The sequence below is a fragment of the Rattus norvegicus genome, chromosome 7 (genome assembly GCF_021556685.1).
Source record: "Rattus norvegicus strain SHRSP/BbbUtx chromosome 7, alternate assembly SHRSP_T2T, whole genome shotgun sequence".
NCBI lineage: Eukaryota > Metazoa > Chordata > Mammalia > Rodentia > Muridae > Rattus > Rattus norvegicus.
The window spans coordinates 121,139,478-121,197,390 of record NC_141540.1 but is presented as its reverse complement, the minus strand read 5'-3'; the positions used below and the strand labels follow the sequence as shown (position 1 = coordinate 121,197,390).

The following is a 57,913-nucleotide window of genomic DNA, read 5'->3' as shown; positions in this document are numbered from 1 at the left end:
AGTGCTGAAATTAAAGGCATGTGGTCCCTATACACAGCTTGAAGACTTGATTTTTCTAAACATATTTTAGAATTAGTTTAAGAGCCTTCCCCTAGTCTCATGTAGTCAAGGATATCTTTGACCTACTGATCCTCCAGCCTCTCCTACCAAAATTGCACTAACTTGCCTGTCCTTAGTCTTCATTGTTAAAGGAGACAGCCTTGAAGACAGAACAGAATCAATGAACTTGAGGCCTTCCACGTGGCCAGGAAGAATTTGTGGACAGAGAACAGGATTAAATATCAAAACCTGATCCCCCCAAAAGTGGTGTTACTTTGTTTTTCTAAAACATAAAACATTATGATTGGTTTGCATTATGGGGTCATTGATTCCTTTAACTGAATGGAGCTTGGCTACTGTAATCAATCAAAATTCAGGTTTACTTCAAATATACTAATCTTTAATACGTTTCACACAAATGACTCATTGGTTGGGTCCAGTTAAAGAGCCTACTCAAAAATCAACAGCTTCTTACATGTGGCAGCTTAACAACTATCTGTAACTCCAAGCTCTGACAGCCTCACACAGACATATGTGCAGGCAAAAACCAATGCATATAAAATAAAAATAGATAAATTTAAAAGAAAGAAGGAAGGAAAGGCTGGAGAGATGGCTCGGTGGTTAAGAGCACTGACTGCTCTTCTAGAGGTCCTGAGTTCAATTTTCAGCAACCACATGGTGGCTCCCAACCATCTGTAATGGGATTCGTTGCCCTCTTCTTGTTTGTCTGAAGACAGCGACAGCGTTCGCACATAAATAAAAAACAAATCTTTTTTTTTTTTTTGGTTCTTTTTTTTTTTTTTCGGAGCTGGGGACCGAACCCAGGGCCTTGCGCTTCCTAGGTAAGCACTCTACCACTGAGCTAAATCCCCAGCCCCATAAAAAACAAATCTTAAAAAAAGAAAAAAGGGCTGGAGAGATGGCTCAGCGGTTAAGAGCATCAACTGCTCTTCCAGAGGTCCTGAGTTCAATTCCCAGCAACCACATGGTGGTTCACAACCATCTGTAATGGGATCTGATGCCCTCTTCTGGTGTGTCTGAAGACAGCTATAGTGTACTCATATGCATAAAATAAATAGGTCTTTTTAAAAAAAAGAAAAAAGAAAAAAATCTTCTTTGGACTGGAGGAATGGCTCAGTAGTTAAGGGCTCTTGCAGAGGACCAAGGTTTAGTTCCAAGCACAACAACCATTTGTGACTCTGATTCCAGAGGATCCCACACCCTCTTCTAATCTCCCCAGTACTCTGACCCCTTCAGTACTGCACTTAAGTGGTGTACATGCATAAATGAGGAAAACATTCATACATATAAAACTAAAAAAGAACTTACTAAGAATAGTATCCTTAAGTAGTGCTCCTCCACTATCAGAATTTTTTAAATTTCTTTTTTTTTTTTTTTTTTTTTTTTTTTTTGGTTCTTTTTTCGGAGCTGGGGACGGAACCCAGGGCCTTGTGCTTCCTAGGCAAGCGCTCTACCACTGAGCTAAATCCCCAACCCCTTAAATTTCTTTTTTAATAAAACTATGTTGTACTAAAAATAAATTCACTAAAATTCTTGATCTGGAGAAATGGTTCAGTGGTTAAGAAAACTTGTTGCCCTCTTTTGCTGCTGTTTGGATGCTCGTATGTAGTAGGAGTGTGCGAATGACTTGGGGCCCCTATTTGCGAGCGATCAAGATGCGGGAGACAAAGGGCGGTTATGGTGCTGGCCGCAGGCCGTCAACTCTGCAGAAGTGTGGTAAAGGCTAGCTCACCGGCCACCATGTGAAATCGATACGATGTGAGGCCGCGCCACGCCTTGGCCACCGCAGGGTCAGATGGGAACGACTGAACTCGTGACTGTTGAAGAGTAGAAGACATATTAAGGTACGGTAGTAATGGCTGAGAACTTCCAGTCACCTTAGATCTTCATATCTAAATTTTGAAAATGAACTTTATGTCAAATAAAAGGTTGCTTGGTGTGTAATAAAAAAAAAAAAAAAGAAAAAAGAAAACTTGTTGCCGGGTGCTGAAGAGATGGCTCAGCGGTGAAGAGTACTGACTGCTCTTCCAGAGGTCTTGAGTTCAAATCCCAGCAACCACGTGGTGGCTCCCATCCATCTGTAATGGGATCCAATGCCCTCTTCTGGTACTTCTGAAGACAGCTACAGTGTACTCATACACATTAAATGAATAAATAAATCTTAAAAAAAAAAAAAGAAAGAAAAGAAAACTTGTTGTCATCCCACGGGACCGGGTTTAGTTCACAGCATTAACAACAGTCTATAACTTCAGTTCCAGGGGGATCTGACAGTTTTTTGATTTCCGAAAACGCCAGGGACGCACATGGCTCACTTACGTACACACAGGGAAAAAAAAACTTCGCACGTTTGTAAATCTGAAAATTATGAACGGGAACGGCATCTGGGGACTGAAATGGCAGAGACAGGACTCGAGGGAGATGTACCCAAAATCATGGCGTATTAAAGGCAAGTCATTGTCAAATCAAAATCACTGGTTAGAAAAAAAAAAGCAGTTTCATTCAGCCTTTCTATCTTAAGAGCTCTCAAGAGCAATACAGTCAGTTGTATCACACTAGGCCTGCTTCAAAACGCCGTTGTTTCGTTGCTGTGTGGGACCGAAGGGACTAGCACTGTGTGATTCCGTTCTAGAGGTGACGGGAAACACAATGCCTTCATTTTTCTTCCTCATCAAATTTGGCTGCTGCAGACCGCCGTAGATTCATTACATTCAAAAGCGTTTCGCTAAGTTTGAACCCAACCACCCTCCGTACAAACGCTATTTGTCAATCCCGAGGGGGCGGGGAAACGTGTGTAAAATGATGTTCCATTCGTGCCCTTCGACCCGACGTCCACTGCGGCAGCACGTTCGCACGCTGAGAAGGCGGAGCCATCGAGTGGCTTTATATAGCCTGCACCAGCGCCTGCTCGATCTCTATCGGCGGCGTGTGGCGGCGAGATGGTATGTACGACTGTGATGCTTTCCTCTATAGTCTTCCGCTGGCCTGACTGTATCGGCCTACCATCGGCGCCATCCCGGCCTCACCAATACTGAGAGGTTATTCTAGGGAGTCAGTGGACGGGCCGCGACCATCCCTATATCCAGGGTCCTAAATGGGTTTATAGAAAACGTGTGGGACCGACTTGGGCCTCTGGGACAGCCATTTGATTGAGCGCAATCCTAAGGGACTCTAGTAGAACTGGCTATTTTGTGGCCTATTCGAGGTTTGGGCCCATGGTTAGCCTGGTAGGGATGGCCGTGGGCTTTTCAGGAATGCATTGACTAAACCTGAGACGTTTTGCAACTTTGGTCGAATCCACCTTGGAATGTGGTTCCAAGAAAGGAAGGATCTCTGGAGTTCCCAGAAGCCACAAATGATGAATCCTTTGACGGGCGGGCAGAATCTCTGTGCTGATTGTCATGTTCTGATCTGGCTTTGGGAGTTCTAGAGGCCTACTTGTAATAGGCTGTGCCTTTGTCGGCCATGTTGCCATTTAGTGGTGACTCCTGAAAATTCACCCAAAGGTAACTTGTTTAGGAGATTTTAGTATCGTCACTTAGTTGTTCGTTGAAACTCTAGAACTAAAGCATTTAGTATTGTTGCAGTCTATCTTAGGACAAAAGTGGAGTCCTCTTTTGCTTAATGGTAAGAGATGGGAAAGTCTTCTCACAGCATTGTTAGTGATTCTCCCGTTTTACCTCAGTCTCACAGGAAATTCTCAGCTCCTAGGCATGGGTCCTTGGGCTTCTTGCCTCGGAAGCGCAGCAGCCGGCATCGTGGAAAAGTGAAGAGCTTCCCTAAGGATGACCCTTCCAAGCCTGTTCACCTCACAGCCTTCCTAGGGTACAAGGCTGGCATGACCCACATTGTCCGGGAAGTTGACCGGCCAGGATCTAGTATGTACAAAACTTGTCCAACTTGGGGTTGTGTGTAATTATGCCTGTAGTTACAGTAAATTTGCAAAGAACAGTAGGTGACCTCCATCCGATGGTGCTTTGTGCTAATCTGGAACAAAGGCTCATTTACCTAGGAATCAAACCCAGGTCCTATTAAAGGATAGACAATATTAGACTCAAGAGATCCCTTGAGGGGCTGGGGATTTAGCTCAGTGGTAGAGCGCTTACCTAGGAAGCGCAAGGCCCTGGGTTCGGTCCCCAGCTCCGAAAAAAAGAACCAAAAAAAAAGATCCCTTGAGCTTTGATTTTTGCCTACTTGCAACTTTTTCTAGATAGTTAGCAACTGTATGTTTGACAAGTTATGAAGAGACCTGAACTAAGGCCTGTGACGAAGCTGCGCTTTGAGACAGTCTGAAATGAAAACACATGGCCTTTTGCTGCTATTACAGCGCTGGTAGTCAGCACCTGGCGTACTGCCTGCTTTAGATTAGCTGCATTCCTGATGTGTCTTGGGCTCAACTGTTAGAAGCTTCCACTTGGTGGAGAGTCCGGATGAGAAGAGCAGTCGTGGAAGGTCCAGTATTAATGGTGCAGAGGCAGAAGGCCCTTCAAAGTAGACACAAAGTCCTCGGGTATTTGTGGCCTCACTGATGCCTATGTCTGTCTTTACAGAGGTGAATAAGAAAGAAGTTGTGGAGGCTGTGACCATTGTGGAAACCCCACCCATGGTGGTTGTGGGTATTGTGGGATATGTAGAAACCCCACGAGGCCTCCGGACCTTCAAGACTGTATTTGCTGAGCACATCAGCGATGAGTGTAAAAGGCGTTTCTATAAGAATTGGTAAGAAACTTGACTCAGCCCAAGGGCTGCCCCAGAATTAAGGGACACTGAGATGGGTCTTAAAGATTTTTATTTATTATATACAAGTACACTGTAGCTGTCTTCAGATACACCAGAAGAGGGCATCAGATCTCTTTACAGATGGTTGTGAGCCACCATGTGGTTGCTGGGAATTGAACTCAGGACCTCTGGAAGAGCAGTCGATGCTCTTAACCACTGAGCCATCTCTCCAGCCCCAGGGTTTTTTTAAGACCTTGGCTTTTTTTGAGCCAGAACCTGAGTGTTACCCTTGGGTGTTGGTTAGCTGAAGTGTTAGTGTAGCTTTGGATCTGAAAAATGGCAGGGCAGCTGGGAAACAGACACATCATTTTGCATTTAGACCTTAGTATTAGATGCTGGCCTTTAAACCTTGTCTGTACTAAGTCCCCTGCCTCTGACCTGGGTCCCTGTTTCCCAGTACTGTGAGATGTTGCCCCTCTCACAAAGAAGTTCAGTACCCTGGAGCAAAAATTGTGTGTTGTGTATATTTGTGGCTTACATTAACCTGTGAACCTCTGCTCAGCTCCGCTCGGCTCTGCCCGATGAGCTTCATCCAGGCTCCGCTTGCCGGTGGAAAAGGCTCCTTAGAAGCCGGCAAAGAGCCCCATCCCCAAATGGTGCCAGTCTGCCTTCCTCTCGCCCACCGAAAGGGTGATGAAGGCCTGCACCAGGCCCCTTCCCCAACTGTGCTCTGCTCCTGAAGGCACAAATCTAAGAAGAAGGCTTTTACCAAGTACTGTAAGAAATGGCAAGATGACACAGGCAAGAAGCAGCTGGAGAAGGACTTCAACAGCATGAAGAAGTACTGCCAGGTCATCCGCATAATTGCTCACACTCAGGTAAGCATTTTGTGGTCTGAGGATTAGATACTACTGTTAATCTAGACCAGCAGAGGGCGCTGTGGCACCATAATAGGCTTGATTCCAGGTAGTTTAATGCATGTCTGACCAGAAATGATGGTGTGAGCTTGGGCCATGTATTTTCTAAACACTGCTGGTTAGGAACTGTTTAGTAGCTCATCCTGACAGTCTGCCAACCACTGGCAAAAGGCTTTTGGCTTTGAGCTTCCAGGTGAAAGCTTTCTACTGACATCAACCTGATCTAAGCTACATCTGCTTCTTTTAGATGCGCCTGCTTCCTCTGCGCCAGAAGAAGGCACACTTGATGGAGATCCAGGTGAATGGGGGCACTGTAGCTGAGAAGCTAGACTGGGCCCGAGAGAGGCTGGAGCAGCAGGTCCCTGTGAACCAGGTGTTTGGGCAAGATGAGATGATTGACGTCATTGGCGTGACAAAGGGCAAAGGCTACAAAGGTGAGCTTTGCTGTAGTTTCTGTGGGTGATAGTGTGAGCAAGCCCATGGAATGTGCTGGGCCTGTAGAAGCATTCCCTCTGCCTGCCTTCTGAGAACAGTCCCTGGTCAGCGTGGCCAGCTTTTAGGGAGTGAACTTAATGCCCTTCTGAAGAGAGATGACATTTAGAGGACCCAAAGCCAGGTGGCCAAATATGGTTAATTAAAACTGCCTCAATCTAATAAATACATGGCAACTTGGTCACAGTTCATGTATATAGCAATACATATTGCCATAGGTACTGCAAATGTAGATATTTAGGGAGACACCCGTCTGATTTTACTTAAAATAGGACAGAAGTGTGGAATTGGTATTGAATTGATAGGCATGTTTACCCGTTGTTGGTAATTGAGTGTAATCAATAACCTAATCACAAATATTCTAACTCATAGAAAAGACAGGACTGCCCAGCTGCCTTATGATAGAGTTAACATATATTTTCCAGGGGTGACCAGTCGTTGGCATACAAAGAAGCTGCCCCGAAAGACCCACAGAGGTCTGCGCAAAGTTGCTTGTATTGGAGCTTGGCATCCTGCCCGTGTAGCCTTCTCTGTGGCTCGAGCTGGGCAGAAAGGCTACCATCACCGAACAGAGATCAACAAGAAGGTAAGGCTAACTGGGATCCTGCATGTCTCTCAGATAGATCCATGAAACGGTCTTTGGAACCATAGATCTAGGGCACTGCCTACCTTTAATTTTTGAGCAGCTTTCATGTGTTTTGAGATAATGGCAGCATAGGACAAGTTGTCAGCCCTGTACCTGCCTGGAAGATTATCAGGATTGCCAGGGCACGAGTTGCTACCATACCTACTACATTGAGTTTGTCTCGTGTTTTTTTTTTTTTTTTTTAGATTTACTCATTTATTATATATAAGTACATTGTAGCTGTCCTCAGATACACCAGAAGAGGGCATCGGATCTTCTTACAGATGGTTGTGAGCCACCATGTGGTTGCTGGGAATTGAACTCAGGACCTCTGGAAGAGCAGTCCGGTGCTCTTAACCGCTGAGCCATCTCTCCAGCCCTTGTCTCGTGTTTTTTTTTCGGATCTGAGGACTGAATCCAGGGGATTTACCACTGAGCTTCCAGGAGACCCAACCCCGTCTCCTGTGGTTTAAGACAGAGCAGCCTCTTAACCTGTGTCCCCAGGTGTTGGGACTACATGCCTGTCATTCAACAATTGTTTCTACTAGTTGCCAGCATTTCGGTGCTTCTGCTGGTTCTTAGGACAGCCTTTTCAATTGTTATCTGTTCATACAGATTTACAAGATTGGTCAAGGCTACCTCATCAAGGATGGTAAGCTGATCAAGAACAATGCATCTACTGACTACGACCTGTCTGACAAGAGCATCAACCCACTGGTGAGTGCTGGCAGCTGACCCCTGGGATCAATGCTTGCCACCCATGCTCCTGCACAGTAACTAGCTGTGCTTGAGTTTTAGGTGAAAAAGATGTTCAGGTTAGCTGTTCTGTGATGAGACTCTGGAATGTGCGCTGGGCACAGCGCCCGAGTGAGACTGAGGAACCATTCCCTGTTGCCTTCCTTCTGAGAACAGCACTATTGGTCCTGGTGGCTCTGTGATATGGCTAACTGGCCTTGCTGACCAATACCTTCTTTCTGTGATTCTCTAGGGTGGCTTTGTCCATTATGGTGAGGTGACCAATGACTTCATCATGCTCAAAGGCTGTGTGGTGGGAACCAAGAAGCGAGTGCTTACTCTCCGGAAGGTAAGACTGATCTTGGGCTCTGGGGAGGTGGGGGGGCTAAGCTGGGGAATTGTGGAGCTGGCGCTAGGTGTCAGGGTGTTGTCAGTCACTGACTTTCATTTTGGCCCACAGTCCTTGCTGGTCCAGACCAAGCGTCGGGCTCTTGAGAAGATTGACCTGAAGTTCATTGACACCACCTCCAAATTCGGGCATGGTCGCTTCCAGACCATGGAGGAAAAGAAAGCATTCATGGTAAGGACCTCCCCAGGCCCTGGGGCACGGGGCACCTGGCACCTAGCTGCCTGGTGTTGTCTGGGCTGCTGGCCTCCTTTGCAGGAATAATGAAGCTTTGCTATTTCTCCTCCACAGGGACCGCTCAAGAAAGATCGCATTGCCAAGGAGGAAGGTGCCTGATGCCAGGAGTACTTTGTGCAGCTGGTGGGGTCTCATCAATAAAATATTTTCAATTAACATTGGTTTCTCTCTTCCTTGAGCAATGGCCAGCATGGCCTAGTTTCTTGTTCTTGGTTTGAAACAGTTTTTTAATGCAAACTTACCTGTATCACGTCTTCTGTATCCAGCACTGTACAGAACTTGGCTAACACTAACTAGCCAAACTCTACTGTTCCTTAGGTGGTATTGGTAAGGCCCTAGGCCTGATAAAAAATTAGTATACAAAGGGTTTGATATATATACACACACATATACATACATATATATACATATATATATTTCAAAGATGTTTAGGTTGCTATGGACTACCACATTATGATGCAGCATTGTCTTCATTGTTCTGAAGCTGCCCCTTAGCTTCCGGACTCCATAGTGCAGCCTTACATGGGAAGAGGCTTCTTGGGTCCATGCCGAAGTAGTGATTTAGACGGCTTTACACCTGGGGTGGGTGTGGAACATGATTAAAACCCAGCTCAGCTGTGAGGCCAGCTTCCTGGGATCTCAAGCAAGCTCTCCCCTTGTTTGGGTTCTTAGGAACCTACTAGGCCTGAAGGAGGCGCCCTTTTGTCCGCTAATCCCAGTAGTATGGCTCTCAATGGCCTCATCTCTAGGTATGTGGCCAGTATGATCAGGACAGACCTCCAGATTTAGGGGCACAAGTATAGAAAAGGTAACGTGTACTTAGAAAGTCCTTTGGAGGGGGTTGGGGATTTGGCTCAGTGGTAGAGCACTTGCCTAGCAAGCGCAAGGGCTGGGTTCGGTCCCCAGCTCCGGAAAAAAGTCCTTTGGAGGAGACTGGGGAGATGGCTAAAAGGTTAAGAGCACTGACTGCTCTTCCAGAGGTCCTGAGTGTAATTCCCAGCAACCACATGGTAGCTCACAACCATCTATGATGAGATCTGATGTCCTCTTGTGTGTCTGAGGATAGCTACAGTGTACTTATATAAGTCTAAAAAAAAAAAAGTCCTTTGGAGAGCGTGATCTTTTTCCGCAAGCTGACTACCCTATCAGTGGACTTGTTTCTGCTCTGCTACAGGTAAGGTTACCTTTTGAGACTGCAGCGTCTTCAAGTGCTAGAATTAAAATTTGTATATCCTGCATCTCAGGATGTGGGTATATATTTAGTAAAAGCACCATGTGCATGGCTGCAGAGACAAAGAATAGGTGATAACCTGGGGTTGTGAGCCACCATGTGGACATTAGGAACTAAACCATTACCCTCATTTTCAGTGTCAGAAGGCTGGCCCTAACCCAAGATTGCAGCCCCAAGATAATACCAGGCAAGGCCAGGTTAGTCTTTGGAAGGTGATGTTTGCTGTACACCAACACTGTGGCTGAAGTACTGGAGAAACAGACTTGAGGCAGTTTCTCCCTTTCTGTGGGGAAGCAGATTATAAATGCGGAAAAGACCAAATAACAGGTCCCTGGCTGACCAGTGATGGGGCCTGAGTAGAAGACATCAGGTGAAGCTCTGGTATTTCCTCAAGGAAATAGCAAGTGCAGAAGCTCTGTGGATTGAGCTCTTGGGACTGAGGGAGGAGAGCTGAAAAAGTCTGTCCTTCAAGTTACCTGCAGGTTCCCTTGGACAGAGCTTGGTGCACAGTTGGTGCTCAAATTTGTGAAGTACAACATCAGTACCGGGGTGGGAAACTCCAGCATTTCTTCAGGTCACTGGACTAGAGTGACTGGATCATGGCCTCTCCCCACCCTTCCCGGGGTAGGTCCTGGAGGGTGTGTCTCCTGTGCCTGTGGCTGGCTTGTTCCTTTCAGGCTTTCCTCTCACCAGAACCCGCAGACAGGCCTCTCACTGGAATCCTGTGCTGACAAAAGGAGTTTCATTCCAATCTTGAAAAACAAAAATACCTGCTGAGAATCTGCCACGAGTGTGAACAGGGGAGTGGCGGCGGAGTCGTCATTGCCTTAAAAGGCACAACAACCCGTGTCTTCAACCAGATCCTAGGACTGCCCAAGGAGGCAGCCTTGGCCAGCTAGCTGCCGCCTGGGCTCACCACAAAGTGCTATGACCTGGATCCTGGTGACAGTCTTAGGGCGGTGGATGGCTCCAGGCTGCCTCCTTCCCTAGTACTACAGAAAGTCATTCTGCCAGCTCTCAGCAAGCAATTACTTGTCTGAGGCTTTGTGGTTCCTCTACCCAACCTTACTTCTACTGAAGGCCTGCTTGCCTCTCTAACAAGGGCCCGGTCCTTGGTCCAGCTGCTGGCCAACTCCTAAGAGCTTCATAATTCCTTCTCCCTGTCTGGCTTGAGATTCACACCCTCAGAATCCTTACGGCCACTCCTTGAAATGGGTTCATTCCTACCCCACAGTGATAACACATGCAAATCTGGAAGAGGAGAAACAGTGTGCTTAAGGGTACACAGTGATCAGCTGTGGGGTGGGCACTGCTGTGACTGAGCCCAGGCACCATGAAGACCACTCTGCTAGGAGCAGCCAGCTGTAAAGCCTACCCGCTGGGGGATGGGGGAGACAGTTCGCCTGGTGAGCTGTGTATGACCCCTCTGGCCAGGCTTCTTCAGTCTCTACAGCTGTTGTTTCCAACTCATACACAGGCCTGCTTCAGTGCACATATGATCCTGACAGCCCATAGAAGGAATCTGAGGCAGAGAGAGGCTAACTGTTCCTTGGTGTAGGGAAGCTGGAGGCAGATGCTGCCCCAGGAAAGCACCTGATTACTGTGTCCACCGCCCACAACAAACAGAGCCACTAAGGCTCCATGAGGGAGAGAGGGGTGTGGTTCCCAGTAGCCGCTTGAATCTCTCTACCTTTCACCCTCCCTAAGATCATCCGTGGGCTACGTATGCTTCCTTCACAAATGGGGGTGATGGGGTACTCACCCCTGACAATAGGCATAGAGGAGTCAGATATGACAGTGGGTCCCTGAGTGGCTCCGGGTCACTGGCCTTCGTGTGATTATGGAGAAGAGGGGAGACTCCCTCTCCCCTCGTGAGTTCTGCTCAGCCCGGCAGAGTCAAAGGCTGAGGGAAGGGACTAAAGAGAGCTGAAGCAGTCACTTCCCCATCCCTGCAGCCACCACCCACTGGCCAGTTGGCTCCTCAAGCAGGCTGCCGGTCCAGCAGCACCCAGCCTGGGACATGACACAGGATACTAGGTGACAGTGGCTGACCTGTGCTTCTGCAGGTTTATCCTGTCATTCCACAGATGACAATCTAAGCAAAGGGGCCACAGTCCCCGCGTACACACCATATGCACCTTGACACCGTCACCACCCTCCTTTCTTCACACCAGACCTCACCATTAAGGCATGTTAAACAACCAAGTCAGTCATCCCTGGTAGACCTGGCCCTTCTGCTGGAGAGCTGCGGGTTCCCAGCTCACCTCTGACCTCAGTTTTGGGTCTTGCACTGGGGAATCCCAGCAGCCCAAGCCAATTGAAAATGGCAGAGTAGTTAGGTAGGTGGTGTTCATTTTGTTTGTCTGGTCTTTTTGTTTTGTTTTTTGTTTGTTTGTTTTGTTTTGTTTTGTCTTATTCTGAGACAGTGTTTCTCTGTCCTGGAACTCCTTCTGTAGACCAGACTGGTGTCTGCCTACTGAGTGCTGGGGTAGTAAGTGTTGTTTCTAGAAGTCAAGGTTCAAGACATAGAGCAGGAATTGGGAGGGAGTCAGACCCAGGCTTGGGAGAATCTCTTTCCTGTAAACATTTTGGTACTGTTTTCCTCTAAGGCAAGGCCCTCCTGGTTGAAAGGCCTTCCCTGGTTTACATTTTTCATGTCAACATTTACGAAGCACCTACTATGTGTTGGTTCATGGCATGCCCTTTAGCCCCATTCCAGCTCTCTAAATATTTGCTGGATGTCTGAACAGTCTTGTAAGCAGGTGACTTGGTTCTTCTGGTCTGTAGAAGCAAAGCAGTGAGAAGAACCAAGCTAATGCGCCTGGGGATAACGAACAGCTCTGCTCAGCCTTGCACCCCAAAGATCTTTATTTTCAGATGGGGTTACCCAGGCTGGCCTGGATCTCACAATGTAGACTAACCTTGAATCCTGGTCTTTCTAAGTCAGCTTCCCAAGTGCTAGGGAATCCCAGGCGCATAGTACTGTGCCCAGCTACAACCCAGACCTTTTGATTTGATTCATAAAACAAGAGGCAGGGGGTTGGGGATTTAGCTCAGTGGTAGAGCGCTTGCCTAGAAAGCACAAGGCCCTGGGTTCGGTCCCCAGCTCCGAAAAAAAGAAAAAAGAAAAAAAAAAAAAAACAAAAAACAAGAGGCAGTCTTAGGGGCTGGAGAGATGGCTCAGTGGTTAAGAGCACTGACTGCTCTTCCAGAGGTCCTGAGTTCAATTCCCAGCAACCACATGGTGGCTCACAACCATCTGTAATGGGATCTGATGCCCTCTTCTGGTGTGTCTGAAGACAGCTACAGTGTACTCATATACATAAAATAAATAATTATTAAAAAAAAAAAAGAGTCAGTCATAGGCAGGGCCCAGGCACTCCACTTGGCAAACTAATTCGATGGAATGAGTACTGTGCAGTCAGGAAGCTCTGACACAGAATGGCCTTTCCGTCTTCAATGGACACTGTACACTGGTCACAGCAGCCTGAAGCTACATTAGTGACTTCTACAGCTTATACCTGCTGCTTGTCCTGTTCCATGGCCTGTTCACCAGTAGAATGGACTGTGTTAGAGCAGTTTATGCAGGCACATAATAGGTATGGTCAAATAATGTGCCTACTGTGTGTTTAAGTTCATCAGCTTGGATAAGCTAGGGTTTTGTCGTTGTTATTGTGTTGTTGCTGGGTTTTGTTTGCTTGAGATAGTCATATAGTCCAAGCTAGCCTTGAACCCCTTATGTAGTTAAGGAAGACCTATAACTTTTTTTTAAGGATTTATTATTTATTTATTTATTTTTTGGTTCTTTTTTTCGGAGCTGGGGACCGAACCCAGGGCCTTGCGCTTCCTAGGCAAGCGCTCTACCACTGAGCTAAATCCCCAACCCTTATTTATTTATCATATATAAGTACACTGTCGCTGTCTTCAGACACACCAGAAGAGGGCACTGGATCCCATTACAGGTGGCTGTGACTCACCATGTGGATGCTGGGAATTGAACTCTGGACCTCTGGAAGAGCAGTCAGTGCTCTTCACCACTAGAGCTTCTGATCCTCTTCCACAAGCAGAGAACCAAGTACTGCGAGTTGTTCTCTGATCTCCATCTGTGCATTGTGGCATACCTCAAACATGCACGCGCGCGCATGTGCACACACACACACACACTTAATAATAATAGTAATAATAAGCAGAAAGCCAGGTGTGGGAACCAGTCACCTCCTCCCCGCCCAGATCCAGACTCTACATCTCAGTCTACACAGAGCCTTCTTCCCAAACCAGGATGAGCTGGGTGATGAGAAAACCCCGGCCTGGTAGGCCACACTTGGCTCATGTCTCACGCTGTCCCATTTACTTTTCATTTCTGGGGAGGCAGATGCTAAGGGAACCCCGATCCCAGAGCAGAGACCTAGGCCCGAGTGAGGGCAGTTTTTCCTAGGCTCATGCACTAGGGGAGGGAAGCAAGTAACCCACACCCTACAGTTTGGCACAGGCTGTTCCCTTGCATGCATGTTCACCCTCTTCCACACTGGCAAAGGGGCTCACTCTGATGACCCCTTGGTGGCCCTTCCTCCTGAAGCCTGCTTGAATGCTCACTGCTCCAGGGTCACCAGTGGGCTTTTGTTCTCTGGGTCCCTTCACCTTGTGTGATGTCTGTCTTTGTGCCACCACACTTGCTGCTGTTGGCTCTGGGTCCCAGCCACATGCCACCTCCTGGAGTTAGGGCCTATTGTTCTTGTACCCCCACCCAAAAAAAAAATCCTCTGAGGGGCTGGGGATTTAGCTCAGCGGTAGAGCGCTTGCCTAGCGAGCACAAGGCCCTGGGTTCGGTCCCCAGCTCTGAAAAAAGGAAAAAAGAAAAAAAAAATCCTCTGAAAGATCTGTGGACTGAGGCATGTATAAGGTAGCTGAGGTGATGTTGTCCCCGCCCTAAGCTATGGCAAGCTGACTGCGCCTCAGGGCCTTTGTGCAAAGAAGAGGCACTCTAGGCTGCTCCCTGCTACCCCTTCTCTCCCACTGCTAGCGCCTGCTTCTTTCTTCTCATTGCTCTCCTATGAGGCAGGGCCCTCTGTTTTGGTCACCATCCTCCAAGCTTCGAAGAGACAGACTTGGGAGTGGAAAAAGAAGCTGTTGGGAGTGCGTGAGAGAAGGGGAAAGCGCCCAGCCACAGTGACTTCCTCAAAGCAAAATTAGGAAAAGATGAACTGAAAATGGCTTGGGCTGCAGAGTGTTCTCCAAAGCCATCCTGCGGTGAGGGGTTGGGGGTTGGGGACGATGGTTGTGTCTCAGGAAGACAGGCCCATCCTGTCTCAGTGTGTCTGTGTGACTGGGGTCAGTGGGGGCGTTGCCTCCGAGATAATGGGCTTCTGGACCTCGGAGGAGAGGGTTAGGTTGTCATCTCTAGCTTAGATGCCCTGTGACTCCCAGGGCTGTGGGGTTTGTTTCCTCTGTCCTCCCTTCCCCTAAAAGGCCCCATTCCCACCTCAGGTACCTACTGTGTGATCTTGAGCAAGTGACTGAACCCCTGGAACTGGGTCTCAGGCCCAATCTAAGACCTGTCAGGCGGAGTTCCAGATGGCTCCGGGCACACAACCCTGCCCCCAGGGAAAGCAGAAGTGTGCTGTATACTGAGCCAAGGGCTTGAGAGAGACACCAGGTAAGACTCCAGAAGGGAGTTCCACAGGGAGAACTCCAACTGGTCAGTGGAAGAGGAGAGAGGGAACTAGGGAGAGACAGCAAGCCTCCAGGCTCATGGGACTTAGGCATGAGCAGCCACAGGAGGGAGCTTAGACCTCATCCTGTGGTAGCAGGGAGTCATGGGAGGAGTGTCAAAGGTGTAAGGTGCAAAGGGACCCGACCCAGGGGAGGATGAGGCATGAGGGCTTCCTAGAGGAGAGGATCTGAAAGTGAGCCTTCAAAGGAACAATATGAGAATGGTGGGTTGGGTATTGTGGCACACTTCCGTTGCCATACTTGGAAAGTGGTAGCAAGAGATCACATCAACATCATAAGGAGTTCAAGTCCAGCCTGGGCTACATGAGATCCTGCCTCAAAATAAAGAGAGACGACATATAATTAACCAAACAAAGGAAAAACAACCTCTAAGCAAAGACAAATCGTGAAGAGCAGAAGCACGCTGGCACACTTTGGGCAAACTGCTGCCCCCTCTGGTTTTAATTCCCACCTGCCTTGCCAGGGGCTCTCCTGACCTGTTTCTGGTTTTGTTTTGTTTTTTTGTTTTTTTTTTTTGTTTGTTTGGTTTTTTTTTTTTTTTCTTTTCTTTTTTTCGGAGCTGGGGACCGAACCCAGGGCCTTGTGCTTGCTAGGCAAGCACTCTACCACTGAGCCAAATCCCCAACCCCTGTTTGTTTGTTTTTTAATAAGTTCTTTTCTATCAGAAAAAGATTTATTGTCCTTTTATGGGGGGGTGCTTTGTTTCTTTCTTTCTTTTTTTTTTTTAAGATTTATTTAATTTATTTATATGAGTACATTGTAGCTGTTTTTAGACGCACCAGAAGAGGGCATCAGATCCCATTACAGATGGTTGTGAGCCACCATGTGGTTGCTGGGAATTGAACTCAGGACCTCTGGAAGAGTAGTCGGGTGCTCTTAACCACTGAGCCATCTCTCCAGCCCTTCTTTCTTTCTTTCTTTCTTTTTTTTGTTTCTTTTCTTTTCTTTTTCTTTCCTTTCCACTCTGGCTGTACTAGAATTTGTTCTGTAGACCAGGCTGGCCTTGAACCAGAGATTTACCTGCCTCTACCTCCCAAGGTCTGGGATTAAAGGCTGCACTACCATTGCTCAGCAATTTTTCTCTTTCTTATTTCTATGGATGTGGGTGTTTTGACTTTATGTATGTCTGTTACCACAGACAGGCCTGGTTTCTGAAGAAACCAGAAGAAGAAATTGGGTCCCCTTGAACCAGGGTTACAGATGATTACAAGCCTTCGTGCGGGTGCTGGGAATTAACCCCATGCCCTATCTGCCCTATGGAAGAGCAGCCAGTGCTCATAGCCATTGAGCCATCTCTCCAGCCCTTCTCACAGTTTGAATGCTGGGTACTCAGGGATAGAGATAACTGGAGTCTTCCAGAGGGTGAGTCAGATTCTGAATTTAGCCAGAGACCCTGCCTTCCTGCCTGTCTCAGTTTTCCCTCTGCATCAGCCTAGGGTGAGGCGGGGAGGATAATAATGGTGGATTGTCAGAAACCATCTAGCCTCGGGGGCCAGATGCCAGGGACTGTTATCCATTCCTAGGAGGGTGGGCCTTTCCTGCCAGGGGAAAATTCCAGGGGAAAGATCCCGCCACCCCCAGTGACCACACACCCTCCGCCAACACTTTGGCATCTGCTCCATCTGCTCTTTCCTTCTCTCCTGGCCTCTCAGGTAAGGAGAGGCCTCCAGCAGCCTGGATTTGCTCACGAATGCCCTGTCTCTTTCCTGTCCTGTCCTGTTTGCAGCCCGGGCTCAAGGTACTAGCCTGATGTTCCCAACCAGCACATGTCCTGTCTTGCTGCAGCACACCAGTCTGCATGGCTGGAAGGGTCAGGGGGCTCCTGTCTGGAGCACAGGAGATTACGATTGGGGGTGGAGGGGTTCAGCTTCTAAGGGCCTTGCATTCCAAATCCCAGCCCCCAGATTTCTGTTACTCTAATCCTTGTCTGGGTTTTAGACTTGACCTTAGCTGGAAGGTCAGGAAAGGAGCAAACCAAGCTTCAGAGAATATCTGAATCTCGAAATTCTCAGAGATAGAATGGAAAATGGTCCAGCAGTCAATGGTCCTTCCTGGAATGTTCTGGTTGGGAAAACTTGTTGGCTCAGTGGTTAATAGCACTGGTTGCTCTTCCATAGGACCCTGGTTCAATTCCTAGCGCTCAGATGGCAGCTCACATCAGTCTGTGACTCCAGTTCCAGGGGATCTGATGCCTTCTGGATTCTGCAGGCACTGTATACACACACTGCACACACACAGACACACACACAGACACACACAGACACACACAGACACACAGACACACACACACACATATATATAGGCAAAACACCCATACACATAAAATATAAATAAATTAATTAAAAAAATTTCTGCCAAGGCCACACTGCAAGTGTGGGCAGGATGATGGTATCTGTGACGGTGGCAAGCCAGGTACACTTGTGCGGGCATTGGTGATAGCTTGGGTGCTGACAGCTGGGCAGGAGCTGTTGTCTGAACCTATCACACCTGGACCAGACCCAGGAAGGGGAATAAAAGGGACAAGGGTGTGGCCCGGAGACAAGTTCTTTTCCTTGGGATCATCCTGTTCTTCCTCCTCTTTCTCCTTCCTCCCTTCTGTCCTCTCCCTCTTCCCCCCTCCCTCGCCCTCTCTCCTCCCTCTCTTTCTTTTTTCCTTCTTCTTTTTTTTCTTCCAGAGCTGAGGACCGAACCCAGGGCCTTGCGCTTGCAAAACAAGCGCTCTTCCACTGAGCTAAATCCCCAACCCTTCTTCTCTTTCTTTTTAAGTTTATTTTTATTATATGAGTGTTGGCCTACTTGTGTATATGAATGTGCAGTTTGTACATGCCTGGTGCCTGAGGAGGCCAGAAGCAGACATCAGATATCCTGGGACTGAAGTTACAGATGGTTGTGGGTTACTATGTGGATGCTGGGAACCAAACCTGGGTCTTCTGGGAAAACAGCCATTGCTCTTAACCCTTGAGCCATCATCTCTTGAACCCCTTTCTCTCCATTTATATATTTATTTATTTATTTATTTATTTATTTATTTATTTATTTTTGTTTTGTTCTGAGATAGAATCTCACTGTGCAGTCCTGACTGTCCTGAAACTTGATCTGTAAACCAGACTGGCCTTCAGTTAACAGAGACCCTTCCAAGTGCTGCTTCTGTGCCTGGACCCTTCTTGCCACTGCATGTAGAATGGCTGAGCGTGTCTAGAGCCCTCTTGTAGACATCTCTGAATTACTGGGGTCCTGGGCACAGCTAGGGGGTAGGTTAGCCTTGTCCCATTGAGGGCAAGAGCAACCAGAACTTTCTGGGCCCAGCCAGGAGTTTTCCTATGGCTGTCATATTAATTAACCTTTTGGGGGTTGCCCTTTCCCTGGTCGTTGGTGTATGGTTACAGACTGATGCCATCTTGCCTGCCTCTTGCTGGGGTTGTAATTTCCTCCCCCTGCTGCATCCCACACTTGCCTGTCTTCTTTGCTCCGTACAATGTCCCAAGCGTCCCCCTGCTCCAGGGGTGCTCCCATCCCTTTTGGCCCCACTTGGCGGCTCTGCACAGGGCCGTGGGAGCTGGAATTTGGAAGAGTTCCTGGCATATGCTTACTGTTGTATCCTGCCAGCCTGCCGGGGCGCCTCCTCTGACTCCCGGGCCAGGAATTCCTCTTGATTGCTCACCACAAACCCTGGGGCAAGAGGTTGCTGCGAGAAGGGCTAGGCAGAGGCTAGAAGTGGGGATCGAAGGAGGGAAAAGAGAAGCTATGTCCTGGAGATACTTGGCAGGTGGGTTGGAGAGAGACAGTTTCTGACTTTGTCCTTCCCTCCTAGGTCGCCATTAAAGGTCTTCCATGGGCACAAATGACCACAGCTTGAGTGTTCTGTACTCTCCTATGGAAGCCATGATTTACCCATCCTACACTTTATTGAACGTCTACATTCCAGGCCTGCAATGAATGCTGGGATATAGACCGACAGAAAGAAACCTTGTCCACACGGGGTCGCTTCCCACGGCAAGGACACCCTGTGTTGGGGAGACGTGAGGCGAAAAGCACTTAATAGGACGATATAGCCAGTGGGTACTGGAGAGGGCAGAGCTTGCATCATGGGGGAGGTGGGACCAGAGGGTCTCCCAGAGAAGGCGCCTTGTCTAGAAAATGAATGGTGAGGGTTAGGAAGGAGACACAGTGTCCGGACCAGTCCCAAAGAAGGCACACATGAAGGCAGAGACCTGAGGGTGGGAAGGTTCCGCTGGGCAGGATTCAACGGTTAGGTTTTTTTTAATTTTTTTTTTATTTTACGTGTTATTGGTAATTTTCCTGCGTGTATGTCTGTGCCTCCAGTGCATGGTGGTGCCAGTGAAGGCCAGAAGAGGGCGCTAGTTCCCCTAGAACTGGAGTTGCAGATGCCTGGGAACCAAGAAGAAGGCAGTGGGTGTTAACTGTTGAGCCATCTTTCCAGCTTCTCTTCTACTTATTATTATTGTTATTATTATTATTATTATTATTATTATTATTATTATTATTATTATTATATTTTTATTTACTATGTATAGTGTTTTGCCTATATGTATACATGTACACCAGAAGAGGGCACCAGATCTCATTACAGGTGGTTATGAGTATATGGTTGCTGGGGATTGAACTCATGATCTCTGGGAGAGCAGCCAGTGCTCTTAACCTCTGAGCCATCTCTCCAGCCCACCAGCCTCTCTTTTAAGTTTAGAAAGACTTATGGGATATTGATGGAGGATGGACTGAAGAAGGTTGAGAGGGGAACAGGGTGCAGATTACAAAGAATGAAGGATGGGCCCAAGGGACATAGGTGGCTACTCTGTAGGTCTCTAGAGAGAGAGCCCTGCTCTTAGCTTTGATGTGGCATAGCGTGCTGGCTAAATGTCTGATCCATGGTGGGAGGGAGGCAGTGTTGCAGCATTTGCCGCTTGCTGTGGGGTAAACATAGCACTCTCGCTCAGTGTGCTTTCCCACACCTGTAAACCCAGCACACAGGGGCTGGGGATTTAGCTCAGTGGTAGAGCGCTTACCTAGGAAGCACAAGGCCCTGGGTTCGGTCCCCAGCTCCGAAAAAAAAGAACAAAAAAAAAAAAAAAACCCAGCACACAGGAAGTGGATGCAAGAAGAGCAGGAGTTCAAGGCCAGTTCTGGATTACATGAGACCCAGTGACACAGTTGTTGGGGGGAATCTAAAATAGGCCAAACATCATGGTGGCATACACTTTTAATTCCAGCACTTGGGCGGCAGAGGCAGGAGGATCTCTGAGGCTTCTCTGGTCTACACAGCAAACAGAACCAGCTAAGGCTACATAATGAGACCTTGTCTTAAAAAGAAAAAGCAGGGGTTGGGGATTTAGCTCAGTGGTAGAGCGCTTGCCTAGCAAGCGCGAGGCCCTTGGTTCGGTCCCCAACTCCGAAAAAAAGAAAAGAAAAGAAAAAGCCTAAACTTAGCTAGGTGGGGAGATGTGCACCTTTATAGCAAGTTTCAGGCCAACCAGGGCTACACCAGAGAAACCCTGTCTTGAAAAAGCAATTCCATCAATCAAACAAACAAAAACCAACCTGAAGTTTGGTTTGAAAAGTGTATTGTGATAACGCTCGCCAGTGACAGAACATCTGGAGAGGTGAGTGAGGGTCTGAAGTGATTTTATTTTATTTTGTTTTTTTTTTTTTGGATTCTTTTTTTCGGAGCTGGGGACCGAACCCAGGGCCTTGTGCTTCCTAGGTAAGCGCTCTACCACTGAGCTAAATCCCCAGCCCCTTATTTTGTTTTAGGAAAGATTTTTGTTCTTGTTTTTGGTATTTTATGTGTTTGGGTGTATTGTTGTTGGTCTACCACATGCATGCAGTGGCCAAGGAGGCCAGAGGGGGGCGGCCGACCCTCAGGAACTGGAGTTACAGCCGAGTGTTTGTTACCATTTGAGTGCTTGAGTTAAACCTGGGTCCTCCAGAGAGCTGTTAGTGCGTGTAACGGCTGAGCCATCTCTCCAGTCCCTGGACTGCATTTTAAAGCCGGAGAGGCACTTCCAGGCTCCACCAGAGTTCCATGAGTATGAGGAGAAAGTAGAGGGCCATAGTCCCAGAGTGCTGGCCTGGAAAGCAGACCTTGCCGGGAGACTGGCTTCTAACCTGGGCCTGCCTCTGATTTGCTGTGCAACCCAGAATACCTTTCCCACCCAATGGCCTCTGGTTCTCAAGTCACGTGACCCGCTCAGCCCCCCGACTAGGGCTGGTGATGTGGCTTGCTTGTTTTCTTTTCTTTTTTTACTACTGATGTGTTTGTAGACACCCAGTTGGCTTTGCCTCAACTTGCTCAGTCCTCCAGCTGTGCTAATGATGTCACCACTGGGGAGACAGTGACTTCAGGTGGGGTTTACCCTGCTTCAGGCTCCTCTGGCTCAGCGCCAGGAACACTTCTTCCTGGGAGCCTTCAGGGGCTAGTCTCTTTTCTGGCTACCTCTCAGTAGGTTGTATGGGTGTGGGGTTCGTGTTCTGGGGACAAACAGATCTTCCCAAGCAGTCCTGGAGCGCCCAGAGGTCAGGGTAAGGCAGGACTTCTCCAGGGCAGACATGGACCCTGTACTCACACCTGGCCGGCTGTGTGACCTTGTACAAGTCACTCTCATTCTCGGGTCTATCCAAAGAGAGGGCTCTGGGCTCCTCCCGGTGAGAGGAGGCAGGAAGCCTGAACCAGAGCATGTGGCTACGGAAGCTCGAAGCAATGAGAAATGATTCCATCAATGTCGTGGATAACCCTGGAATGACTGGACTTTGATGGTTCCAAATGTTACCCATGCTCAGATGGGGCACGGTTGTTGTCTCTAAGCTAGTCCTGGGCCCATCTGCCTCCCACCACCTCTCTGAAGCTGCTGTTGGCACAATTAACTGTGGCTTCCTCTTCTTCTTTCCTTTTCCTTCTTTGCTTCCCCCTGTTTCTCTCTCTCCTTCCTTCCTATCTTTTTCCTTCCCTACCTCTCCCCATTCTGTTTCTCTGTTTCTCTCTCTGTTCCCTCTCCCCCTTTTTTCCGGACAGGGTTTCTCTGTATATCTCTGGCTGTCCTGAAACTTGCTCTGTAGACCAAGATGGCCTTAAATTCGCAGAGCTCGGGGGTGGGGATTTAGCTCAGTGGTAGAGCGCTTGCCTAGCAAGTGCAAGGCCCTGGGTTCGGTCCCCAGCTCCGAAAAAAAAAAAAAAATCGCAGAGCTCTACCTGCCTCCGTTTCCCAAGTGCTGTAACCAAAGGCGGGCACCACTACTGTAGCTTCCTAATGGCTGGCACTGCTCTCTGCTGGCTGCTTAAGTTAAACCACACCAGTCTGTAGAGTACAGAACATGACACCCCACCCAGTGCAGGGAGCCATTGGGGATGGAGCAGCATGTATATCCTGGTGGCCTCTCACTTGGGCCCCCGTTTCTGTGAAGGTCAACAGAAGTCTGGGCTTCTGGTGAGAGAACAGAAGTGGATACCCATGGGGCAGGGGTGGCTACCATTCATCCTAGTGCTATCTCTCAAGGGAAGAAGCTACAGGGACCAGTTTTTCAGGCAGGTGGAGTTAAAAACCACATCATCTTGGTCTTGATTCTTCATGTCCCTCCGTACATCACCCTGCAAGAAATTAAAAATCCCAGCTGCACACGCTTCCTATTCTAGGGTGAGCAGGAACCAGGGCATCAACCTGACACAAGTAGAAGTGGACAGGACTGAGCACAGGATGCCCATGATGGGGACAGGAGCACTGGGTGCTGGGGGACACCAGTGCTGGGATGGGGGCTTGGTGCTAGAAAGAGATGGGTGTTGGGAGAGGTGCTGGGCGGGAGTACGCGGTGCTGGAGGGACACCCGTGCTGGGGTGGTGCTGGGTGCTCCGTGCTTCTGGGAGCTGCGTCTGCACTAGGTGCTGCGAAGAACTGCTTGTGGGGAGGTTCCGGGCAGCGGCTGAGTGCAGAGTTGCTCTTCTCCAAGGCAGTTTGATCTGATACTAAAACTACTTAAAGGAAGCGAGAAGGGTTATGGCTCTCTGCTGGAAGACAAGAGTAAATAAGCACAGACTCTGGGAACACGGGCAGAAGGAGTGGCTAGGTCAGGATGAGCCCTAATTAGCCAAGAAAGCCAAGTGAGCCTAGGAGGGGAGGGGGCTTGATGGCTTTGGTACTGAGGGCCTTTGCCAACTAGGGAGCACTTATCCTCTGACACCATCCCACAGTCCCTAACAGCAGGTCAATACTGTGTCTTCCCAGTGTCACAGATCCTAAGTGGAGCTGTACTGCAGCCTGGCTGGACTTGGCGTCTGTTTCATGGGTGGATAATTAGGCAAGCCTGCCGTGGCCAGCTTGACAAAGCCTGCCCCTCCTTCCAGCTAGGCTTCCTTGGATCCACTTTCTCCTCTGACTGCTCTGAGAGCCTTCCGCCCCTACCCTGAGCCGTTCCCCACAGGGGAGGTGGAAAGAGCGTGGGCTGGGGATTCACGATGTTGACCTGGGCTAGAACTCAGCTGCTTCCTTTCTGGGTGGCCTTGGCAAGGGCTCCCCTTCCTGAGTCACTCTCCTGGTCTGTAAAACAGAGGTATGCACACGTGGGCCGGGCCGCAGGGTCGCCAGTGGCCATGAGGCAAGAGGTACAGGGGAGCCAGGCCTGAGCTGACAAATGATTGTACCCAGCCTGGTGGGAGGTGGGAGAAGGACTGAACTGGGGGCCTAGGGTTTCTGGCACTGTGTGTTGCCTGCTGCAGGCCGCTTTCCTTCTCTGACCTCTGCTTGGATCCCAGATAAATGGCATCGCTGTCCTTTGGGGGTCAGAAACCAAAAGATGGATGTTTGGACTTGTGGGGCTCCACCTGGGAATGGGAGGATGTGGGGAGGTGTTGGAGGCCGGAGGCAGCGGCAGCTCAAAGTGTCTGGGGCAGACAATGGGCACTGTGTGCGGGGCACGGGTGGGGCACTAGGGGGGCAGAGTGACACTCTGGCAGGAATGTGCCAGGCCTGTCTGGGAATGTCAGCACATGACTCCCCCTTGCTGGCTCTCCTGTGGCAGGCTCCCTCCTCTGGCAGCCCAGGCACACAGAACACTGTGGGTCAGAGATCAGAGTTTGAAGCAGGGGAAGGGAAGTTGAGGGTGGAGAGGGCGTGGCAGGCCTTCAAGGTCCCCCCCCCCCCTCAAACCTAAGCCATCTCTTTGGGTCCAGGAGGAATAATGGGGAGGGACATCGGATTTGATGCGTCCCTGCCTGGGCGGGGCGCTTCAGTGAAGTTCAGCCACCTCTAGGACTCAGTTTGCCCACCTGGTCAAACAATCTCTGATCACTGGGTCCTCCAGGAGTCGAAGCACCTCCTCAGTTGATCTCCCACCTCCCTATGGACGGGTAATTTTGCCCGCCATGATCACCAATTGTTCCAGGTTTCACTCAAGGATTGAGAACAGGTTGCCTGAAGACATTTTCCTCCTATTTCCAGAGGTCTGCTTCCAGCTCATTTCCCACAGGCCCCACAGGGTTCCCACTGGCAACTAGGTGGGCAGAGGGGGTCTGTCTGCTTACCCCCTCTTTGCTCCCTTGCCTGCCACACTGCAGTACTCTCTGTTGGCTGTCCTCCCTTCTCTGGCTTTGGTCCCCTCAGCCCCTGCCTAAGCTGTCTTCCCCCAGAACCTTGGTGTTTTTTGTAACTGGATTTGAGGTTTGTGCTTTCCGGCTCCTCCTCAACCACCATGCTTGACTGTTTTCATGCTTACCACATAAAGAAAGGAAACTGAGGCCCAGGGACGTGATGGGGTCCCAGGTCCCACAGCTGGAGATGTTAGGATGTGAGCCCTTGTCTTTGGTATTCCTGTGCCTGGACCTTGATCTGATTGTCACAGTCAGAATAAGCTTAGACAGCTCAGGTAGACTTCCTAGCAGGTGACACGAATGACCAGCCCTTGCCAGGCCCAAGTGCTCACGGTCAGGACCTTCATCTGTCATTTAAGACATTTTCTTTAGGGGATGGAGAAATGGCTCAGTGGTTAAGAGGACTGGCTGCTCTTTTAAAGGTCATGAGGTCAGGCTCACAACTATCTGTAATGGGATCTGATGCCCTCTTCTGGTGTGTCTGAAGACAGCTACTGTGTACTTATATATAATAAATAAATCTTTAAAAAACAACAACAAACAAACAAAACCCTTTAAGACATTTTCTTTGTTCCTCTCTGCAGGGCAGCAGGGATAAAGGAGTTGGGCAGTCTGAGCCTGTTTGCCTAAAGCGACTTTTTAGGGTCAGGGAGTTCAGCCAGGGCGTGGAGCCTCCGGGACAGTCCCCATCTACATGAGTGTCTCTCTTACTGTCAGGGGAGCAGACGCTAGCCTTTCAGGGATTCCCCAGCCAGTCCAGAGATTGTCTCATAAGCCCCCAAGGTGGCCCGGGGCTACTGGATGACTTCATGGGTCTTTCCCACACCTGACTCACTGTGGCTCACAGATGAACCCTGTGCCACCTCTGGAGGAATGGGACTTGTCCAGACTGCCAGGAGGTATGTGTGTGTGTGTGTGTGTGTGTGTGTGTGTGTGTGTGTGTGGGTGTGTGTGTGTGTGTGAGAGAGAGAGAGAGAGAGAGAGAGAGAGAGAGAGAGAGAGAGAGCTCTGCCTGCTGGGCAAGTTTGGGCTCTACTGAATAAAGAACAGGGGAGACAGAAGGACACTGGAGGTGCTCCTAGGGAATTCCTGTCCCTCTCTGGGCCTCAGGTCATCTGTGGTGCCCCCCCCCCACATACACACACCTCCTAGACACTCCAACTAGGACTGTGGCTGCATCCAAGTCAAGGAAAGAGGACAACCCTGTCTATCTCCTCCTGGCCCCACCCCCTGACAAATATGGATTGGCCTAGGTGAGGAAGTTAACTCAGTTTTTCAACCTGGAGAAAAGGCCATTTTGTCTTCTCTAAGGCTTGGAACTGAACTTGACTGCTAATCTCAAAAGGGAGTGGGTTGCCAGATACTAAGTATCAGTTCTGGACAACTCCTTGGCAGATACTGTCTTCAGTCGTCCTCTCTAATTCTCAAAGCCTTGGGGCTAGAGAGAGGGTTTAGCACTTAAGAACTCTAGCTGGTTTTCCAGAGGGCCCCTGTTGGATTCACAGTACCTAACAAACATCCCTAACTTCCGTTCCAGGGAACCGATGCCCTCTTCTGGCCTTCAAGGGTGTTGCACCCATGTGGTGAAGAGAAATACACACAGGCAACACACACACACACACACACACACACACACACACACACACACACACACACACGCACACACTTGGTGGGCAGTAATGGTGCATGCTTTAAACCCCAGCACTTGGGAAGCAGAGGCAGGCAGATCTCTGAGTCTGAGGCCACCCTGGCTTACAGAATGAATTCTAGAATATCCAGGGCTACACAGAGAAATTCTGTCTCAAAACAAAAACAAAACCCCCAAACAATATAAATAAATAACAAACAGTTTTAAATATAATAACTCTTTTTTTTTGGTTCTTTTTTTCGGAGCTGGGGACTAACTCTTTTTTAAAAAAGATTTATTCATTTATTATACACTGTAGATGTCTTCAGATACACATCTCATTCCAGATGGTTGTGAGCCACCTTGTGGTTGCTGGGATTTGAACTCAGGACCCCTGGAAGAGCAGTCAGTGCTCTTAACCACTGAGCCATCTCTCTAGCCCATAATAACTCTTTAAACAAATAAATCCTCAAAGCTTCCCATGTCTTCATTTTGTAAATGAGAAACTGAGGTTCAAAGGGGAGGAGAGAGTCAGTGAAGGTCACGCAGCCCTCATATGGTGAGGTCTGACCCAAGGCCGGAGTTCTTGTTCTCAGTAGTATTTTCTGCACTGGTTTAGACCTCTCGGTTCCCTCTAGCGTCCACCCCATCCCCACCTCCCACCCTGTTCCTTAGAGAGCAGCAGGGGCTTGGGGAGAGGCAAGAGGGGTAAGAGAGGCAGAGCCAGTCTCTCTCACTGCCCCCTCCTGTGCCATGGTGTCCAGGAGTAACTGCCACACCCCCCTCTGTGTCCCAGTCAACACACTGGTTAAGCCTTCCAGCCCACTGCTCTGCCTTTGTAAATCTTTAAACAGCTTGATGATTAATTAGTTACTCTGAACCAGGGGTCACTTGAGAGCACCTGCTGCCTGAGGCCTAGGGTACCCTCTCCCCTGTACCCAAGACCTCAACAAGTCCCCAACCACAAGGTGAGTAAGAGATACACAGACATGTCCTGCCTTATGTATACAGATATATACAGACATGATATATACAGACAGATATATACAGACACGACCCATACTGGCCCGGCCAGTGTTCTGGGCCCTGAGCAATAGCAGTCAGGTCTGCTGTAATCATTCCTCGTAGCTCGGCTGGAAAAGGTACTTTCCAGAAAGCCAGACAACCAACCCTGGTACCCACAGGTAGAAAGAGAAAACTGATTTCCATAGGGTCATCCTCCCATCTCCTTCTGGCAGCCATTGGAGATCCCCCGACCCCAATCTGTCTTTCTTACTCTCTCTCCTCTGTCTCTCTATCTTTGTCTCTCTCTCACATACACACACACACAGTAAATAAATAAAAAGTCAAGATGTATTTTTTTTTAAAAATTCAAATGTCAAATGAGAGTTAGCAAGATTCTGTATGTTATGAAGTATAATTTGGTGCGTGGGCACCGGGGGTGGGTGGTTGTACCTGGCCGGCTCCTGCCAAGTGCCCCTGAGAAATCACACCATGTAACAAATCTGGTATAAAAGAGGTTTACTTGGGGGAAGGGAGGGAAGTAAGGGTCTGGATAAGGGGTAGAGTCAGACAGAGCCATGAGGGCAGAGAAGGGGGGCAGAGAACATAAAGAAGGACAGAAGGGGGTAGAAAGAGACGGGCAGGGGCTGGGGATTTAGCTCAGTGGTAGAGCGCTTACCTAGGAAGCGCAAGGCCCTGGGTTCGGTCCCCAGCTCCAAAAAAAAAAAAAAAAAAAAAGAACCAGAAAGAGACGGGCCAGGAGCACGTGAAACACAGGGAGAGAAAAAGACGCAGTGACTTGGGATGGTGAACAGTGCTTTTCTTTTTCTTTCTTTCTTTCTTTCTTTCTTTCTTTCTTTCTTTTTTTTTTAAAGATTTATTTATTTTATGTATGTGAGTTCACTGTCACTATCTTCAGACACACCAGAAGAGGGCGTCAGATCTCATTACAGATGGTTGTGAGCCACCATGTGGTTGCTGGGAATTGAACTCAGGTCCTCAGGAAGAGCAGTTGGTGCTCTTACCCGCTGAGCCATCTCTCCAGCCTGAGCAGTGCTTTTCTTTTCTTTTTTTTTTTTCCGGAGCTGGGGACCGAACCCAGGGCCTTGCGCTTGCTAGGCAAGTGCTCTACCACTGAGCTAAATCCCCAACCCCGAACAGTGCTTTTATATGCGGCCTCCATTTGGAGGCAGATAATGGCAGCCAGTGATAACGTCAACCATTGCTAAGTCCCTGGTCCCTGGAAAGAGCCTGGTGGAATTGCCTGTAAATCAACACTGTGCAGGACTGTGATCCCAGAATTTGGAAGGTGGAGGCAGGAGATCAGGAGTTCGAGGTCACCTTCTGCTTCATAAGGAGTTTGAATGAGGCCTCGTTCAACCAAGCAACCAACCAGAATCCCTACCACCAAGCTGAGCACAGCCGCAGCACTCGGGAGGCAAAAGCAGGCAGGTTTCTGTAAGGCCCAGGCTAGCCAGAAGTACAGAGTGAACACTCTCTCAAACACAACCAAATGAAACAAACAAACAGCCACCCAAGCCTCAAACTGGCAACCACACCCTCCCTCCAAAAAGATCAAAAATTCAAATGAGGATTGCATGCCTTTAATCTTAGCAGCTTGGTAGGCTGAGGCAGGAAGATTACTGGGAATTTAAGGCCAATCTGGGCTACAGAGTGAGACCCTGTCTTGAAACCAAGACAGACAGAAAGAGAAAGAAAGAAAGAAAGAAAGAAAGAAAGAAAGAAAGAAAGAAAGAAAGACAGAAAGACAGAAAGACAGGAAGAGAGAAAGAAAAAAGAAAGGAAGGAAGGAAGGAAAAAAGACAAAAAGACAGACAGGAAGAGAGAAAGAAAAAAGAAAGGAAGGAAGACAGAAAGACAGGCAGGCAGGCAGGCAGGTAGAAAATGTAAATGAGGGGACATAGGTCTGGGGAGAGTACTTGCTTCTTGTGTGTAAGGCCACCAGTGTGAGCTCCCGCAGAGCAAAAGAATAAAGACCCTGTAGGCTTTAACTCCATGCACACCAAAAGTACCTCTCTAGCCTGTGTAGTGAGCTGACTAGGGTCCCCAGGTTCCTGCCTGCCTGTGCCTCAGAACGTGACCTTATTAGGAGGAGGGTTGCTCACTAATTAGAGGGAGGATCTCAAAATGAGGTCATCCTGGAACGGGAGGGGCAGAAATCCAGGTAGAGTCCTTTGGAGAGGAAGGAGTGGGCTCCATGAAAACCAACCAAAGGGGAGGAACCCACTCGGAAAGAGGCCAAGACTAGAGGCGGGTGGCATCAGGAGCAGGAGGAGGCTAACTTTTTCCTGAAGTCCTTGGGCGCAGACTTGGTACGGGCTGGTTTGGGACTTCCGGTGATGGCTGATGTTCGAGCTTCAGTTTGTGGTTACAGGGGAAACCATGTGCACACCCCATTGCCCAGCCCTTCCCTACCGGCTGTGCTCCTCTGCTTGCCGACACCGCTGCTGAGTATACACACAGGCTTGGTTTTGTTTTGGTGTATGTGAGAGTGTGTGTGCACATGTGTGCTTATACTTGTGGGTGTCGGAAGCCAACCTCCACTGGAATTCTCCATGCGGGAACTTGCAGTAATCCTTTTATGCCCACCTCCCAAGAGCTAGGGTCACAAGCATGCACAACCACATCTGGCTTAGCCATGGTCTCTGCCCATTTGGGCTACATGAATGAAAACAGAGGATGTGGAAAAGGAGCCGTGGAACCTTGGAGTCTTTCTTGGGAGCTCTAACAAGGGCCAATAGGGTACCCTACCCAGTCTGGTTCTTGCTCCATACCCTCGGGGCTGCCTTCTAGCTGAGGTAGCAAGCCAGTGGGGCCTCTGTAGCCACACACAATAGTCCCTCTGTGCCTGACAAGAAAGAAAATGGGAATGGAGAGGGTAGGGGTGAGGGCGAAGGAAATACCGCCGCTGCCTGTACCACAATAGAGTTTTGGCCTCGGCGGAGGTCTGGTGTCCAGAATTGGGCATGAGGCTCTGGGCTAGACATTAGTTGACTGTTTTGGGGTCACCTCCACTCTCACTGTGCTGATCTCGAATAATCGCTCCCCCAAATATTTAATCCTGATGCCGGTAGATGAGGGTCACATGGCCTTCCGTGGAGGAGTCTGAGATCTCTTAGGTGGGTACACAGTGTGGCACAATGATAGTGGAGGGGTTTCTGGGCCCAAGAAACTGCAACTTTTGGGGTCAAAGAGGTGGCTCTGTGTTTAAGCGTGCAGCACTACTGGTCTTTCGGAGAACCTGAAATCAGCTTCCAGCACCCAGGTCGGGATGGCTCACAACTACCTCTAACTCTAGCTCTAGAGGACCTGACACCTTCTTCTGGCCTCTGAGGGTACCCAAACTCATGTTCACAACACACACACACACACACACACACACACACACACACACACACACACACACACAAATCTTTAAAAAAAAAAGGAGGGGGGGGGGCTGGAGAAATGGCTCAGCAGTTAAGAGCACCAACTACTCTTCCAGAGGTCCTGAGTTCAATTCCCAGCAACCACATGGTGGCTCACAACCATCTATGGAATCTGGTGTGTCTGAAGCTGTCTACGGTGTACTTGTATACATAAATTAAATGAATAAATCTTTAAAAAAAAACCAAGAAAACCAAATAAACTGTAACTTCTACTTCCCAGCTCTTGAGAAGCCAGATGCCATGCTCTGATGCCCATCAACTCCCAGGACGAGACCCATATGGGAAGCAGTAGAGGCCAAGCTGTGAGTCCTGCAGAGTGATGGGTTATCCAGACTGTCCAGGGCCCTAGCTGATGCCACATGGGGAGGAGAGGGGTCTGCTGAGCCTAGCCCAGCATGCGGATTTGGGAGCTAGATGAATGCTTGCTTTAAAAATAAAAATGGGAGGTTGGGGATTTAGCTCAGTGGTAGAGCGCTTGCCTAGGAAGCGCAAGGCCCTGGGTTCGGTCCCCAGCTCCGAAAAAAAGAACCAAAAAAATAAAAATAAAAATAAAAATGGGACTGGGGAGATGGCTCAGGGGTTAAGAGCACTGACTGCTCTTCCAGAGGTCCTGAGTTCAATTTCCAGCAACCACATGGTGGCTCACAACCATCTGTAATGAATGGGATCTCGGGATGCCCTCTTCTGGTGTATGTGAACACAGTGACAGTGAACTCATATAAATAAAAATAAATAAATCTTAAAGATAAAAATGAAAAAAAAACCCAAACAAACGAAAACTCCTGTATGTGTGAGTGTGCAAGTGTGTGTGCGTGCAAGTGTGTGAGTGTGTATACACAAACGTGTGTACAGGAATGACAACCACCGGTGTCATTCCTTATTTTCTACCTTGTTAGAGACAGGTCTGTTTGTTTTCATAGCTGGCCTAAGGGCTTCTGGGAAACTCTTCTGTCTCTCCCTCTTCTGTCTCCACAGGACGACTGGAATTCCAGCAGGCACTGCCACAGCAGGCTTTTTGTAAGTCCTAGGAGTCCACACTCAGGTGCTTATACTTGTATGACAAACATTTTAATCACTGAGCCATCCTCCCAGTGCCTGCTCTTGTTTCCAGACTAACGTTTCAGGCCTACATGCTCCATAGCAACAGATAAATGTAATTCTTCCGGCCGGGCGTGGCAGTGCACGCCTTTGATCCCAGCACTCAGGAGGCGGCGTCAGGTGGGTCTCTGTGAGTTTGAGGCCAGCCTGGTCTCCTAGTGAGTACTATCCATGTAGCCAGAGCTACCCATAGAGAGACTCGGTCTCAAAAACAGAAATTCCACAGCCAATAATGTCACCTTTGATGCCTGTGAGCTGGTGGGAAACATGGGCTTCGTGGGAACACTTACCAGTGGGTGCCGAGACCCTCTCCTGGCTCCAGCTTCTGGGTCAGCAGGTGACAACTGTAATACTGCTCAGCTCGTGAGTGTGGCAGAGGGAGAGGAAGTGATTGACAAGGGGCCTGGTGACATGGGAGTTTATTATTATCATGGTCTTTTTCTTTTTATATTATTATTATTGTTATTACTGTTAGTATTATTATTATTGTTGTTATTACTGTTGTTGTTGTCTGGATTTTGTTTTTGTTTTGTTTTGTTTTAGACTCTCTCAGCTGCCGGGATTATAGCCATGCCCAGATTTACACGGTGCTGAGTGCTGAGCCCAGGGCATGCTGGGAAGGTACCCGACCACATCCCCAACCCCATCATTTTCATAAGCAGTAGATAATTCCTTTTCTCCAGGCAAGTCTTCGCTGCTCACCTCTTCTTCCAAGAAGCCTTCTCTGGCCACCCCAAGCTACGTGGCACCTCTGGCCTCCTGCAACAAGGGTCATTGCTTATCTATGGCCACCACACTGACCCCATGTTGAGGGTACCCTTTGTGAAGCCAGCAAAGGGCTAAAGTCTCAAAGCTGGGACGGTAGACATGGACACACAGTGGGGGCTCTGAAAATGTGATTTTTTTTTTTAAATATAGCTGTGACCGCAGCCCAGGCTGCCTCCCTCAGATTGTGCTGGACTGCCTCCCTCAGACTGTGCGGGTTTCTTTGTATATCACGGTGCCTGCTGGGGTTATGTCAATACAAGCATTTGCACACATGGATGTGGTTTTGACATCTGCAGGAAAGGATATAGGTATGATTACACACCGTCATTAACTTCCACGTCCATGCACATGCTCGTGGGCATGGGTGTGTCCCTACAGGATGCCCTGACACTGGGGCATGCCTCTGTGTGCCCAGAGCAAGGCTGTGGCAGAGAAAGTGCAGCAGCTGCTACATCCAGGTTCTGCCATTTCTCATTTGGAAACTAAAAATAGCCAGTGCCCAACCCTACCCCAGGAGGCAGGGACCAACAGGCAAGCCTCATAGGACACCCCAGACTGGCTGTTGCTTTTGTCCCTTCTTAGGCTGCCATGCTCCCTAGCCTTCCCTGCCTTGGGCTCCCATGACCTCATGCAAGCCTTGCTCAACCAGGGCTACTGAAGGAGGAAGGGCCAAGACCCCGCCCATGTCCAGGCAGCTGGACACAAGCAAGGCCTGATAAGGTCAAGCAGGGATTGGGGTCCACCCCCGCCTCCAGCCAGGGCCAGGCAGGCGGACATGAGTCAGCAGAGGGGGCATCAACAGCCCAGGCCTGGTCACAAGCTGGTGGCAGAGGGCTTGGAGGCCAGAAATGAGTGTGGAGGACTCACCTGGTCTCTGACCTCACTTTCCAGCTTTCTGGGATGGAAGGCTCTCCTTCCACCCCAGAAGCCCCTTGAAGAGCCCCTCCTCCCCTGCTGGCTTCCGGAAGCTCTGGTCATGCCCTTGTCCTTGGAAAAGTTGATGGCCTCTTGCAGAAGAGCTTCTGGCTTGGCTTAGGAAGTGCCCGTCCCTGAGTGCTGTCCCTGCCCTCCCTAGGCGGGAGGTCAGCCTTGCCTTCTGGTCTGGAAACATCTCAGAGTCCCCTTCTCTGGGAAGTCAAGTCTTTTCTCACACATCCAGACCTGAGCTTTGTAAGACCCTGAAGCGTCTTTTGAAACTCTACTCACGCGATGATCCCTGGAAGGGTCCAGTCACAGGCCAGGAGGGGTCATTGTTGTCCTCCTTTACAAGGAACAAAACCACAGCCCTGTAGGACACATGCTGGCTCGAGACTCGCCAAGCTTCATCTGAGCCCAAGCACGCTCCAACATCCACTGTGGCCGTTCTGTTCTTTCCTGTGACTTCTGTCTTTAGTATTGACGACCCAGGTCAAGAGCCCTGAACTTAGGAAGATGAACAGCTAGGGCTAGGTCAGCCTGAGCTACCTAGTGAGACTCTGTCTCAAAACAAAACAAAACAAATAAAACAAAAACAAACAAACAGGTACTGCTCTTGCAGAGAACCTGAGTTCAGTTCCAGGACATAAGTGAATGGCTCAATTGCTCACAACTCGAGCTCCAGGAGATCTGACGCCCCCTTCTGGCCTCTGAGGGCACCTGCACTCATGAGTATATACCCACTTTGGACCTCATATATACATATAATTTAAAAAATTCTTTTTTTTTTTAAAGACAGGGTCTCATTAAGTTGCCCTGGCTGTCTCGGAACCCACTTTGTAGACCATACTGGCCTTGAATTCACAGAGATCCCCTTGCTTCTGCCCCCAGAGTGTTGGGATTGAAGGCATATGCCACCACACCTGGGCTAAAAAAATAAAGTTCCTTAAAAAGACAAAACAAGGGGTTGGGGATTTGGCTCAGTGGTAGAGTGCTTGCCTAGCAAGCTCAAGGCCCTGGGTTCGGTCCCCAGCTCCGAAAAAGAGAATAGAAAAAAAAAAAAAAGACAAAACAATAAATAAACTCATTACTAAGTGACTGAGCCCCAGTTTCCTTGTTTGGAAAGCTGAGCCAGTAGGAAGCGTTCTCTTGGAGTGGGGAGATCTAAAGAGCGAAGATTCAGTCTGTGAAAAAGAAAGCAGCAGAGGCGGGGTGGATGCCTACATCAAGGCGTTGTTGATCAATTTATTTACATTTTTAATTGACGAATTAATTTTTTTAGATGTAGTCTCAGGGCTGGGAAGATGGCCAAGTGCCCACAGAAATGCCATGTCTGCTTGTAATTCCAGTGCCGGGAAGGCAGAGACAAGGATACCCACATCCCCACTAGTGAGCTGGCTAGCCAGACTCGACAAATCAATGATTTCTGTGATCGATTGAGAGACACTGCTTCACAGAGGGACAGAGCAATGGAGGGAGAGTCCCGACCATCTCACCAGTGCACATGTGTGGCCATGAGTGCCCACACACCTATACACATGGAGGGGGGGGGAGGGAGTGCGCCAAGGCTGCCTTGAACTTGCTGTGTTGCTGTGTTGGCAAAGATTTCAACTACTTGGGCTGGAGAGATGGCTCAGCAGCTAAGAGCACTGACTGTTCTTTCAGAGGACCTGGGTTCAATTCCCAGCACCCAGATGGCAGCTTGCACCGTCTGTAACTCCAATTCCAGGGCTTCTGACACCCTCACACAAACATACATGCAGGCAAAATTTAAAAGATAAAAAAAAATTAAAAAAGATTTGAACTGCAGCTCTTCTTCCTGCCTCTACCACCCAAGCGCTGGGGTGACAGGGTTGAGGCTTGTACCATCATATCTAGGTTTCTCTCTGTGTTAGTATTTTCTTCTTCTTCTTCTTCTTCTTCTTCTTCTTCTTCTTCTTCTTCTTCTTCTTCTTCTTCTTCTTCTTCTTCTTCTTCTTCTTCTTCTTCTCTTCCTCCTCCTCCTCCTCCTCCTCCTCCCCCCCCCTCCTTCTTGGTTTGCTTTATTTGGAGACACTGTGTATCCCTGGCTGCTATGTAGACCAGATTTGTCTTAAGATCACAGAGAAAAGGTGTTACAGCTCTTTTAGAATTTGTCTAGCAGGTTTTCTGACTTTGGTTGGGAAACACCCCCCCCCAAAAAAAAAAAGATTACAGAGAAAGCTGCCTGTCTCTGCTTCCCAGGTGCTGGAATTTAAGGTTCGAAGTGTTCGGAGACTAGAGTTGAGGGAGGCAGACACCATCTAAGCCTCCTGGGAGGGAGAGAGCAGTCATCCAGAGAGCTACGATGTGTCCACAGGGGAGATGTCCTGTCTTGTCTCTGTCCCTGTGATCAACACCGTGAACGAACACCGAGAGCGAAAGCAACTTGGGGAGGAAAGCATTTATTCGGTTTAGATGTCTGGATCAACAGTCTGTCACTGAGGGGAATCAGGGCAGAAACCCAAGCAGGAACAGAGGCAGGAGCCGTGGATGAAGGTGGCTCGGGCCTGCTCCCAGACACATTTCCTTATAGTCACCCAGGGGTGACACTGACCACAGTGGGCTGGGCCAAATCCTTAGGTTTGTATCAAGTTGGCAAAAACTAACGGGCACAATGTGACTGTTGGGGACGAGACAAGGGAAGAAGGGGCAGAAAGTAAAGGGGGCTGTGGGGGGTCCCTTGAGAATCTTCACGGTAAAGATATATTCTTGTATTTCTTCTACAAGCAAATCCAAACTGTTGTGGTTTATCTCTGTGCCTCTTTACTGTGTGACTGTAGGCAAATATCTTAATCTTGCTGGTTTTTTCATTAAAAGAGTCAGTTAGATGGTAATCTATTTCTTCCTGGGCCCAAGGGACACCGTGAATTCCCAGGATGCTTTACTACGGACCCACTTGGGCAGGATGTACGGGGGTTGGGGGGGGCGGGATCCCCAGCTGTTAGCTCCTTTGGGAGCTGCAAGGCACCAAGCTGTGCCAGAGGTTTAGGGATGGTAAAGGCTTGGCTGGATTGTAGCCAGACCTTAGACCACGGCTGGGGCATTCCAGGAAGAAGCCCAGTTGCTCCCAGCCCAGCTGGACAGCGGGAGTGTGGGGTATGGAGGGGCCGGAATGGCCACCTGGCCCCGGGAAAGAAACCTAAAACCTTTTTTGGGCCAGGAACTGAACTGCCACAAAGCCCTGGGTGAGAATATTGGCTGACAAAGGGAAGGCCCCAGGACTTGGCCTGTTCCTGAAGCCAGCTTCCTAAGCATCCGGTTCCTGACTCAGTTTCCTCCTGTGTAAAAATGGGGGCAATCAGTGCTTAGCTTCACAGAACAGTGTGGAGGACCCAATGAGCAGTATGGTACAGTAGGGTTCTTCTGGGATCACCTCCCCCATCCTCTGCGGGGACCTCAGGGACACCTGCAGACCCCCTTTTATGTCCCAGACTTAAGAGACTTAAACAAGAGGAAGAAGAGGAAATAGTTAAATACAAATAAATAAAACGGCTGTTTATGGAGGAAAAGCTGCCGAAATCACGTGACCAACCATTAAAATGCGTCAAAAGGTTCCTGGGAAAGAGCTTCCCCCACCCCACCCCCGTGCCCCCACTGTCCCAGTCCATTTCTGGTACATTCTTCCTGAGCCAGTAAGAGCAGAAGCATGCCAAGATGTATTTACCCCTTCCTTAGACGCACAGGTTCCGGTCAGCCTTGTTTCTGCACCACCAACAATGCGAGGATCAGGAGCAGCTCATGAAGCACTTCCTGGTTCCTCTAACGGCTGGGATAGGCACATTATTGTTAATTAGCTAGGCTCTGGAAGGAAGAGCTGTGTTCTGTTTTATAAGCCAGGGAATGGGGAGGCCTGGGTCTGAGTGTAGGATCCACTGCTCTCTACTCTGGGCATTGTGTGTTTCCCTTCTGCTGCATTTTCTTCATCGGGAAGAGCATGGCTGCATCCACAGAGGAGATCATGTGGTCCACTGATGGCCTGCAGGCCATATCCTGCAAATGCATGTGTTTTGCTCATACAGCTTTCCTTAGAGCGCCCTGGGGAATGTACCCTGTGGATATAGTCTGCCTAGCATACATGGGACCCTGGGTTAATCCCCAGCATCATCTGAACCAGTGGTGCTAGCATATCCTTATCATTAGTCATCGGGAGGATCAGAAGTTCAAGGTCATCCTCAACTACATGTTTTCTTTTTTTAATAATTCGTCTTTATTTTATGTGCACCGGTGTTTTATCTGCACGCATGTCTGTGTGAAGGCGTCAGAAACCCTGCAACTGGGGTTACAGATAGGTATGAGCTGCCATGTAGGTGCTGGGAATTGAACCCAGGTCCTCCGGAAGAGCAGCCAGTGTTTTTAACTGTTGAGCCTTGAAACTCTGTTTCAAAAACAAACCAAATAAACATTTCTCCTAGATTTGGAGCTTTTTACATTGAACACAGATTTATGGATTCAAAAACAAGACCACCCCAGGACTGAGTGCTGGCTGGCTACAGACTAGATGGCCTTAGACATTGGCCTTAGACCCCACCCTTTCCCCTATTGCTAACTCCCCTACCTGACTTAAAGGCCTTGAATACATGAGGAACGTTGCCGCTCTGAGATTAGCAAAGTTTAAATAGAAATGCTTTGTGAAGCTCTGGTCCCCAGCATCCACTTTCCTATTCGTGGGACACTTGGAGGTTCTGAGAGTCAGGAGCCACCATTTAGGATGAGCCAAGCCTATGGACCCAGAGACCCTGAGCACTGGCTCCAGGATGTCTCCCCAACCAAAGGGAAGAGGAAATGCTGGCACCACGTCTAGGAGGGGCTCTGGGCTCTGGGCTCTGGGCTCTGGGCCAGATGCTGCATCCCAGGAGGTAACTCACAGCTTCTCCCTTAGGCCTGAGCCGGAAGCTGGGCCACCAACACCTGGACTTGCCATCTCCTGGTCCCCAGGATGTAGATTCCTGTGTGCCCTGCCCCCACGCCTTCCTCTTCCCCACCTACATTCAGAAGCCACATCCTGCTCAGAGGGGTGGGCCCAGGCAGTCCTGAAGGAGACAGGGATGTGGGTGGAGTCTCTTGGGACCTAGGACATCCTCTCTCCAAGGTGGTTGAAATCCTTTCTCGGCCTCAGGTTCCTTGGAGCAATTCTTTTTTTAGTTGAGTTTTGTTTTGAGACAAGGTCTCACAGATGCCTGGCTGGTCTCTAACTTGCTATGCACCCGAAGGTGACCTTGAACTTGTGATCCTCCCGATTCTTCTTCCTGAGCTCCAGGGTTATAGGCTGGCAGTGCCATATCTGGTTTCCAGGGACTGCCTATCAGCAGCAGGGCTCACAATAGGTACCGAGGCTGAGACACTGCAGAGGACGATAGAGACTCGACTCCATCTCGGGCCAAAGTCACACTGAGAAGAGTCCTCAGCGTTACGGTCATTGGAGGTGGGGGTAAGGGTAAGAGGTAGGGGGTGTGGGGTGGGACAATGGTGCTGAGGAGGTCTGAGGGGCCCCAGCACTGCAGGCCTGACACCTGAGACCTACTACTATTTATCTTCTTTGTGACCTCAGAGAAGATCCTCCTGAGGGCCTCTGCTTCCCCATCTAACGATAACTCTGCTATATGCATCAGACTTGGTGCTAAAGCCGATGTGATAGAGGCCAGGGCGGACCTTGGTCCAGACCTGGGAAAGGACAGAGCATGAGGCAGCTCTGGACTGCGGATCTAGGGAAGAAGTACATCTGTCTCTTGATTCTTGTCCCCAGCCACCTGCTGCTTCCACTAGGGTGGGAGTGGAGAGGCTGGGGAGGAAGCTGGGCCGAGGAGGAAGCCCTGCTCACTCTGTAGAGAAACTGATAGACTGACTCACCGGCTTTGAGGACCTGTGGGTAGTCAGCCCAGGTGCAGCCTTGAGCCTCCCTTGACAGCTCTGCCCACAAATAGCCACCCTTTCCTTAGGAAACCCGATGAAGGGGTGGACAGCACAGGATGAGAACCATGCAAGATACTCCAGCCCTGTCCTCACTGGGCTCCAGAGGGATAAGGAGAGACAGAAAAAGCAAGGACAGAAGACACGACAGGGACCTCCCAAAGTGCCATGTTTGCTGGGACCACACGTGACCCGCCCCCTCAGATACAAAGCCACTTAGTTCAGGGGGCAACACTTACAAGCCAAACCTGTGTTCGCACGTGCCAGTGGGGAAGGGACCTAGCACACACCAGGCAAGCACTCCACCACTGAGCTACACATCCAGCCTATTATTTTTTGTTTAGTTGGTTTTTTCCAGACTGTGTAGCCCAGGCTGTCCTGAAACTCACTCTGTAGACCAGGTTGGCCTCGAACTCAGAGATCCACCTGCCTCTACTTCCTGCCTGCTGGGATCAAAGGTGTGGTGTGTGCCACCACTGTCTCCGCTCACATCCAGTCTATTATACACACCCCATTCTCATTTATTTGCGTGTGCACCCGAGGGCAGACATGTGGAGTTCAGAGGACAACAATGTGGAGTTGGTTCTCTCCTGGCAATCCAATTCAGATCAACAGGTTTGTTTGTTTTCTGACATGGAAGTAAGGTATACTGTGTGGTGTAGGCTAGCCTCGAATTAATTCTGCTGAGTTTTCCTCCAGAGATTCTGGCAAGATTGTAGCATGCACCACCATACTTATCTGGACTGGACGCTTTTAAAGGGCTGGTAGTGGTGAATGGCTACAGGCAGTCTGTGCCTTAGGGTAGCTTGGGGGAGTGCAGGAGGATGGGGGAGAGGGCAGTTCGGGTGATAGGAGTTTGGGCACAGGCCAACACAGCCTGAAGCTTTATCTGCCGTCTTGTCTCCGCCATCCTTCCGAGTTGCTCCTTGGGTTTCAGCCTGGAGTCTTGGGGAATGGAGGGGTGGTGAGAGACCCGGGGGCAGTTGGATGGCCGCACTGGTACTGCTAGTCTGTCCTGAGGACCCAGGACTGTCAAAAGCCCCCACCCCCTGTCCCTAGTTATCTTCTCCCAGGATGGTGGGGAAAGTGAGAAGCCCTTATCTCCCTCACTTCCCGCCATAGATATCTCCTCAAAGCTCTGCTGTTCTGTCTCTCGTGCCTACCCCCCACAACTCCAGGCCCCAGGGAAACGGAGCAAAGAAGGGGGAGCTACCTGTAGCCCTCCCACCTTGAGGCCTCAGAGAGGGGCAAGAAGTAGGGTGAGATAGGGCAGGAGGAGTTCGAGGCCCCTTCCCTCCCTGCCAGCTCCCTGGCCATCTACCTTGCGCCAGAATACCATGGGAAACCTCAAGCAGTCAGTGTGGCTGAGCTGAGAACCATCAGACGACCTGGGACTTCTTCTAGGGCTCACAATACCAGTTATTTGCTGGTTCATGACTGGGACCGGGCTGAGAGGAAAGGTTTAGGCAGCCAGGATGGTTGGAGCAAGGGGCCTAAGGGAGTTTCTTAGTATTCCAGGTTTGTACAAGACAAGGGTGACCTTGAACTTCTGATTGTCCTGTCTCCACCTCCTCGGTGGTAAGATTACAGATGTGGGAGGCTGGAGAGATAGCTCCGTGGTTAAGAACACTGACTGCTCTTCCAGAGGTCCTGAGTTCAAATCCCAGAAACCACATGGTGGCTCACAACCATCTGTAATGGGATCTGATGCCCTCTTCTGATGTGTCTGAAGACAGTGATAGTGTACTCATATATATATATATATATATATATATATATATATATATATATATATTAAATACTTCTTAAAAGACAGATTAATAATAATAATAATAATAATAATAACAACAACAACAACAACAACAACACAGATGTGAGCCGCTATCCTCACATACTGTGGCCCTAGATGGAATCAAGGGCTTCGTGCATGCTACCAACTACCCACATCTCAAGCCCCCTCTTTCAGGGTTTTAACAGATTGCAGTGCCACAGTGAGAAGTCTGGAGAGGTAGACACCCATATGCAAGTGTGCCCATGTATATGTGGGGACTTTGTTTGCCTCTCTGGGCTTCAGGTTCCTGGTTGTAAGATGAGTCACTGCCCCACATATTGCCAGATGTGAATGAGGGGGAACCTAGTGACATTAACAGCGGACCATCTCCAAAGTGGTCCTGTCACACGCTCAGGTGAGAGAATTGCTGATAAGCAATGGAACAATGGCGTTCATGTCTTCCGAACCTTGTTCTAGGAACTGGGGGTGACTAAGTGTGGGAGGAAGGGGCTGTCTGTGCAGTGGAAACATCTCTCCATTGCTGTCAACGTCTGCATTATAATTCTCAGAACCTATGAATCTGTCGTTGGACACATTTGAGGATTCTGTGGGGGGAGATAAGAGGCTCGGGATGGAGTATCCAGGCCAGAGGTGATCACAGAGCTTCAGAAAGAGGAACAAACAGAACCACATGCTTAAAAGGTTAAAATAAGGGCCTGGCAGATGGCTCAGTGGTTAAGAGCACTGGCTGCTCTTCCAGAGGTCCTGAGTTCAATTCCCAGCACCCGCATGGTAGCTCAACATTGTCACTCCAGTTCCAAGGGATTTGACAATCACACAAAAATAAATAAGTATAATTTTGGAAAAGTTAAAATGATGCTGGTCATGATAGCATGACCTTTGCTCCCAGCACTTGGGAGCCTGAGGCAAGAGGATCTCTGTGAGTTAGAGAGGCCAGCCTGGTCTACATAGCCAGTTCTAGGACAGCCAGGGCTACAAAGTGAGACCCTGTCTTAAAAAAGAAGGAGGAATGGGTTGGGGATTTAGCTCAGTGGTAGAGCGCTTGCCTAGCAAACGCAAGGCCCTGGGTTTGGTCCCCAGCTCCGAAAAAACAAAAAAGAAAAAAAAAGGAGGAAGAAGAGGAAGAAAAGGAGGAAGAAGAGGGGGAAGAGGGGGAAGAGGAGGGGGGAGGAGGAGGGGGAGGTTAAAATAACAAATGCTGGGCTGGAGAGATAGCTCAGTGGTTAAGAGCACTAACTGCTCTTGCAGAACATCTGAGTTTGTGCCCAGAACCCAGACAGCGGCTGGAACTCCAGTTCCAGGAGATCTGGTACCCTCTGCTGACTTCTTCAGGCACTGCACACACAATACACATACGAACGAGTAGGCACACGCATACATGTAAATAAAAAAGGAGAGCGTGCTGACTGGGACCATCAAATGTGGAGGAGACTGTGGAGGCTGGAGCAGGAAAAGCACATCAGTGGGAAAGGGGGTGATTGACTCCCAGCTTAGGTGGCAGGATCGTGTTAATGGGGGTGCCCCCATCTATTTGTGTTACTAACTGTTTTCGCATTACTCTGTTGTATGTTCCTGAGAGGCCATAGTCCAAACCTGGGTGTGCTCTCCTGACTTTGTTTTATCTTTTATCCTTTGAGACAGGCTCTCAACTGTGTAGCCCAGGCTGGCCTCAAACTCGACTCTCCTGCCTCAGTCTCTCAAGCGCTAGATCATTCTGACTTTGTTCCTCATGGCTGCATGTGTAGCTTGATTCATAGGGGGCATGCCCCAAATATCTCCACCCTCCAGCAGGGACCCCAGCCCTGCATTTCACTATAATCATTTGTCTCTGATATGGTCCTGTGACCTGCAAGTGTGGCATGGCACATACCTGAAATCCTAGTTCCAGGAAGCAGAGTCAAGAAGACCTCTGTGAGTTTGAGGCTAGCCTGGACTACAGAGGGAGTTCCAGGTCAGCCTGGGCTACAAACTGAAACCTTGTCTCAAAAAAAAAAAAAAGTATGTTCTTCTAATTTACCAAGAATCTTAGTCCACTTTCCATTGCTATGACAGAATGACAGTGATGGAGTAACTTATGAAGAAGAACATTTGGCTCTCAACAGTGAAGGCTTGAAGTCCAAGTGCATGGGAGGCCCCCTTGGCCTTGTGCTTACAGAGAAACTGGAAGAGCAGGCATCGGGAAGAGGAGAAACCCAAGGAGCAGGCACAATTCATAAGAACCTGCTTGGAAGGTCACTAAGCCAGTTCTACAAGAATGGAACTAAGCATCAGGAAAACTAACTCATCCCGTGAGTCTAGCCCCGCTCTGTGAGAGGGGTGTCAACCCGTCCTCCTGACCTGATCACCTGTTGTCTCACTGTGGTTACACCAAGGAACAAGGTGACATTTGATAAACACCGACCATATTCCAGCCAAGCCACCAACTCTGTGATGATTGTTCACAGCAGTCCAGAGTCGAGGAGGCCAGACCGAGGGTGCTTGGTGCTACTGTAGGATCTATGAGCACCCTAGCACCCCAGGGAAGCATTCTGTCTATGATGGCTCAGCTCTCTCTGCAGAGGGATTAAACTTTTTTTTTCCTTTTCTTTTTTTTTTTTGGAGCTGGGGACCGAACCCAGGGCCTTGCGCTTGCTAGGCAAGTGCTCTACCACTGAGCTAAATCCCCAACCCCGGGATTAAACTTTTTTATTTGTGAGTGTGTGTGTGTACGTGTGTGTGTACGTGTGTGTGTGTGTGTGTGTGTGTGTGTGTGTGTGTGTGTCTTTGTATATGCCATGGTACACATATAGCGGTCAGAGGACAGCTTGTGGGAATCTGTTCTCTTCTTCCGCCATGCAGGTCCCACATCTTGGTCTCAGGTCGTCAGGCTCTGGTCAGCGCCTTTACTTGCCGAGCCATCTGAGCATAGTCAACTTCATTTTACCATTGAGAAAACGCAGGCGCAGAAATGACTTGTCCAAGGCCGCATGTCTACAAGTGGCACAGTGGGAATCTTACCCATGTAGGTGGTGACAGAGTCCCATCACGTGACCACCTTCATTCACTGAAAGATTTTACTTTGTTAACGCCAAGGTCACTGGCTGAACACGGGTGCCTTTTAGAGAAAAGATTTGGTGGCAGTGGTGGCCCACAACTTCAATCCCAGCAGAGGCAGGTGGATCTCTGTGAGTTTGAGGACAGCCTGGTCTACAGAGTGAATTTCAGGACTGCCAGGGCTGCCTGAGAAACCCTGTCTCAAAAAAGAAAAGAAAAAAAAAAAAAAAAGAACTGGTTCAGTTTCTTGCCCTCCTTGTGGTGGATGTTATTATCCAGGGGAGAGACTCGCCTTGCCAAGGGCAATGAAGACAGCAGGTGTTTTACAACGAGGAGGAAGGAGTAGGGGGGACTCAGCGTGGTCTACTGCAACCCCCTTAATTCTTGACCACTTTTCTGCCTCATGGCCATATTTGCTCTGCTTCCTGATTGAATGGCAATGGTGCCCTTGTCTGATGTCCTCACACCCCTGCACACCAGAAGCTCAGGGACATCCCAGCCCCATTGTTCAGGCCAGGAAACCACCCACCTTCCATAGCCAGGGAGTTGTTCCTTCCAGGAGGCGAAGGCTCAGTAGCTGGCTGGCTATGTGTGCCTGGATATGGATACACTCTGCTGTGTCAAGGCATGGGCCTGGGAGGGGCTACCCTACCCCAAGGGGTCACTGGACTCTCTACCAGGGCCCTTTGAGGGATGGACCCAGGTCGGAGGGCAGAGGATGACAGAAGCCAGATGAGAGTAAAGGTGATCTGCTCCCTCACAGCTCTGGAAGGCAGAGTTGGGGGCCTCTAGACCCTGGTGGTCCCTCCATCATTCATAGCATCCCAACTCTTTATTCATCTACTCCATTGGGTCTTGTGGTAGCTAGTGTGTGTGTGTGTTCTCCTTAGGGTCTGCTGTGTGTGTGCGGGTGCATGGGTATGGGTGTGTATGTGTGTGTGCGTGTGCACTGGGGAACTGAGGTACAGGACCACGAAGAAAGGCCCAAATATGGTCATGTAGAAATAGGAATGTATTTATTTCTTACTGTTTTATTTTATTTTATATTTGGTTTTCTGAGAGACAGGGTTTCTCTGTGTAATGTCCCTGGCTGTCCTAAAACTCACTTGTAGACCAGGCTGGCCTTGAACTCAAAGATCGCCTTCCCAGTATTAAAGGCATGTGCCACCATGCCTGGCCAATTTTAAATTTTTTTTTTTTTGGTTCTTTTTTTTTTTTTTTTTCGGAGCTGGGGACCGAACCCAGGGCCTTGCTCTTCCTAGGTAAGTGCTCTACCACTGAGCTAAATCCCCAGCCCTAATTTTTTTTAAAGACAGGCTCTCACTATGCAGCTCCGGATGGCCTGGAATTCACAATATAAAGCAGGCTGACCTTAAACTCAGACCGTTCTCTTCCTGTCTCTGCCTCTGGGATTAAAAGTGTATGTCACACGCTCCGCCTGAAGCTGGAAATTATGAACAGAATTCTGTCACTCAGGTGCCATTCTTTTTTTGTCCCTTTCCTCACTTCACAGAGCTTACTTGTTGCTGGGGGTCTCCCATCCATGTCCCTGTTGATTCGGTCTCTTCTGGCTAGGCCCAGCCTCCCCTCCTTCCTGGCTCAGGATTCGGGCGCCAGATGAAGAGTGTCCTCTCTGATCCTAGCCAGGGCTAGGACTTTCTGGAGGAGGAAGCGTCTCATTGAACATCAATCTGGGGGAGAAAGGGCGAGAGCCCTCTGAGCAGAGGGAACCTTAGGTCAAAGAAATAGGAAGTTTCCAACCCTGTCTGTGAGTTCCAGCTCTCAGGCCCTTTCCCCCATGGGAGACACTGCACAGTCACTGTCTTTGGCACGGCAGTCTGTCCACCTGCGAGGCCTCTCACCTCTCAAAGATTTCCCCTAGGACTAACAACAGGGTGGCCTCTGGGAGCTTGGTTGAAGGTTCAAATCTTCCCTCTGTCAGTGCAGCTCTTAAGGCCCAAGACGGAATTAATGTGCTTGGGAAAGATGGTCAGAGAACAGAGCTCCTGCTGTCAGCATGGTTTAGGGCCCAGGAGAAGCTGGAAGGAAACCAGGCTTTGAGGAAACCACCTGACTGGTTAGCACTGTGTCTTAGGGTTTCTATTCCTACACAAAACATCATGACCAAGAAGCAAGTTGGGGAGGAAAGGGTTTATTCAGCTTACACTTTCACATTGCTGTTCATCACCAAAGGAAGTCAGGACTGGAACTCACGCGGGGCAGAGAGCAGGAGCTGATGCAGAGGCCATGAAGGGATGTTACTTACTGGCTTGCTTCCCCTGGCTTGCTCAGCTTGCTCTCTTATAGAACCCAAGACTACCAGCCCAGGGATGGCACCACTCACAAAGGGCCTCCCCACCCTTGATCACTAATTGAGAAAATGCCTTACAGCTGGGTCTCATGGAGGCATTTCCTCAAGGGAGGCTCCTTTCTCTGTGATAACTCCAGCTTGTGTCAAGTTGACATACAAAGCCAGCCAGTACATAGTGTCAACTTGACATGGGTTAAAATCACCTGAAAAGGGAGGCTAAATGGAGCAATTTATCACGTTGGTATGAGGGCGTGTCTATGAGAGACTATCTTGATTTTTAATTGATGTAAGAGGGTCCAACCTAGCTGGGTATGATAGAGTACATCTTTAATCCCAGCACTTGGGAGGCAGAAGTAGTTGGATCTCTGTGAGTTCGAGGTCAGTCTGGTCTATATAGTGAGATCCAGAACAGTCAGAGACATTGTCACAAGAATTAAAAAAAAAAAAAAAAAGGTTCTGCCCACTATGGGTGGTACCATTCCCTAGGCAGAGGTGGGGTCCTGGGCTAGATAAGGAACTAGCTGAGCTTCTCTCTGTCTGCCAGGCAATATCCTTCCTTCATGGTTCTTGCCTTCAAGTTCCTATCGAGTTTCTGCCCTGCCGCCTTCTCCCAATGATGAATTGTGACCTGGAATAGTAAACCAAATAAACACTTTCCTCCCTGGTTGCTTTTAATCTGAGTGGTTTTTTTATTTGCTTATTTGTTTGGTTTTGAAGACAGGGTTTCTCTGTGTAGCCTTGACTGTCCTGGAGCTCACTTTGTTGACTTCAACCTTAGTGATCTGCTGCCCCCACTGCCCGGTTAAGTCAGTGGGAATACTGCCCAAGGTTTGCTTTAAGTACAGGCAACTAAACCCAGAGCCTCATGCATCCTAGGCAAGTGCTCCACACTGAACCCAACCTTCTTTTTTTTTTTTAAAAAAAAGGTTTACTTTTATTTTTTTAATCACAAAATTATCTTTTATGATCTTTTGGTGTTTTGCCCCTGTGAAGGTGCCAGACCCCTGCAACTGGAGTTATAGATGGATTTAAGTGATCATGTGGGTGCTGGGAATTGAACTCAGGTCCTCTGAAAAAGCAGTCAGTACTCTTAACTCCTGAGCCATCTCTCCAGCCCTGAATTTATTCTTATTTCATATGTATGGGTGTTTCTCTGTGTATCACATGAGTGTAGTGCCTATGGAAGCCAAAAGAGGGCGCTGCATTCCCTTGGAACGCCATAGTTGTGAGCTGCCGAATGGGGTGCCGGGAATTGAACTGAGGTCCTGTAGAAGGGCAATGTGGCAAGCAGTAAGATACACAGTTAATATAACAAAACTTATATTTTATTATGCCGAGGCTCATCACAAAAGTTCACATTCAGGGGTTGGGGATTTAGCTCAGTGGTAGAGCGCTTGCCTAGCAAGCGCGCAAGGCCCTGGGTTCGGTCCCCAGCTCCGAAAAAAAAAAAAAAGTTCACATTCTAAATTACGGTCCTTAGCCTATCTCTCCAAGGCTGCTCACCTGTGATTTATCTTAGGTGAAGATCAGGTCCAGTCTCTAACAGAAGTCTCTGATTTGAGGGTCAGGATCCTGGAGGAGACTCCCCAGTCACAGGGCAGATCAAGGTGTTGCAGTAAATATTAAAAAATGGTGGAATCTTTTATCCCACGCTAGCGCCGGCACCCATGGGGCCGCATGGCACTGTGGGGTATCTTGTACTCTCTCTAGCTCCAGCACCCCGTAGGGCCACATGACACTGCAGGATATCCTCATCTCAGCGCTCCATGATGCCCCCAAGTACTCTCTGACCCAGGGGAATGGCAGGCCGTTCCAGCGTGTTACCTTGCCACTCTGGTCCCTGGAGTTAGTTCTGGCACCCATGGGGCCATATGGAACTAACCATAATTTATCTCTGGTTAGTATCTCTCCCTGCGTCTCTCTGTTAGCCTCGAATTAGCTGGTTCCAGCTACCCGGTAAAATCCTGGCTCTAGACGTCCAGCATGGGTTGGCCTATTGCGGCTCCCTGCCTCGGACTCTGCCCACACCTCCAACAACGGCCCCTTGGTGTTGAGATATAAACTCCTAACTACTCAGTGAAGTCAGGACTCAATAAACTGTAATTTACCAATCAGATTTTATGTTAAATCCTCAATCCACAATACATACATACAATAAACTCACAACCAATTGATAAAGCTATAAACCGCCCACCTATATAAGATAAACTGACCTATAGAAATCCATCCCTTAAGAAATATTCATAACTATCTGTTTCTATGTAGAGATGCATGGTAAGGATCATTTATGTCTGCCTCCAAATTGCCTCTTCTCTCTCTTCTGCCTCTCCCTCTTCTTCTAAGATCTCTGTTTCTGCTTCCCTTCCTTCTCATCCAATGATTGCGTCTTTTTATCTTGTGTCTGCCTTCCCCTGCATAACATCAACCTACATCAAGGGGTCATCTCTCCAGATGTTCAGAGCAGAGCAGTGTTCTTGGTCTCTGCTTAAATACTGTTTAATGGGCGCCTTGGTATTCATGAACCGTGTCTGGCTGTCTTGAGTGATTAGTATCACTGAGTTCTGGTTATCAGGTGTGTCTTGGGTGTTGACTAAACTGTTTTTACATGTCTAAAAGGCATTTTCTAAACCATACTTATTATAAGCAGTAAGCACTCTTAAATGCCTTCTCTCCGGCCCCTCCCTTTTTGTTTGTTTTTTGAGACAGGATTTTTCTCTATAGCCCTGACTGTCCTGATACTTACTCTGTAGATCAGGCTGGCCTTGAACTCCTAGGGATCCACCTGCCTCGGCCTCCTGTGTGCTGGGATTAAAAGTGTGTGCTGTTATTGCTCCCTTTCTCTCAAGTTCTAAAGAAGTCAGTGTTACCTCTGCCCATCCACTCTCCTGGGGAGGCATGCAAATGAGGTGGTGAGCCACAGAACACCTTGATTTGCATATAACCAAATTTCAGCCCTGGTTTCTTCTGGGCCTTCTTTCTGCTCATGCCTTCCCTTCTCTTCCTTTTTTTTTTTTTTTTTCTATTCTTTTTTTCGGAGCTGGGGACCGAACCCAGGGCCTTGCGCTTGCTAGGCAAGCGTTCTACCACTGAGCCAAATCCCCAACCCCCCTTCTCTTCCTGATGGCAGGTTTTGTCTGTCTGCTCAGGTCCCTGCAGTATCCTGGAGTCTAGACATGTGCCTAGTTTCCCCTTACGCACCGAACGGAGGGACTGAGGAGTGAGCGGAGAGAAAATGACTGGAAGAGGCAAATGAGGTCCAGAGGAAGGAGTAGCAGAACAGTGAGCGGCAGTGGGCACTCCTGTCACCTCCGGGTTGAACAGGCATGGCCACGTCCTCTGGGAGGCCACTGGGTCAAGGGTTCCAGGGCACACATGAGTCACCAACCCAGGAATTCCATTCCAGCTAAGGAGCTAGCCCTGACTGTGGAAAACAGGACACTTTCCGCACAAAGATACCAATCACGGCTCCCTGTCTGTAACACTCCAAACTGGAAATAATGGACGTGTCCGTCAACAAGGGAATGGCTAAGTCAACCATAGAGCTTCCACTTGATAAAATATTAGGCAGCCAATAAACATGAGGTTCAGAGATAGGGAGAGGAAGCCAGGCCGGAAGTATAATAGCCCAGAAAAGAGCCTGGGATAAAAATGGCGGGGCCAGAAAAGCAGGATACTACTGTTTGGGCTTCCCCCGCCTCCCCTTTTAATATACAGTGTGATCTCAGCAATGCCTTTTAAAACAGTCGTCAAACAAAACACTATGGACGGAAATACATCAAGCCCTAACAATGGCCGAGCCCCGGGGGTGGGGCTGTGGGTGGTGATCTTTCTTCCTTATTTTGACTTTTCTGCATTTTTCAGATTTTCCCAAGTGCTCATGCATCATGCCTTTTATAGTCAAATTAAAAATGAGGATTTAGACTCTGGGGTGAGCACCCAAGATCTGCCTAGGTGCTGGAGTGTCCGAAGGGGACTGGCCCCGGCCCAGTTCTGGGCTTGGAGGTGGCCCAAGGGTCAGGATCAGGACAGCCCTTGTGTTCCTGGACAAGTGCTCTGTGACTTAGTAGTCATTCCTGCCCAATGGGTTAGGGCAAAGAACAGCATGAGAAAGTGGCCTAAATGGTGTTGATAGAATGTTTTCTAGAAGAGCTATTCTGCCACCAGACACTCAGAGCAATGTCAGTCTCTGGCCAGGGCATCCTGGGATTGGAGATAGAAGTCGGGTAGCTTCCAGAATCTTATCGTGGGGGTTTGGGAGGGAATTGAGGCACACAGCCAGGAGTCAGAATCCTGGCTTCTCCCTCAGGTGAGAGGAACTTAACTTTCCTGTGCCTCAGTGTCCCTGCTCTGAAGGCTTCGCACTGAGGACCTTGGGTCCATAAATGCTCTCAGTGCTCCCATGCCCTTGGAGTAGGGACAGGGGTCTGAGAGGCTGCTCCTTGCACTGGGGTCACTGACACCTCTCCTATCCTACATTGTTTCTAGCACTGTCCCTGGATAAGAGTGTGTGGGTGCAAGGCTGTTCCGGGGTTCTAGAGGCTTACACCACTGAGAACTTTGTCCTCGAAGTCCCTCACTGTTAGTAGTACAACCCTCCTGCAGAAGGCAGGCAGAGGGCAGGGTGGAGGCTGCCTCTGGGTAGCAGTGTGGATGTTCACAAAGACCCCGTGTACAGACAGTCCACACATCCTGCACAGTGAGCAAGCGTGCTCTCAGCTCGGGCTGCCTGTCATTGCAACACTGCCAAGGCTCCTCCCCTCACCTTGTTCTGGACACTGCAGAAACCTCAGAACTGGTTTACACCGGGTGTCCTGCTCTGATGCAGTCATTAGCTTCAGGTATGTCTGATTCCTGGACACACACACACACACACACACACACACACACACACACACCCCACATATATTTCACATACATACCCCATACGTATATACATGCACATACACCACAGACACACAAGCACCCCCTCCCACATACACATACACATATACTACATATACATATGCACAAGCACACACACCACACACAAACACATATCATATACATATACCACACACACAAACCACAAGTACATACACTTCATATACTACACACAAACACATGTTATACATACATATACTATACACACATTACACACAAACATACCACATATACATATCACACAAACTCACACATAGACCACACACATACACCACACACACATGCAAACACACGCCACACACACACTCCCCATCTCCTCATGTCATCCCCTCACATACACAACATATACACACATATAAAACACACACACACACACACACACACACACACACACACACACACACACACCCCTAAGGCCTGACTTTGACTCCTGTGTGACGGTGCCTCTGTTGGGTTATCCCACAAACACTCGGGAATCTGTGAGACTAAGGCTCAGTCCATGGAGACAAGCTGAGAGATATTAAAGTAAGTCATCGGTGTCATACAGCTGACAATGACCAGGCCTTGACCCAGGCGGTCTGCTCTACATCCAACCTTAGGTCTTGAGCTTTAAGAACTGAGACTCTGGGCTGGAGAGATGGCTCAGCGGTTAAGAGCCCCGGCTGCTCTTCCAGAGATCCTGAGTTCAATTCCCAGCAACCACATGGTAGCTCACAACCATCTGTAAAGAGAGCCGATGCCCTCTTCTGGTGTGTCTGAAGACAGCTACAGTGTACTTATATATAATAAATGAATAAATCTTTAAAAAACAAAAAAAGAACTGAGACTCTTCTACCTGCTGTTGTTATAAAACCCAAGGCTTCCCAAGGTCACTGTATATTAATGCGGGGGTCAGAGTGACTTCTAAATTAGGGAAGGAGCTCTTTGCCCATGAACGCTGAATGCAGTCAGCTATCAGAGGGACCCTTGTTCTGAGGGTTTCTTGTTCTGACACAGTGCCCAATATTTAGAACTGACTGGAGTTGAGTCTGTGTCTGTCCATCCTTCCATCCATCAAGATGCTTCTCAGAGGCCAGCCCTGTGCCAGTCCTCGGGGGACAGAGATTAAGACTCACCCTCTGCTCCTATCCCAGGATGCCCAGGGGACAGCACAGGTCTGATTAGATGGAGAAGGTCAGGAGGGACACTGTAGGCCAGGGTGAGTCCACTATGTGGTGAGTTCTGAGGTTCTAGGAAGGCTGTGGACAGCAAAAGAGAAAAAGCTACAGGAACAGCAGCTGCTGGGGCCAGGATGAGGGTCAGTTGCTGGGGTCCCCTTGCCTATGGGAGGGTGACTGGGGCCACCTGCTCCCGGGTGCCATCCAGGAAAGAATGTGGACACTGCCTTCCCACTCACAATGGGAAGAGGAAATCCAGGCTAGAGTTAGGGGTAGGTGGGGCCAAAGGTCACAGTGGGGAGGGAACTGGGAAGCAGGCAGTACCCTGGTGTCTCGACACATCCCCTGCCACTGGCCTCCTCCCTCACTTCCCCCTTCTTCTTTAATAAGCAAACTGTCCCCACCACGGGGCCTCTGCACTTGCTCTTCCTCCAGTCTGGAATGGCGCTTTCTCTTAACCATTCTTGGGAAAGTTAACTTTTTCTTTTTTCCCCCAAGAGTCTGTGTAATATTGATTGGTCTGGAACTCATGAGGTAAATCAGGCTGGCTTTGAATGTATGGTGGACCTCCTGCATCTGTGTCCCAAGTTCTAGGGTTAAAGGCTACACCCAGAACAATGGGTGACTGCTGTCGGCTCAACTGGACTTAGGCTCACCCAGGAGATGAGGAGTTTTCAAAAAGAATTAACACAGAAGAGACCCGCCTTGAACATGGTTGAGACTGTGGTAGACTGGGGCCTGTAAGGGCCTGAAAGTCCTGTGAGCAGTACCCTTTCGGGCATCCTAAGCCACTGCCTGGAAAGTGCCCTCCATTTCCCCTACCTAGACAGGATGGGCTGAACTCTCTAACACCATGAACAAAAATGAGTCTCAAGCCAGGTGTAGTGGCTCACACCTTTAACCGCAGCACTTGGGAGGCAGAGGCAGGCAGTTCTTGTGAGTTCAAAGCCAGCTGAGTCTACAAAGTGAATTTCAGAACACCCAGAACTGTTACACAGAGAAACCCTGTCTCGAAACAAAACAAAACAAAATCTCCTTTAAGTTACATGCATCAGGCCACTTGGTCACAGGAACAGAAAAGCAGCTAATGAAATTCATCCCCTTCAATGTCTTCTTCACAGGGACTCCTGACCTCTCTCATGGGCTATTCCTCTATGGTTGGATCTCCTTTAAAGGAGCCAGCTCAATTCAGAGTTCAGGACAGGTAGATACCTGGGAAGGAGCACCAGAGGTCATGATTGGTTGCCTGCAGTCACTCCAGGGATAGACCTGAGAAAACTGAGGCACAGAGAGGCAAGCCACTTGTCCCCCTGGCCTGCCAAAGTGGCCCTGGCTTTCTGGGATCCGACACTGAAGGGTTGGGCATTCCATGGTTTTCCTCCTTCAGCATTGGCAGGGTGTGTGGTGAGTGGTCAGCCTCCTATCGACGACCTGCCTGCTCTGTGCTCCTTTTCCTCCTCTGTACTGAGAATGCCAATGTTTCTTTCTCTGGTAGGGATGGAATCCAGGGCCTCAAACACGTTAGACAAGCACTGTACCACTGAGCCCCCTTTCCACTAAATATTGTGTCACTAGTTATTAGTATCGTGCGTGGATACCCGCACGACCCTGTGCATCGGTGGAGGTCAGAGAGCAGTTTTCAGGAACAGGTTCTCCCCTTGCATGGTGGGTTCCAGGAATGGAACATAGGTCTTCAGATTTGTACAGCAAGTTTGATACAAGTTTTCACTAATGTCTTAGGATTTCCATTGCTGTGACAACACACCACGAACGAGGCAACTCTTATTAAAGACAACCATTTCATTGGGGCTGGCTTACAGTTTCAGAGGTTCAGTCCGTTGTCATCATGGCGGGAAGAATGGCAGCGTGCAGGCAGACATGGTGCTAGAGGAGCCGGGAGTTCTCCATCTTGATCTGAAGGCATCCAGGAGGAGACAGAATTCTACACTGGGCAGGGCTTAAGTATAAGAGACCTCAAGCCAACCACGACAGTGACACACTTCCTCCAACAAGGCCACAACCTATTCCAAAAGGCCACACCTCCTAATAGTGCCACTGCCAAGCATTCAAACACATGAGTCCATGGGGTCATACTTATTCAAACCACTACAACTAAGACAGGCCTTACACTAGAGTCCACGCCGACCTTGAACTCGCCCTTTTTGCCCCAGCCTCTCAAGTGGCTGGGATTGCAGGTCTGGATTTAAACGTTAATTTTTAATTGGCACAGGTTGTTCATGACTATGTATGGGAGGGTGGGATCCTTCAATGCATAGATACACTATGTGCTGGTTACATAGGCGGATTGGTGTACTCAAGAAACATATCAAACAGAAGTTACTTCTTTGTGCTAGGAACATACTCGAGGTGTGTGTTTTGATTTTTTTCTTGTTCTCTTTTTCCAGACAGGGTTTCTGTGTGTAGTCCTGACTGTTCTAGAATTAGCTTTATAGTCCAGGCTGGCCTTGAACTCAGAGATCTGCCTGTCTCTGCCTCTTGAGATTAAAGATATGGACCACCACCACCCAACCTTGTTTGTTTATTTTGAGACAGGATCTTACTATATAGCTCTGGCCAGCCTGGAACTCTCTATGTAGAGGAGGCTGTCCTTGAACTCACAGAGATCCACCTGTTTCTGCTGAGTTCGGGGACTAAAGGTATTCACTAGAACACCCAGATATCTACTAAGTGTTTTAAAGTATACATTTGTAGGCTACACAGTAGCTTATAGTAGAGCACTTGCCTGAGACACACAAGACCCTGGCTTCAAGTGCCAATACTGAAAATGGTCATGCATGCCATTGTTGTCAACTAGAATATGCTCAGAAACAGTCATCTTTTTAAAAGGTATTAGTGCTGTTATTAGTGTGTGTGTGATGTATATGGAGGGCAGAGAACAATTTTGGAAGTTGTTTTTTCCATCTTTATGTAGGTTCTGTGATCAAACAGGCTGTCAGGCTTGCAAGGCAAGCATGCTCCCTACTCCCACCCTCAGACGGCGTCTTTTTGTGTAGCTCAGCTGTGGTTGTCCAGAAACTTGTTATATAGATCAGGCTTGTCTGGAACTCATAGAGATCCATCTGCCTCTGCCTCCTGGTGCCGGGATTAAAGGAGTGCATTACAACTTCTGGTTTTAGTTTTTTAACCTTTTTTTCTTTTGGTTGTTATTTGAGACAGGGTTTCCTATGTAGCTCGGCCTGTCTTGGAACATACTATGCAGGCCAGGCTGCCCTTGAACGCACAGAGATTCACATGACTCTGCTTCTCTGGTGCTAGAATTGAAGGCATGCATCACCACCAGCTGGTTTTAGTTTTTGATATTTATATCATTTAATTTTATGTGTGCATGTGTGTGCCTGGAGTATGTCTGTGTACCACATGCATTCAGGAGCTCAGAAGCAGCACTGGACATCTGTGTTATAGACAGCTGTGAACATCCTTGAGTGCTGGGAATCAAACCTGGGTAATCTACAGGAGGGGGCCAGTGCTCTTAATGGCATCTCTCCAGCTGATCGAGCTCTCTCATTCTCTGAGAGAGAGAGAGAGAGAGAGAGAGAGAGAGAGAGAGAGAGAGAGAGAGAGAGAGAGAGAAATTGTGTATGGAAGCATCACCTGTCAATAAAAAGCTGATAGGCCAATGAGCTAAGGCAGGAGACAAGAGGTGGGAGTTCTGGTAGGGAGAATGGAACTCTGGGAGTCAGGCATAGGAGGAGATTCATCTCAAACTCTGAAACATCTCAAACATGAAACTGAGAAGAGGTAGCCAGCCATGTGGCACTTGTGAAATAGAATAAACAGATTAATTAAGTTATAAACTAGTTGGGGAGCAAGTCCAACCCTATGGCCTAGGCATTTATTCATATATAATTAAATCTCAGAGTCAATTTTTGGTAACTGGGGTGAGAGTGGAAGAGACCACGTGTGTGTGTGTGTGTGTGTGTGTGTGTGTGTGTGTGTGTGTGCCCATGTGAATGCAGTGTCTCTGGAGGCCAGGAGAGAGCACTGGATCTCCTGTAGCTGGAGCTGCTGGTGGTAAGGTAAGCCACCTGCCTGCTTCGAGGACTGGAAATTGTACTCTGTTTTCTCTGGAAGAACAGTATGTGCTCTTAGTGGGGGAGCCATTTCTCCAGCCTTGGCTAATCTTAATTACCAATTTGATGGAATTTAGGATCACCATGGAAACAAGTCTCTGGGCGTGTCTATGAGGCATTAGGCTAGCTGATATGGGAAAAGCCACTGTGAGTATGTGTGTGGGCAGCACCCTCCGTGGCTGGAGTAAGAGAATACACACCAGAGAGCCGAGCCCTGGCGGTGTTCACCTATCTCCGCTTCCTTACAATGGAGGCCGTGCAACCAGCTTCCTCCAGTTCTTTCCACCACGCCTCTGCACCACGATAGACTGACTATACCCGGGAACTATGAGCCAAAATAAACTCTTCCTTCCATAAACTGCTTTTGCTGGGGATTTTGCCACGCTCAGGAGTAACAAATACACCCTTCTATGTGGTCCAAAATTAGAAGCTTTTCTTCTGGTCCAGCTGAACCCTGAACCTGTTAACCATCCTCCCTCTCTCCCCTCCTCCCCTCCCCCAGCCCAGTGTCTGGTAAGCACTCCTCCATTTTCTCCTCCCACAACAGCCACTTCTTCAACTTCCCTGTGGAAGTGAGAACATGTGGTTTCTGTCGCGGGCCTAGCTCACTCCACATAGTGAAACGACCTCTGGGCTTATCTATGCTCCTGAGGAGAGCAGAGGTTCCTTTTCTCCACCATGACTTGTTCTCGGTGGCACACAAGTACCACATCTCTTCCCAGCCATCAGCTGATGGCACTGGGCTGACTAAGCACTGGGCGCTGAGGTTGGTTCCTTGCCCTAGCTATGGTGAATAGAGGCTCAAGGGAAGGGGCAGCATTCTCCAGCACACTATTTCCCCTCCCGTGGGCATGTGCACCTAGTGAGTGATGGGCCGGCTACACCAGGAAGTAGGGCCTTTCTGGTTTCCGAGGAACTTCCACACTACTTCTGGGATACCGGTGCAAATCGACAGCCCCACCTACAGCGTCTGTCTGTCTGTCGTCTGTCTGTCTTCATCTGCATCCCTGCCCAGCGCCCATCGCAGCCTGTGCCTATTTTATTTTAGTATGTATGTGTCTGAGTCATGGGGGAGGGGTGC

The 57,913-nt window shown here is 49.0% G+C and overlaps 1 protein-coding gene, 2 long non-coding RNA genes and 4 other non-coding genes across 7 annotated transcripts; all 7 read left to right on the top strand.

Moving 5' to 3' along the window:
- Positions 1 to 2,969: 2,969 nt before the first annotated feature.
- Positions 2,970 to 8,346, top strand: Rpl3 (ribosomal protein L3). The gene is given in 10 exon segments (NM_198753.3): positions 2,970 to 2,999; positions 3,743 to 3,935; positions 4,608 to 4,776; positions 5,519 to 5,654; positions 5,941 to 6,127; positions 6,611 to 6,771; positions 7,426 to 7,527; positions 7,799 to 7,894; positions 8,006 to 8,125; positions 8,243 to 8,346. Coding segments are annotated over 10 exon segments (1,212 nt in total). The 5' UTR covers positions 2,970 to 2,996; the 3' UTR covers positions 8,288 to 8,346.
- Snord43 (small nucleolar RNA, C/D box 43) lies at positions 3,408 to 3,471 on the top strand. Its single transcript, XR_015626222.1, has one exon. It is a non-coding gene; the product is annotated as a small nucleolar RNA SNORD43 (small nucleolar RNA).
- LOC120094021 (small nucleolar RNA U82P) lies at positions 5,464 to 5,518 on the top strand. The gene has a single exon (XR_015626233.1). It is a non-coding gene; the product is annotated as a small nucleolar RNA U82P (small nucleolar RNA).
- Snord83b (small nucleolar RNA, C/D box 83B) lies at positions 7,630 to 7,723 on the top strand. The gene has a single exon (XR_015626234.1). It is a non-coding gene; the product is annotated as a small nucleolar RNA U83B (small nucleolar RNA).
- Positions 8,347 to 8,686: 340 nt separating the features above from the next.
- On the top strand, positions 8,687 to 19,002 carry LOC148004884 (uncharacterized). The gene is made up of 3 exons (XR_015625783.1): positions 8,687 to 8,996; positions 14,904 to 15,072; positions 18,961 to 19,002. It is a non-coding gene; the product is annotated as an uncharacterized LOC148004884 (long non-coding RNA).
- Positions 19,003 to 23,501: 4,499 nt separating this feature from the next.
- LOC148004883 (uncharacterized) lies at positions 23,502 to 32,979 on the top strand. The gene is made up of 4 exons (XR_015625777.1): positions 23,502 to 23,705; positions 31,040 to 31,121; positions 31,795 to 32,037; positions 32,461 to 32,979. It is a non-coding gene; the product is annotated as an uncharacterized LOC148004883 (long non-coding RNA).
- A 2,730-nt stretch (positions 32,980 to 35,709) lies between these two features.
- On the top strand, positions 35,710 to 35,773 carry LOC120093929 (U7 small nuclear RNA). Its single transcript, XR_015626203.1, has one exon. It is a non-coding gene; the product is annotated as a U7 small nuclear RNA (small nuclear RNA).
- The last annotated feature ends 22,140 nt before the right edge of the window (positions 35,774 to 57,913 follow it).